The sequence below is a fragment of the Primulina eburnea genome, chromosome 6 (assembly GCF_022965805.1).
Source record: "Primulina eburnea isolate SZY01 chromosome 6, ASM2296580v1, whole genome shotgun sequence".
In the NCBI taxonomy this organism is placed as follows: Eukaryota; Viridiplantae; Streptophyta; class Magnoliopsida; order Lamiales; family Gesneriaceae; genus Primulina; species Primulina eburnea.
The window spans coordinates 1,869,985-1,942,073 of record NC_133106.1 but is presented as its reverse complement, the minus strand read 5'-3'; the positions used below and the strand labels follow the sequence as shown (position 1 = coordinate 1,942,073).

At 37.9% G+C, this 72,089-nt stretch overlaps 2 protein-coding genes across 3 annotated transcripts in view; one reads left to right on the top strand and one right to left on the bottom strand.

Annotated features, from left to right (window-relative positions):
* Positions 1–23,698: 23,698 nt before the first annotated feature.
* LOC140833677 (uncharacterized) lies at positions 23,699–24,859 on the bottom strand. Its single transcript, XM_073198001.1, has 2 exons — positions 24,659–24,859; positions 23,699–24,094 (listed from the first exon to the last, which is right to left on the bottom strand). Exons 1-2 carry the CDS (start codon positions 24,857–24,859, stop codon positions 23,699–23,701), a joined length of 597 nt encoding a protein of 198 aa, XP_073054102.1.
* Positions 24,860–71,995: 47,136 nt separating this feature from the next.
* The window catches only part of LOC140833301 (uncharacterized), a 1,738-nt gene continuing 1,644 nt past the window's right edge, over positions 71,996–72,089 (top strand). For both annotated transcript variants that reach the window (XM_073197678.1, XM_073197677.1), the window contains exon 1: positions 71,996–72,089. This exon is cut by the window's right edge and continues 192 nt beyond it. The gene's annotated coding sequence lies outside the window, so the exon portion shown is untranslated.

The window sequence follows — 72,089 nt, the reverse complement described above, 5'->3', positions numbered from 1 at the left end:
GATGTTTCAAAGCAAGTGACCCATAACATAATAAATATCTGATCAGACAAACCACAGTACTGGGCTGACAGGGACGTATCCACTGCCACATACATGAGATCCATGTTCATAATTTAACAGGTCAGTTGATCCACGTTCATAATTTAACGCTTCACAACCATGATCTAACCCGTTCATAATTTAACGGGCGGATTGGTCCCCGTTCATAATTTAACGCTTTCCAATCCTAACTTCAAACCCGTTCATAATTTAACGGGGTGGAGAGGTCCTCGGCCACGTTCACCGACTTCCAAACCCATTCACTTTTGGTCACAAGACATTTGGCATACCTCAAAAACTTCAAATATTTTCTTTGCACGTCATACATACTTACTTTGCATTGAGAGATTCGTTGGATGTCAATCGGGTCGTTGCTGCAACATACTAATATGAATACATAAACTTAACTTGTACAACTTAAACGTAAATGTCATACTTAATCCCAAGCTAAATAAATTCTTAGAACATTCTATAATTTCCCATGACATAACCCTGTAAAACATCATATTAAACCATGGTATAAAACCTCAAATCAAACCTTAAATAATAAAAGAATATACCTAAAATCTGAAGGTACACGGACCCCGTCCCTAGGTCCGTATCATGGTCCGTGTCCGTGCGCTTAAAAATTTTTGTGATGAAATAAGAAGGCACGTACACCGTGCCTACCTCCATATCCGGGTCCGTGTCCGCTCTGTTCGAAGAATTATTTTATGAAAATTTTGCGACATGTATATTCTCCCAATTAACACATAAGGCATCAAGATTCATCACTATGAGACCATTCTAGGGCACCATAACAATGAACTAAACTTTTATAATCACCCTACAATTCATACGACCCAAAATATTGTCATTTATATTAAAGTTTATTTCTTACGACATCTTAATAATTCAAGCTCTTAACGACATGAATCAAAACCTCAAAAATACTCTAAACATCATTACTAACTTTCTTATATGCAGCAACGATCACCCTGTCGATCCCCAACAAAGCCTGCAACATAAAAACTTCAAGAACATATTAAAATTCATAACTTTCTTGAAACACGATTTGAGCAGTCATACTAAAAACACCATAACTCACTCGTTTTTAATCCAAATAACTCGAATTTTATATCAAATCGAACATATCAAAAAGATCTACATTTTTGTAATAAAAAGTTTTCTCAAAATATGTACCGAAAAATCGCAGTTTTCGAAAGAACAGCGAAACATGAGTTTTCGGATTTAAAAATAGCAGTCATACTAAAAACACCATAACTCACTCGTTTTTAATCCAAATAACTCGAATTTTATATCAAATCGAACGTATCAAAAATATCTATGTTTTTGTAATTAAAAGTTTTCTCAAAATATGTACCGAAAAATCGCAGTATTTTACAGAACAACAAAAACGTGAATTTGGTGATCCAAAATTGTTTCAAACTTGATCTAGACGTGATTGCTCAAACTTCTACGCATCGCACATATAATTTTTGCATAAATAACAACACAACGCATAATATGACAAGATCGATGCATCAAGAACAGAATATACGTGCCTTTTGATATTTAAAATACCGTAACGACGATACCGAAGCGGAGACGGAGCGATAGACGATCCGGGACGAACGTAGCTCGATTTTCTTTAAATAACCTCAATGAAATGATGCTGGAAATTTTCAGAGATTGTACGCTTGTTTAAAGGAAAGGGAAAAAGGAAGGAAATGGAGACAAGAATTGATAGGGAATGTTTTAGAAACATTTCTTTCCCTTAGTCAAAAGTTGGATTGAAATATATATTTTGTTTGATGTGTATATATAGTATACGTGTATATGTATGTGTGTAAGGCGTGAGTGTGTGTAAGTTTAAATTAAATATTTGAATATGTGTATGTGTGCATTAGGAGAACAAATGGGTAATGTGTTTGACTAAGAATAAAATGAATAATACATGTGTGTAGAAAATAGTCAATTATTAGGTAATTATAGTTAAGGTTTTAAATTAATAATTAACTTACTAATTAAGGACTACTAACTTACTAATCATTTTGCTTAAAAAAATAACTAAAATACACAAATTACTAATCCATAAAAGTTTTAAAATTATAATATCACATAATAATTAAATTAGACTTTTAAAATACTAAGAATTAAATAAATCATTTAAAATACTTAAATCTTATCTTAAAATAATTTGTCTCCATTAAAATTACTAAAAAAACATCCCGGTCTCCTTTCCTCGATACCGCCTCGAATAATCGCTTGAAATACATTAAATAAACATGAATAATTAAAATAATAAATTTCATAAATTAAATGAAAGTATGCATTAAAATCATTTAATAAAATACATAAAGATTTTAATAACTTGCACGCACGTGGTTCATATGGACTTAAAATTTTAGGGACTTCACAGAAGATACCAATGGAATTTTGGCTTGGGAACCCTTGCCCTAAAAATTCCACTTGGGTCCATCAATCGGTCGAAATCGAACCACTCCATGACAACAATCAACAGTAGCTCGATTCGTCATCAAGATATCCATGCCAACAATACAATCAAAGTCGTGCATTGGGAGGATAATCAAATTCAGAAATATCACATTATCCTCGTATATCAATACACAATTATGCACAACTTTCTCAGACAAAATAATCTTCCCTGCTGGCGTGGCTATCGACAAAGTATCATACAACGGGGTATACTCAATATCGTGAGATGCAACAAATGCATGAGATATGAATGAATGAGATGCTCCTGTATCAAATAAAACACGTGCAGGATAATCGCAAAGCGTGCAAATACCTGCAATCACACCACCAGGAGCTTCTCTCGCTTGATCCTCAGTCATGGCATACACTCTCACTTGAGGAGGAACTTGGGCACTCTGACCACCCGGTCCTCGATATCGTGGGACATTCGACTGCTGAAAAGATGGAACAGGAATAGCATGTCTCGTCATACCAGGGCCACCTCTAAATCCTGGCTGGGGCTGAGCAGAAGTCGTACCCCTATTCGGACATACTCGAGAGAAATGGCCTTCCTGCCCACACTGATAACAAGTACCAAACATACCTCGACACTGCTCGATAGTATGTTTACCCACACAATGGCTACAATAGGGAGAAATCACATGACTCTCTCGCTGTGATCCACTCGAACTCGAAGAAGACGAGGAAGCAGAGCCGGTCTTCTTAAACTTCTTACCTCTCGGTCGCAAAGTAGGCTGCTGAGCAGACACCGGTGGTGGAGGAGTATACTGTGGACCTCCCCGCCTAAGTCCAGCCTCGGCTGCCTTGGCGCGTTCAACTGCCTCTGCGTAGCTGGTAGGCAATCCAGAAACAACATATGTGTACAAAGCAGGATGTAAACCATTTACAAACCTGTTATATTTTGCCCTCGCATTTCCAGCTACGTGAGGTGCATACTTCAGTAAAGTAGAAAACTTCGAAGCATACTCTGCAACAGACATCGTTCCCTGCTGCAGATTATTGAATTCATTCTCCTGAGCAGTATAATAAGAGGGAGGGGAATACTGCTCCAAAAACTGGGCCTTGAAGACATCCCAGGTGACTTCAGTCTCAGCCTCTTTTAGTCCAATCTCAGCGGCTTCCCACCAAGATTTAGCTCGGTCTTTCAGCTGATACAAAGCAAGTTTCAGTCTCCGAGCAGTAGAATACTCAACAATATTAAATAAGTGCTCGATATCCTTCAGCCAGGCCTCAGCTCTTTCAGCACTCTCAGTACCAAAGAACTTCGGTGGTTTCAGATCCTGGAATCCAGCCATCACAACATCCATGGACAACCCTTCAAATTGCCCAACAATCCTCTCAGTACTGCTACTCGCAGTTTCATTTGTGTGATCCATCTACAAATCAAAAGATGAATATCAAAATTTCATATCAATTCATAATCTCATCACCTCATATCATCAATCTCATCAAATACTTACTCAAATCAAATCGCATAAGAGCAAGTAATACAAATAAGTAAAACACATACGCACAGTTCATTTGTGCCTATTCAAGTGTACACAAGACTGAATAGAGCATTCCCAGCTATGTTCTGATACCACTCCGTGTGGGGCCCTTAGCTCCTAATCGTTATTACAATGCAATCTGATTAGGGTTAATTAATCACAGCGGAAAACAAATTTAAAATTTCTTTACAATGAGCCCAAAATATCTCTTCTGATATTTAAATACTAAAAATAGTATCTAAATTCAAATCATAAACCCGCCCACACATAACCAACCAATCACATACAAACAACTCATATCCTCGGGACATGCCCCGGTATATAGATACATATACATATATACTGGGAACAAGACATAAACATAAAACCTCAGCCCAAGCTGTGGCTCCCTCCAGAAGTACCCTCTCCGGTCTCCTGATAACCTGGAGTACCTGCCATTGTCCACACACAAAGACAACAACAGTCCGCCTTGGGGGTGTGCAAAGCTCCGTATGGAACAACCAATCATATATACCACAGATATCTAAACAATGATATATGGTATGCAATGCATGTATGTCGTGGAGGTATCAGGTCAAATGCCCATCCACTGAGCACATGTCAGAGTCAATCGAATCGCTATCAAATCAAATCAATGCTCGAGCTGGCACACCGGCCGATATGGGAATACACGTATGATAGCGTCGACGAAGCGCCATCAATCCCACATCTCATATCCAATCATATGGGGCCACAAATGTCTATGTTTTAAGGGTCATGTAATACCAAACATAGCATTGTGTTCACAAACCCCGGAATCCAATCAAATCATATCAGGGTATCCAAGGATCATAGCTCAACGTGCATGTCATGTATCGATGTATGCATCAAATGGTGTGTGTTAACAAAACATTTATTTTATACATCGATACTCAAATCATAATGTCATGTATGCCACATCAAATCACCCAATAGGCATATAGACACGTATTCCAATCCAATCAATCCAATCATATATCATATAATACAGATACCTGTCGTATGTTACCCGGTCGCAACATACCTCAGTTCTTCGTTTCCAATTGATGTAGCCTGAAGATACTGATAGTACACGTTATCTACATCAATAACATACTCATTCCAATCAATAACATACTCTAAAATCATTAATATGAGTTTCAAATATCATTTGAACCTTCAAAAATTCATATCAAATCAAAATCACATCATAATTCAGTTCCGACTTCGAATATCAGTTTATTGTCGGTTATTCTACTACATATCAGAATTTCAACTTCAAATACATGCGATTCCAGCACTTTGATATTTCAAGCTGCTGGAACTAGAAGAAAATTACCTCAGTCAGAAGCCCTCGACGCGACGATCACAAATATATAATTTGTTTCGCGTTTAGACAGCGTTTCGAAGTCGATTGGTAAGAAAGAATTTCAAAATCTCTCGGTTATTCTCGAAGCCACGATAAGGAAATGAAGAAAGAGAAGATCAGAAACTAAGTCTTATCCTCGCCGCCTTCGCGCTCGGGCGGTAGAATTCTCGCGCCCGAGCGCGAGACATTCTGTCCCCGGCTTTCACTCTTACCGCGCTCGGGCGGTCACAAACTACCGCTCGGGCGCGGGGTGTTCTGCCCGAACACTAGCCCTTCCTTCCTTGGCGCTCGGGCGGTCATTTTCTACCGCCCGGGCGCCACATGTTCTGTACAAATTTTAAGTTTGTACTAAATTGGCGTCCGGCCTCTCCAAGCGAGCTCTTACAACGTCAATTCATATTCAATATTCATTTTCTCAATTTCATTGTCATGATATACATCAATTACATAATCACATGACAATTTCATTAATTATCGATAATCAACACAAGATTTACGATAATACGATACACGGTCCTTACATTTCTCCCCCTCTTAAAAGATTTCGTCCTCGAAATCTCAAACATTTCCATATACATAACATTGGGAAACATACATATGTCACCAGTTATAATACATATCAAAACTAAAATCAGTAAAAGGATCAGAATACATCGAATACAATGGAATAGATGTCATAGAATCAAACAAATGCGGATACGAATCTCGCATCTTGCTCTCCAATTCCCACGTTGATTCTTCAACACCATGTCGTGTCCATTGCACTCGAACTAGAGGAATCGATTTGTTTCTCAATATCTTTTCCTTTTGATCCATAATGCGAACAGGTTGTTCAACATAGGAAAGAGAAGGATCCAATTCAACCTCATCAGGTGCAAGTACATGTGATGGATCTGGTTCATATTTCCTCAGCTTAGAAACACGAAACACATCGTGAATAGCGGATAGAGCTGGTGGCAATGCCAATCGATACGCAAGATCACCAACTCGATCGAGAATCTCGTATGGACCAACATAACGAGGAGATAACTTCCCTCGCATACCAAACCGAACCGTGCCTCTAAAGGGAGATATTTTCAAAAATACTCTGTCACCTTTCTGGAATTCTAAGGGTCGTCTTCGTTTATTCGCATAACTCGTTTGACGATCCTGAGCAGCTTTCATCCGCTGCCGAATCAACTGAACCTTATCATTCATTTCCTGTATCATTTCAGGTCCAGTCAATTGTCTTTCACCAATTTCATCCCAGAATAATGGTGATCTACATCGTCTCCCATATAGAGCTTCAAACGGTGCCATACCGATACTCGTCTGAAAGCTATTATTATAAGAAAATTCAACCAATGGTAAGGCATCTTGCCATCCCATTCTGAAGTCCATCACAATAGCACGCAACATGTCCTCTAATGTTTGAATCGTACGCTCAGTCTGGCATCAGTTTGAGGGTGATAAGCAGTGCTCATAGCCAAACGCGTACCCATCGCTTCTTGAAAACTACCCCAAAATTTAGAAGAAAACCTAGGATCACGATCTGATACAATTGAGACTGAAACACCGTGCAGTCTCACAATATTCTCAATGTATAAACGGGCCATTCTCTTATAAGGATAAGTCCGTTCATACGGAATAAAATGTGCAGATTTCGAAAGCCGATCAATAATCACCCAAATAGCATCACAACCCTTGGGCGAACGAGGTAAATGAGTCACAAAATCCATAGCAATATGCTCCCAATTCCATTTTGGGATTTCGAGACTATGGAGCAAACCCCCTGGTTTCATTCTCTCGGCTTTCACTTGCTGGCAGACCAAGCATTTAGAGATAAACTCAGCAATGTCCTTCTTCATACGTTTACACCAGAATTGAGGTCTCAATGTCAAATACATCTTTCGACCTCCAGGGTGAATACTGTATTTGCTACAATGTGCTTCTCGAAGAAGGGCAGATTTCAAATCAGAGTCGTCAGGAACTACCAGCCGACCGTTAAGTCGTAAAGAACCATCAGAAGAAATCTGGAATCCAGACTGATGTCCAGTAGATACAAGTTCTTTCGACTTCTGAATCTGAGCATCGCTTCGTTGGGCCTTTCGAATCTTCGATATCAAATTCGGCTCAATTTGCAATGCTGAGACAGTGACAGAATTCCAATTCGAGTGAAAAGTCCAGCCAGAAGTACATATATCCTCATGTACCTTGGCGACATTGACAGAAGCTAGAACAGAATCATAAACTTTTCGGCTCAGGGCATCCGCAGTAACATTCACCGATCCAGGGTGATACTGAATCTCACAATCAAAATCTTTCAGGAGATCCATCCACCTGCGTTGCCTCATATTCAAATCAGATTGAGAAAAGAGATATTTCAGACTTTTGTGGTCCGAATAGATAACAAACTTTTCTCCGTACAAATAATGGCGCCAAATCTTCAAAGCAAATACAATGGCGGCCAATTCGAGATCATGAACAGGATAACGTGTTTCATGAGATTTCAATTGACGAGACGCATAAGCAACCACTTTGCCATGTTGCATCAGAACACAGCCCAAACCTTTACCAGACGCATCTGTACAAACCAAAAATCCTCCGGTACCTGAGGGAATAGTAAGCACAGGTGCTGTGGTCAATCTCGTCTTCAATTCAAGAAAACTAGCTTCACATTCATCTGACCAAATGAATCGCTGATTCTTCTGTGTCAGTTGAGTAATAGGTTTAGCTATCTTCGAAAATATTTCAATAAAACGACGATAATAGCCAGCTAAACCCATGAAGCTACGGATCTCAGGAACATTCGTAGGTCTCGGCCAATTCAATACAGCTTCGACCTTCGTAGGATCAACAGATATGCCATGTCTCAAAATGACGTGGCCCAGAAAGACCACTTTGTCCATCCAGAATTCACATTTGGACAATTTGGCATACAAATGACTAGTACGAAGAGTTTGAAGTACCAGTCTCAGATGTTCAACATGCTCCTTATTTGATTTTGAATAGACAAGAATATCATCAATAAATACAATAACGAATCGGTCAAGATAATCTTGGAAGACACGATTCATTAAATCCATAAAGATAGCAGGAGCATTCGTAAGACCAAAAGGCATAACCAAGAATTCATAGTGGCCATACCTCGTACGAAAAGCAGTTTTGGGCACATCTTCGTCTCGAACTCGTACTTTATGATACCCAGAACGAAGATCAATCTTAGAGTAAACAGAAGTACCCTGAAGCTGATCAAATAAATCATCAATACGCGGAAGTGGGTACTTGTTTTTCACAGTAGCCCGATTCAACTGTCTATAGTCGATACACATTCGCATCATACCATCTTTCTTTCAAACAAATAAAACTGGAGCTCCCCAGGGTGATACACTCGGTCGAATATATCCCTTATCGAGAAGATCCTGAAATTGTTCTTTCAATTCCAATGGTGCCATGCAATAAAGAGCTTTAGAAATAGGCGCATTCCCCGGCACAAGATCAATACTAAATTCAACTTCTCGATGAGGAGGAAAATCAGGAATCTCATCGGGAAATACATCCGGGAATTCTTTCGCAACAGGAATCCCAGATAAAGAAGGTTCCTTCTTAGAGACATCAATAGCGTAGATAAGATAACCTTCATCTCCGCTAGTCAAAAGTCGAGACATTTCCAAGGAAGATACCAATGGAATTTTGGCTTGGGAACCCTTGCCATAAAAATTCCACTTGGGTCCATCAATCGGTCGAAATCAAACCACTCCATGACAACAATCAATAGTAGCTCGATTCGTCATCAAGATATCCATGCCAACAATACAATCAAAGTCGTGCATTGGGAGGACAATCAAATTCAGAAATATCACATTATCCTCATATATCAATACACAATTATGCACAACTTTCTCAGACAAAATAATCTTCCCTGCTGGCGTGGCTATCGACAAAGTATCATACAACGGGGTATACTCAATATCGTGAGATGCAACAAATGCATGAGATATGAATGAATGAGATGCTCCGGTATCAAATAAAACACGTGCAGGATAATTGCAAAACGTGCAAATACCTGCAATCACACCACCAGGAGCTTCTCTCGCCTGATCCTCAGTCATGGCATACACTCTCACTTGAGGAGGAACTTGGGCACTCTGACCACCCGGTCCTCGATATTGTGGGACATTCGACTGTTGAAAAGATGGAACAGGAATAGCAGGTCTCGTCATACCAGGGCCACCTCTAAATCCTGGCTGGGGCTGAGCAGAAGTCGTACCCCTATTCGGACATACTCGAGAGAAATGGCCTTCCTGCCCACACTGATAACAAGTACCAAACATACCTCGACACTGCTCGATAGTATGTTTACCCCCACAATGACTACAATAGGGAGAAATCACAGGACTCTCTCGCTGTGATCCACTCGAACTCGAAGAAGACGAGGAAGCAGAGCCGGTCTTCTTAAACTTCTTACCTCTCGGTCGCAAAGTAGGCTGCTGAGCTGACACCGATGGTGGAGGAGTATACTGTGGACCTCCCCGCCTAAGTCCAGCCTCGGCTGCCTTGGCGCGTTCAACTGCCTCTGCGTAGCTGGTAGGCAATCCAGAAACAACATATGTGTACAAAGCAGGATGTAAACCATTTACAAACCTGTTATATTTTGCCCTCGCATTTCCAGCTACGTGAGGTGCATACTTCAGTAAAGTAGAAAACTTCGAAGCATACTCTGCAACAGACATCGTTCCCTGCTGCAGATTATTGAATTCATTCTCCTGAGCAGTATAATAAGAGGGAGGGGAATACTGCTCCAAAAACTGGGCCTTGAAGACATCCCAGGTGACTTCAGTCTCAGCCTCTTTTAGTCCAATCTCAGCGGCTTCCCACCAAGATTTAGCTCGGTCTTTCAGCTGATACAAAGCAAGTTTCAGTCTCCGAGCAGTAGAATACTCAACAATATTAAATAAGTGCTCGATATCCTTCAGCCAGGCCTCAGCTCTTTCAGCACTCTCAGTACCAAAGAACTTCGGTGGTTTCAGATCCTGGAATCCAGCCATCACAACATCCATGGACAACCCTTCAAATTGCCCAACAATCCTCTCAGTACTGCTACTCGCAGTTTCATTTGTGTGATCCATCTACAAATCAAAAGTTGAATATCAAAATTTCATATCAATTCATAATCTCATCACCTCATATCATCAATCTCATCAAATACTTACTCAAATCAAATCGCATAAGAGCAAGTAATACAAATAAGTAAAACACATACGCACAGTTCATTTGTGCCTATTCAAGTGTACACAAGACTCAATAGAGCATTCCCAGCTATGCTCTGATACCACTCCGTGTGGGGCCCTTAGCTCCTAATCGTTATTAAATGCAATCTGATTAGGGTTATTTAATCACAGCGGAAAACGAATTTAAAATTTCTTTACAATGAGCCCAAAATATCTCTTCTGATATTTAAATACTAAAAATAGTATCAAATTCAAATCATAAACCCGCCCACACATAACCAACCAATCACATACAAACAACTCATATCCTCGGGACATGCCCCGGTATATAGATACATATACATATATACTGGGAACAAGACATAAACATAAAACCTCAGCCCAAGCTGTGGCTCCCTCCAGAAGTACCCTCTCCGGTCTCCTGATATCCTGGAGTACCTGTCATTGTCCACACACAAAGACAACAACAGCCCCCCTTGGGGGTGAGCAAAGCTCCGTATGGAACAACCAATCATATATACCACAGATATCTAAACAATGATATATGGTATGAAATACATGTATGTCGTGGAGGTATCAGGTCAAATGCCCATCCACTGAGCATATGTCAGAGTCAATCGAATCGCTATCAAATCAAATCAATGCTCGAGCTGGCACAACGGCCGATATGGGAATACACGTATGATAGCGTCGACGAAGCGCCATCAATCCCACATCTCATATCCAATCATATGGGGCCACAAATGTCTATGTTTTAAGGGTCATGTAATACCAAACATAGCATTGTGTTCACAAACCCCAGAATCCAATCAAATCATATCAGGGTATCCAAGGATCATAGCTCAACGTGCATGTCATGTATCGATGTATGCATCAAATGGTGTGTGTTAACAAAACATTTATTTTATACATCGATACTCAAATCATAATGTCATGTATGCCACATCAAATCACCCAATAGGCATATAGACACGTATTCCAATCCAATCAATCCAATCATATATCATATAATACAGATACCTGTCGTATGTTACCCGGTCGCAACATACCTCAGTTCTTCGTTTCCAATTGATGTAGCCTGAAGATACTGATAGTACACGTTATCTACATCAATAACATACTCATTCCAATCAATAACATACTCTAAAATCATTAATATGAGTTTCAAATATCATTTGAACCTTCGAAAATCATATCAAATCAAAATCATATCATAATTCAGTTCCGACTTCGAATATCAGTTTATTATCGGTTATTCTACTACATATCAGAATTACAACTTCAAATACATGCTATTCCAGCACTTTGATATTTCAAGCTGCTGGAACTAGAAGAAAATTACCTCAGTCAGAAGCCCTCGACGCGACGATTACAAATATATAATTTGTTTCGCGTTTAGACAGCGTTTCGAAGTCGATTGGTAAGAAAGAATTTCTAAATCTCTCGGTTATTCTCGAAGCCACGATAAGGAAATGAAGAAAGAGAAGATCAGAAACTAAGTCTTATCCTCACCGCCTTCGCGCTCGGGCGGTAGAGTTCTCGCGCCCGAGCGCGAGACATTCTGCCCCCGGCTTTCACTCTTACCGCGCTCGGGCAGTCACAAACTACCGCTCGGGCGCGGGGTGTTCTGCCCGAACACTAGCCCTTTCTTCCTTGGCGCTCGGGCGGTCATGTTCTACCGGCCGGGCGCCATATGTTCTGTACAAATTTTATGTTTTTACTAAATTGGCGTCCGGCCTCTCCAATCGAGCTCTTACAACGTCAATTCATATTCAATATTCATTTTCTCAATTTCATTGTCATGATATACATCAGTTACATAATCACATGACAATTTCATTAATTATCGATAATCAACACATGATTTACGATAATACGATACACGGTCCTTACAAATCACCTATGTGAGAGAGAAGTGGGGCCACTTCAAATGAATTGTTAGGCACAATTCTAGACCCTCTCGCAGAACCAGGCGTGTGTTCATGGCCAAAACGAACACAATCATGAGAACTGAATATTATCAAGGAGAGTCTTGTGTGAAGTATATCTTAATTTACATAAATGGAAGAACAGTTCGAGGGCTTCATGTCTGCTGGTCAGCTCGTAAAGCAAATATATTTCATGAGGGAAGGTTCAAAGGGTAACAAATACCTATACTATGCAGGATTCAACTGTAGAACTTTGTCACCAAGATTTGTATCAATTTTCATTCATGTGGGGGATTGTTGGAAATTTTAATAAAATTTAGAAGTCGAATAAAAAATTATGTCTCATGAATGTGAGACTTTTTTGGCTCTCCACATTATTGAGTTAATTTAACAGTTTTGGATCTTCATATTCTTGAGTTAATGGGAAGATTAATTGAGTTAATTAATATTGCATGACTCTTGGTGTGTATTTTGGGGCTTATAAATGATGTGTTCATTTCCTTATTTCATACACATGAAAATTTTATCTCTTTCAAGCACTCTCTTAGATTACATATTGGTATCTTTCCATTTGGCCTCCGTTAAATATCGTGATAAAGTAAATGTACGTTTTCAGCTCGCCGTAGTAGTGTCTCGTGCTAAGTCACTTCTGGTTGTTCCGTTGTATCCTGGGAAATAGACGTCCTGCTGAAACCTCGAAGCACATACCGGAGATGGCGAATCTGTTTTAAGAAAACTGTACATGCTACAGGCCTCGGTTTGGTTTTGTTTTCTTTTACACTAATAGTCATACTGTATCAATGTAGAGCCTTTGAACTGCAAGTAAGAGAGGAGGATCTCATGCGCGTCACCACGTGAATCTACTGTACTTAAACTTAAACATGAACTCTATATTTGCATAAATGTTTTAGCCTGTATTGTTTAATCTCTTATATTGTGGTACATATTTTGAATGTATTTTGTAGATTAATATGTTAAATCATGTTTTTTATTTACTTAATTTGTGTAAATATTTGTTAAAATCGTTGCTAATTATTTATTTTGTGTATTGAAAATGACAAAGACCAAAAAAAAAATAAAAATGATAATGATGGAGACGTTGGACCAACTGAAGAAGATTACTCAAGGTGTTCTCCAACAAAATATCAATTATGTTTAATACATCCAACTCAAAAAAAATTTATGAAATTTTCTATTAGTGAAAATCCTACGTACGTATCGATAACTTGTAACTCATTTAATATTAAAATTTATGTTTAATAAATCCAACTCAAAAAAAAAAAATAAAAAAAAATCATACTGAACAACAGCTTCTCATAGAAATTAAAATCCATATATCCAACCCCATAATCCAAACAATCAAATAAGGCTACTAAAAGATATCAACAAAAATTGCTCCGGAGTTCAGACAAGCAAATTTTCGCATAACTTGAAGAACCAAAAATCAACGAAATGGACATTCACAAAACAATGATGACAAAGTTGAGACTGATCTTTAGTATTGATAATGAAACATCTGTTGGAAATATTTAGTGATAACTGTTGAATGCAAGTCCCACATTGAAACAGAAAGAGGAGAGTGAAGTTCTTGTAAGTGGAAATACATCAAATAATTTGTATTTGAATGTTGACTAGTGTGGAGAGAAATTCTCCACAATATATTTAATATTCAAAGAGAAAGATAAACACTTGAGCATTAAAATAAGAAGTAATTCAGGATTATTATTTTAATTATTCTGTAATTAAAATAATGAATTATGCCAGTAATAGAATGAATCATTGCACCTTTTGAATGACTCGGTAGAAATTTTCCAATGAGGTTAGTGTCCATTCATAAACAATTCAATGAAAGGTGCTTGTTTATTCAATATTCATAAAGGTGTCTATTCGAAAAGTCACACCATTTCGGAGGAGGTGATTTTGCTTTATAAATACAACTTCATCCTCTAAACTAAAATACAACAAATATATCATTTCATTTTTCTCTAATTTGTCTTGGGAAAATTTATAGATATTGCTGTCTATATATTTTATTCTTTGTTTTGAATTTTCCTGGAAGGAAATTGCCATTTACAGCAGCAATATAGGGGGCAATATTTATTTAGGGACAACATTATTGCGATCAAAACAATATACATTCTGGAACCAAATTTTCTAACAATTTTAAAGAAATATTTTTTCTTTTTTTTGTTTCCCTGCAATGGAGACCACTGGTTCAAAATCTGTTTTTGATGCATTGAAGTTAGATCGATTTGATGGGACTAACTTCATCGTTGGAAGGACAAATTGTTCTTCCTACTCACTGAATTGGGAGTCGCATATTTGTTGAGTCAAAGCCTGCCCGAAATCCCAGCACCATCTGATGAAGATACAGATGCAATCAAAGCATCACGTAAAAAACGAGAAGAGGATGTCACAGCTTTCCGGTACTAAGGGCCCCCCCCAATAATATGAGCCGAGCCCCGAGTACGGGTAGCGATTCGTCATGCACCCATTTGTCGATGGAAGACATGGAAATTATAAACAAATTTATAATTACCCTTTTCGGGCTTGATATTAATTTTGAATCTAATTCAAAACGAGGGTTTTTAATTTTGAAATGTCTCATCATTAATTTTATTTAAAAGCTCGCCATGTTTGATCGTATTTTTGCCAGATTCATGCAACTTTGTTATTATCATAATAATAACGCACATACTCATTATTTATAACATATCATGCATAAATTATAAACAGTAATCAAAACAAGGATGATCAATCGCCCCAATACTAATGGACCGTGTGAGCTAAACACGGTCCTAGGTCCAATCGTAGGGAAATGCATGGGATGCAAATGCAACTATTACATTAGCTTCCAATATTTACATGTCTTCGATCTTCATAATCATCATGGCCACCATCTTCCAATCTTGATCATCCACTATACTAATATTTACAAATAAATATCCATGGCAAATAGGGATACATCTCATGGGGTGAGAACGGGCCATAAACCAAGCCCACATTATAAAATGATAATTATTACAATCATTCAACACAAAATATCCTAGCACACCTAGCAAATTGGGCTTGGGCTTTTGATCATCCTTCATGCATAATATCACATATCATACACCATCAATTAATTATCACAATAATTAATTGATCCAATATTATATATCTTGATTCAATCACTAACCGCCACGATTATAAACTAAATTAACAAAGTATACAAACACCTTTGTCTACTTTCAAATTAATTTATTTATAACCGAATTTCTTGTAAATCACCATTTACTATAAATATTTAAAGTCCAACTTAAAATATTTATTTCATGAGAAAATATTTGCAACTTTTGTAATTTTAAACTTAAGGGCCCAAAAACTCATTTTTCACCAAAAACATTTTTGGCCCATTTAAAATTACAAATGTGTTGGCCATCCAATGGCCCAACAACTCAAGGCCCATGACACTTTGATGTTCCAAAACACTTTTGGAAACCCTAGCCGTCATCGCCATCGCCGGAGCTCCGTCGCCGGATTTCGGCAACAAAATTTTTTTTTTATTATTATTAAAACATAGGGGTTTCGGGCAGCCCCTCGGGCAGCCCGAGGTGCCCGAAATGGGCATCAACTTGCTGCCCAAAAATGAAAAATTTCCGGCCTTGTTCTTGTTGCAAAAATATTTCTCAAGCGGTTAGAAATCAATCTCAATATAATATCTTGTAGTTGCTACACAAAAACGTAACCTTAGCTCTGATACCACTTGAAAGGGGATCGGTTACAGTGGCCGAAAATGCAACGGAAGCACAAAAATTTTCGATTTTAGCATATAAAATTCGGCCACCATGAGTTTGTGTAGGAAATACAATAAAACACCAAAATGACATTCATAGTGTGTTTAGAAATAGTTACCTATCAACCTCTTAAGGTTGATGATGGCTCCAACCAAGTTGTAAACAACTTGGCTCTTGAATGGAATGAAGATCTACAAGCTTCCTTGGACTCCTTTCTTTCCTTCAAATTAGGCCCACCACTTGCAAACTAGAACCCCTCTTATTTTGCACTAGAAAAATAAAAGGATTTTTCAAGGAGAAGTATATTTCTTCCTCAACACTTGAAGAGAAAAATTGAGAGAAAACTTGAGAGGGAATCACCCACAATTTCGGCCATGGCATCTTGGGAAGAAGGGGGAGACTTGCCTTGGTTGTAGGAAAAGGTGTTGTGTGTCCCAAGGGCATGCCATGCCTTGGATGTTGCAAAATTGTCTCCCAACCCTTCACCTCCCATGCATGCAATATTATATGGTTTTTAACAATTAAAAAAACATGGACTAATTTTAATTATCTCAAACATATTTGAGACTAATTAAATATTACTTGAATTTACTCAAGTCCACTAGTTAAATAATTTATTTAAATTGAGCTCTACAAGACTCAATTTGATTTAATTAATTCAACACTTGAATTAATTTAATTATTTGGACTCTACTAGGTCCACTAGTGTTTAATTAATTCAACACTCGAATTAATTTAATTTAGTCCATAATAATGTTTATGAAAATCACAATTTTCAAATACATTATTTATTTGGCCAACTTTTAATTTAAGAACACATTCATAAATTAAAATTACATTTATCTCATAGAAGTCATACTTCTATTTTTCTTTACGCTTATAAACTCATTTATAAGCCGTTCAACACATTGAACTATTTTACTTCTCAACGGGATCTAGAAAGCTAGTACTTGTGTGGCCCCTCAATGGTTCACTGATACACCTAGCCGTGGGTTCACATCTCCATGTGATTCGGACTAAACATGTCCTTATTTGAGCATACCCCAATTGCTCCATTCTTATTTATCAACTCCTTGATAATAAGAATGTCAGAGTTCAAGTCTGATAGTACCCAACCAATCATGTTAAACGCCTAGCAGCATCGCTTACATGATTCCCTAGGTATCAAATGATAGTGCCTGCAAAGACCATTCAATTATGGTTAACGTATAGTACGGTCCCTTCATCTCATATATCCCGACCGATTCGACAACTATTGGTATATCGAGAGTTGTCAATGAATCGATACTATGTGTCATGCCGTAGTTGCATCGATGGTGTAATATATGAAACTCCTTTCATAATTACCACCATAATCTGATCAGAGATTTCACACTACATATACATGAAAACACATAGGATATCCATACCTGAAGGTAAGCGGTGAATCCCCGACTACAATGCATCGACTCCTATATGTTTCGACAGAACACCCAACCTTGCCACCTGATGACCCTTTGAGAGTCGGTAAACAAGTCAAAGTGCAATGCTAGCACATAGAGTCTCAATGTTGTCCCGGGTCATAAGGACTAATGGTGTACAACCATAAACTAGGACGTTTCCACTCGATAAGTGAGAACCACTTGGAAAGTCCTTAATGGAGGGTTGTTCGGTGCACTCTGCCAGGAGCACCTATCTGCATGCTTGGACATCACAATGTCCCCTACCAATGAAACATGGTACTCACATCGCAGATACTAGTCTCAAATTCGAGCGGCCTATATCCTTCTTAGCGGCAGCTGAATCGACTAGGAACTGTTTAGAATATACAGTATTCCAAATATGAGTTTCATGATACTCATCATATGAGCATCTCATATTCTTTCTACTATTTGTATATTCAAGGACTTTATCTATGCAACTAGCATGGGTATACAGATAAAGATGTGTCAAAACAATAATTTCAAATATAATTAAAATAAAGATCGTTTATACATAGAGTTTCATTGTGAACACTCGGCCAACACTTGGCTCGACGGGCACCTACTCTAACAGACCAGACTACTGGATATGTGTTCACATTAGGTGGCACAGTTGTAAGCTGGGTGTCTAAATTGCAAAAGATAGTTGCACTTTCAACTACTGAGGCTGAGTATGTTGCAGTTACAGAAGCTAGCAAGGATATGGTATGATTGAGATCCTTTATGGAAGAATTGGGTCAGAAGCTTGAAGATAGCACGTTACACTGTGACAATCAGAGTGCTATTCATTTAGCAAAAAATCCTGTTTATCATGCTAGGACAAAGCATATACTGGTTAGGTACCATTTCATCAGATCGGTGCTGGAAGATGGAATCTTGATGCTGGAGAAGATTCCTGGAAGTAAGAATCCAGCCGATATGCTCACAAAGACAGTAACCATTGACAAACTGAAGTTGTGTTCAACTTCAATCGGACTGCAAGTATAAATGGAGATATATGAGCTGCTGCAATGATGGTGTGAAGACATGATTGAAATCAAGTCTTCAAGTGGGAGAATTGTTAGGTAAGGTGTGGGGACCACGTCAAAATAAAATATTCAGAATTTGGTTATCCCACATCGAAAGAAGCTGAAAGTCGAAGGAGGGAATTTGTTATAAATTGAGCCTTCCTTGTTTGCTTTTAGTATCCCAAAATCAAAAGCTTTTCAGCTTTGATAAAAAGAGAGTGCATAGAAAAAAAGAGTGTATTTTTTTCTTGAGTGCGGGAATTCTCTTGTGTGAGTTAGAGAAATTATTTTCTCGGTATACTCGGGTTTGGGAGTGTGAGAAATATTGAGTGTATTGGTGTATACACTTGTTGTAATATTTCTTCCGGTTATAAAAGTTGCAGTGCTCCGTGGACGTAGCTTATATTGGGTGAACCACGTAAATCTTTGTGTTCTTGTTGGTTGTTTTATTCCGCATTTTTGGGTACTATTATCATCGTGATCGACATCACTTCGGGGTAATTCCCCAACAGGTGGAAGGAAATGCTGGAAAAAGGACTGTAAATCTTGTTGAACATCCAGCAAGTCCTCCTGATATTGTTGCAATGGTTGCTGATCTAAAGATAAGAATGATAACAGAATGCAACATGGCAACAAATGAAAAATCTGCTGATTGGTGGTATGATTCCGGTGCAACTATTCATGTTTTCAATGAAAAAGGTTTGTTCAAAAACTATGAACTTGCTGAGAAAGAAGACAAAGTCTTGATGGGAAATCATGATACTGCCATGGTACTTGGAAGAGGAACTATAGAATTGCAATTCACCTCTGGAAATAAAGTGATTCTTGATGAATGTACTACATGTTCCGGATGCGAGGAAGAATATGATTTCTGCAAGTTTGTTGTGCAAGAAGGGCTTGAAGGCTGTAATAGAATCAGAAAAACTTATACTTTCTAAGAATGGTGTGTTTGTAGGACAAGGATACTCATGTCATGGAATGTTCAAACTAAGTATTAATAAAGTTGATATTTCTGATATTTCTGCATTTATATATGCTTGAATCTCCTTTTAATTTATGGCATGCTAAATTATCTCTTGTTAATTTCAAGTCAATTAAATTTATGTCAAAGCATGGTTTAATTTCTTGTCCAAATGAAAATTCTAAAAAATGTGAAATCTGCATACAAGAGAAAATGACTAGAAAACCTTTTCCTAAAAATGAGAGAACAACTGAGTTGCTTGAATTAGTACATACTGACATATGTGAATTAAATGGACATTTGACTAGAGGCGGAAAAAGATATTTCATAATTTTTATAGATGATCATTCCAGATTCACACATGTTTATCTATTGAGAACAAAAGATCAAGCATTTGATGTGTTTAAAAGTTACAAAGTCATGGTTGAGAATCAATTAGAAAAGAAAATTAAGATCCTGCGAAGTGATCGAGGTGGTGAATATTTTCCAATTGAATTTATTGCCTTTTGTGAAGAAATGGTTAAATCCATCAAACTAGTGCACCCTGCACCCCTCAACAAAATGGTTTGGTGGAAAGAAAAAATAGAACATTGGTAGATATGATAAATGCCATGCTTATGCATGCTAATATACCAACAAATCTATGTGGAGAAGCATTGTTAACAGCTTGTCATGTACACAATCGAATTCCATCAAAGAAGACTAAAACTTGTCCTTATGAAGTATGGAAAGGAAAGAGGCCAAATCTTAATTATTTGAGGGTATGGGGTTGTCTAGCCTATTATAGAGTTTCAGATCCTAAAAGTACCAAGTTGAGACCTAGAACTCTCAAAAGTATTTTCGTGGGATATGCTGAAAATTCAAAAGCTTATAGATTGTTGGATTCAGACTCTAATTCTATTATAGAGTCTAGGGATGTCGAATTTTTAGAAACTAGATTTCTTAAAGATCCAAGAGTTAATACACAATCAAACAAAGAAATTCCTAAATATCTAACACAAATCACTACAATGGATGTTAATTCTTCTTCCAATAAGAAACGAAAATCTGCAGAACCTCCTAATGAACCATGGAAAAGTCAAAGAGCAAGAAGAGAGAAGAAATTGGGTCATTATTTTATTTTCTCAGAAGAAATGACCTTTTTGGTTGAAGGAAGCAGATGTGAATTGTTGAATAAAATACCTATTGTTTTACATTTAGAAGATGATCCAAAAACATATGATGAAGCAATGCCTTCAAGAGACTCTAGTTTTTGGAAAGAAGCGATAAATGATGAAATGGATTCTCTTCTCGCAAATGGAACATGGGTGTTGGTTAATCTACCTCCAAACTCAAAACCCATTGGTTGTAAATGGGTGTTTAGAAGGAAATATAACATTGATGGTTCTCTACATACTTTTAAAGCGAGACTTACAGCTAAGGGATTTAGACAGAAAGAAGGTGTTGATTATTTTGACACATATGCTTCTGTAGCGAGAATCACTTCAATAAGAGCATTATTTGCTTTAGCATCAATTTATAATATGCATGTTCATCAAATGGACGTGAAAACAGCGTTTTTAAATGGTGAACTTGATGAGGAAATCTACATGGAGCAACCAGAAGGTTTCATACTTCCTGGGAATGAAAATAAAGTCTGTAAATTGGTGAAATCCTTATATGGACTAAAGCAAGCGCCTAAACAGTGGCATGAAAAATTTGACAGTGTGATTTTATCACATGGATTTAGTCATAATGGTGCAGACAAATGTATTTATTCTAAGTTTACCAAAAATTCCAGTGTGATTATATGTCTCTACGTCGATGACATGTTAATTATAGGAACGAACATGCAAGGAGTAAATGAAACTAAATCTTATCTTCTCAGTTTAAAATGAAAGATTTAGGAGAAGTTGATACCATTCTAGGAATCAAGGTGGCCAAACATAGTGGGGTTTTTCTTTGTGTCAGTCTCATTATAGATAAAGTTCTGTCTAAGTTTAATCACTTAGGAATAAAAGAAGCTAATACCCCATTTGATGTTTCGAACAAATTGGTAGAAAATTCGGGCATATCCATTAGCCAATTGGACTATGCTAGTGCCATAGGTAGTCTAATATATGCTATGCATTGCACAAGACCTGATATTGCCTTTTCTGTTTGCAAACTTTCAAGATACACTCATAATCCTAGCACTGAATATTGGAGAACAATTGGAAGAGTTCTCGGATATCTGAAGAAGACTAAGTCATTGGCTTTGTTCTATAATAAGTTTCCCTCTGTGCTAGAAGGTTATACAGATGCTAGTTGGATAACTATTGTCAATGACAATAGATCGACATCTGGTTGGATTTTCACTTTGAGTGGAGGAGCTATATCAAGGGCTTCGAAGAAACAGACGTGCATTACTCATTCCACAATGGAATCTGAATTCATTGCTTTAGCAGCAGCAGGCAAAGAATCAGAATGGCTGAGAAATCTATTGCTAGATATAAAGTTGTGGCCACAACCAATGCCAACGATTTTCTTCACTGTGATAGTCAAGCAACTATGTCAAAAGCATTTAACAACATTTATAATGGCAAGTCTAGACATATTGCTTTGAGACATTAATATATAAGACAACTAATTTCTGATGGCATTATAACAGTTGTCTATGTTAGGTCTAGTAAGAACCTAGCTGACCCATTAACAAAAAGACTTTCGAGAGATATAATAAAAAACACTACAACTTCAATGGGTCTAAAACTATTCTCATTTGTCATTAATAGTAGGAACCCTACATTTCTAAAGGTTTAATTGGTAACAAAAAATTATTAATGACATGTAGCAAGTACTAGGATCAATGTAGTACTTATGAAAGAAGAGGATGAATATAAATTATTCTTAGTGAAGGTTTGAGTTCGGTTATGAACAAAAAATTTCAAACGAGATTTCAAAGGTCCTTCGCCTATGTGAACACAAGAAGTGGTGCCGCTTCTATCAAAAGTTTGAGAATAAAACTTTTGTAAGTATTAATGAACCCAGGAGTAGCACATGGCCATAATATGGTGCTAAAGCTCATGGTGAACATGTTAGAGAAATTAATATTTTGTGTATGACATTTCCAATCTTATCATATAGAAATTGTGGTTTAAGTTAATTAAACTGCCATATATTTCGACAACGTTTTGAAGTGTTTATACAAGTAGTAGGTTTAAGTCGAAAGACACCTCCTATACTGCATAAAATTTTAGGTTTGATTGCTTATATCACTAACTAAGTGGGGGATTGTTGGAAATAGTTAGTGATAACTATTGAACGCAAGTTCCACATTGAAACAGAAAGAGGAGAGTGAAGTTCTTGTAAGTGAAAATACATCAAATAATTTGTATTTGAGTGTTGACTAGTGTGGAGGGAAATTCTCCACGATATATTTAATAGTCAAAGATAAAGATAAACACTTGAGAATTAAAATAAAAATTAATTCAGAATTATTATTTTAATTATTCTGTAATTAAAATAATGAATTGTGATTGTAATGGAATGAATCATTGCACCTTTTGAATGACTCGGTGGAAATTTTCCAATGAGGTTAGTGTCCATTCATAAACAATTAAAATGAAAGATACTTGTTTATTCAATATTCATAAAGGTGTCTATTCGAAAAGTCACACCATTTTGGAGGAGATGATTCTGTTTTATAAATACAACTTCATCCTCTAAACTAAAATACAACAAATATATCATTTCATTTTTCTCTAATATGTCTTTGGAAAATATATAGAAATTGATGTCTATATATTTTATTCTTTGTTTTGAATTTTCTTGGAAGGAAATTGCCATTTACCAGCAACAATATAGTGGCACAATATTTCTTTAAGGACAACATTATTGCGATCAAAACAATATACATTTTGGAACCAAATTTTCTAACAAAATCTGTCCTCAGAGACTTTTCCAGAAGTTTCATTTAACAGAACAAACATTTTGTTTGTGCTAATGAGGCATTTTACTATCGTGCCTCTCTAGGGATAGGTAATGTTGCATGTAACATCCTTGAATATCACTGTCAATCCCTTCTCTTGAAGTTGCCCAACACTTGAGAGGATATTCTTAAGATCAGGTACATAGTATACATCACCAATGACATAGTAAATTTCTTTCAATTTCAATTTGATAACTCCTTTTCCAACAACTATCATGCTGGTGTTGTTACCAAGCTTAAAAGTATGGCAAAAAGTGGTATCCAAGCTTGTAAACATACCTTGATTAGCACACATATGGTTTGAACTACCAGATTCTATGAACCACACATCAATTCTCTTGGTTTCATGTAAGTCCACATAAGCCGTCAATAATAATTCATCTTCCTCTTCTATTTCTGCATAATGTGCCTCCTTGTTCAATTCTGGGCATTCATACTGGAAATGACCAAGTTGTGATATTTATAGCATTTAACAACCGCTTTGTTAAACTATGTCCTTCCTCTTCCTCGACCCCTGCCTCTGGAAGGTGCCATTCCCCTGCCTCTCGACCCAGACCAGTCCTCTACCTTCAGAACTTGATCCTCATCCTCGTTGTTCAACCGTCGAAATTTTTGCTCATGTACCACCAATTAACTTTGTAATTCATCGATGGATATGTTGTCAGTATCTTTGGCTTCCTCGATAGACACCACAAAATAGGTAAACTTCTCAGTGAGGGTCCGTAGAATCTTCTCCACAATTTTCGAGTCGAGCATCTCTTCTCCATTGCTACGCATTTTGTTAGAGACAGTCATGACTCTTGCAAAATACTCAGTGATGTTTCATCTCTTTTCATAGCCAAAACTTCGAATTCTCTTCTGAGAGAGTTGAGAAGAGATTTCTTCACCTTAGGATTGCCTCCAAACTTGAGCTTCATGGAATCCCAAATAATCTTGGATGAACAACGGTCCAAGATTTGTTCAAAGAGTGATCCAAAGCCTGGAAGAGATATTGTTTGACCTTGTGATCATTGATTCTAGCCTCCGCAAGTTGCTTATGCTGAGATTCAGTTAATTGAGCTCCTGGTTTAGGTTCGTTGAACCCTTTCTCCACCAAGATCCATAAATCCTTGGCTCTGAGCAAATTTTCCATCAGATCACTCCAATGATCATAATGACCATCAAAATGAGGAATTGTCGTCAAAGTCTTGTTGTCGCTCATTCTCTCCGTGATCACTCAAAAAAACTACTGCAACAACAGATGAAACAACTTGTTAAGCTCTGATACCAATGGTTGAATATTAAAGACAAATAAAAAACATTTGGCGAAAACAACGATCACCTAGAACATGTCTATAAATAGCCTTATCATGGGAAAACAGAAAATAATAATAAGCAAGCTTAGTAAACAACCAGAAGAGAAAAAAGTGGAAACAAACCTATCCTAACAAGCTACAGAAGAATATTTCTTTTATTTGACTTAATAAACTTAACAGCTCTCTCGTTTACCAGATTTTCCTGCTATTATTTTACTATCTCAATCACATGCATATTAAAATATTTATACTTATCAATTAATTCACACGGTATTTTGCCAAAAAAAATTGTGATAATTAATGTCAAGATATTAAAATATCACTAGAATATCCTCGTGATATGATTTGCCTCACTACATAATTTACTTGGTTTTTAAATTATAGCGAGAAATTTTAGTTTTGTCTGATAATAAAAATTTAGTATATGTTTGTGTCTTCATGACTAATATATATATATATATATATATATATATATATATATATACAGTTTTGTTATCCTGCACGGTGGGTGAGTGACACCTCATATGGATGTGATGGAATATAGAAAAATTGCGCATCCAATGGGTGAGTGACACCTCATAGGTGCTCACGGAGGTGTGCACGGTGGGTGTGCAGGATAACAAAACTATATATATATATACATATATATATATATATATATATATATATATATATATATATATATATATAATATAATGTCATTTAAATTTCAGCTACTAATACATTTTGGCTCGTATTTTATTTATTAATGGAATTTTTACTATTAATATGTAATATATTATCAAACAACTATTTTTTATTAGGAATCCTCGTTTGGAGGTTTCATCAAATTACAAAAATAGTGGTCTCAAAATAAAAAATATTAAAAACAAAAAAAATTAGTTGATTTTAAACAATAATTCAATCAATTTAGATGAAAGGAAAAAACTTATTTAAACATATTTTTTAGTATATGAATATTCAGTATAGAGGAAAAAAATATTTGAAATATATGCAATACGTATAAGCATAAAATTTCTCAAAATTAAGCACGTGTAGTTCTGCATGCAGATAAAGAAATAAAAAAATTCAACACTTAAATACTAGATTCCTTTTCCCCTTTACTACGTAAACTTCTCTAAACAAAGTCGGTAGTGTTGTGAAAAAGTAAAAATTTATGGTAAAAAGTAAAAATCTCAAAGTCTCAAAATTTACCAAACTACATACTTTATAATATTTTTCTCTCTACTCAATTGTGATTTTCTTCACAAATGAGAGATCTATTTATAGGAAATCTTTACAAATAATCCAAAAATAAAATACATCATTACCTACATCATCACACACTAGTTTTCAATATTTACAACTCTTATTTTCAACATTCAAATATTCAACATTCAAATATTCAATACACACATTTTAAATATTAATTTTCAACAATCCCCCTTGTGATGATGATCATAATGATTGTTTTCATTACGTGTTTTTATATTGCCTCGTTAAAAACCTTACTAGGCAAAACCCATTGGGATAAAAACCATAGTAAGGGAAAAAGAGTGCAGTCACGTAAACTCCCCCTCATGTTGACACGAACAATTCTTCACAAATTTCGTAGATTGCGTATCCCAATATTATATATGTGTTTTCTGAATATTGACGTAGGAAGTGCCTTTGTGAAGAGATCTGATGAGTTTTCACTTGATTGAATGTGACGAACATCAATACATTTATTCTTCTCAAGCTCCTTGGTGAATGCGAAGAACTTAGGAGGAATATGTTTAGTTCTGTCGCTTTTTATGTATCCTTTTTCATTTGAGCTACACATGCAGCATTATCTTCATATAGTATCACAGACTTCTCGTCGAATGATAATCCACATGAGATTTGGATATGTTGGGTCATTGATTTTAACCACACACATTCATGACTTGCTTCATGTAGTGCAATAATCTCGGCATGATTTGATGAAGTTGATACGAGCGTTTGTTTCTGTGAACGCCAAGAAATTGCAGTGCCTCCACGAGTAATACATATCTAGTTTGGGAACGTGCCTTGTGTGGATCAGATAAGTATCCAGCATCGGCATAACCAATTATACTTGGATTAGCATCTTTTGAATATAAAAGTCTCAAGTCTATCATTCCTCGTAGATAACGGAATATATGTTTAATTCCGTTCCAGTGTCTCTTTGTTGGATATGTGCTAAATCTTGCAAACAAATTTACGGCAAAAGATATATCAGGCCTTGTACAATTTGTAAGATACATAAGGGCACCGATAGCACTTAGATATGGTACTTCTGGACCAAGAATATCTTCATCATCTTCACATAGACGGAATGGATCCTTTTCTATGTTTAATAATCTAACAACTATTGCAGTACTTAAAGGATATGATTTATCCATATTAAAACGTTTAAGGATCTTTTCTGTATAATTTTTTTGGTGAACAAACATTCCGCATTCTTTTTGTTCAATTTGTAAACCCAGACAATACTTGGTTTTTCCAATATCCTTCATTTCAAATTTTTCCTTCAAGTATGACACAACTTCTTGAATTTCCTTATTCGTTCCAATGATGTTTAAATCATCTACATATACAGCAATAATTACGCATCCGGATGTTGTTTTCTTAATGAAAACACAAGGGCATATTGAATTATTTACATATCTTTTTTTCATCAAGTGATCACTTAGTCGATTATACCACATTGGACCGGATTGTTCAACCTATATAATGATCTTTGTAATTTCACAGAATAACATTCTCTGGGTTTTGAACTTTGTGCTTCAGGCATCTTAAATCTTTCAGGGATTTTCATATATATGTTACTATCAAGTGATCCATATAAGTAAGCTGTAACAACATCCATAAGACACATTTCTAAATTTTCAGATACTGCCAAGCTAATCAAATACCAAAACGTAATTGCATCCATCACAGAAGAATACGTTTCTTCATAATCAATTCCAGGTCTTTGAGAAAAACCTTGTGCAACAAGTCGAGCTTTATATCTTACTATTTCTTTTTTCTCATTTCGCTTTCGAATAAAAACCCATTTGTATCCAACAGGTTTTACACCTTCAGGTGTAAGGACTATAGGTCCAAAAACATTACGTTTATTTAGCGAATCCAATTCAACCTGGATGGCTTCTTTCCATTTTATCCAATCCTGCCGATTTTTATATTCCCCAAATGATTTTGGTTCATGATCTTCATTATCATTTATGATGTCGATTGCCACATTATAAGAAAATATATTATCGATTTCTTCTATAACTTTTCGGTTCCATATTTTTCTATTATTAATATAATTGATAGAGATTTCATGATTCTCGTCAGTTTGTGGTTCTGACAGAACATTTTCATCAGCATGTGTTTCTTCAGGAACATCATTCTCTATTTTGTAATCATCATGTGTTTCTTCTGGAACATCATTCTTTGTGATCATCGTGTTTCTCTATGAATTTTCTTTTTCGAGGATTTTTATCCTTGGAACCTACTGGCCTTCCACGCTTCAGGCATTTTACGACATCATGACTTTGTTCAATTTGTTTCTTTGGAATTTCAATTCGAGCAGGAGCATTTACAACATGTATATATGATTTAATTATCCCTTTTGCATCTGTAAATGCATCTGGTATTTGATTTGCTATTCTTTGTGTAATTCCCAAGATTTTATATCATGTTAATCTGAGATTATTGATTATTAGTGGACACGATTATAACCCGGACCATTTTGAGATTAATTTGAGAAGACTAAATTGTTGGGCGAAGATGGCGCGCCCGGGCGGAAGTTTTTAACCGCCCGAGCGCGAGTGCCTAGTGGAAGAGGGCCGAGAGTTACTCGCCCGGGCGGAAGTTTGTGCTCGCCCGAGCGAGACTGCTTGAATTTGCGAGGGCCGAGAGTTACTCGCCCGGGCGGAAACTTATGTCCGCCCGAGCGAGAGACGTGGTTTATGAAAAATCATGCCACATATCTTATGGTTGCATGCAATATATATATATACGTTTCAAACGAAATTCTTCAGAATTTTGAGAATATAACCGAGAAAAGGGTTTGGGAAAAAGAGTGAAAATCCTTACGCCTTTATATTTCAATCCGTCCGTTAGATTTTAAATCCGACTTCGGTACCGTGTTCCTATCGACGTAGGCTACAACTGGACGTAAGTTTTACTACGTTTTGGCATGTTTGGAAATTATGATGTTGTTAGAATTGAATACACGTCATATATGTTGTTCTTGCCATGTTAGACAACGTAGAATCGAAGTCAGATTAAGAAACGGACTGATTATGAAATTGTTATGAATTTCAGAATGAAATTGACTAGAATTGATATTAGATTGGTACCGTGGTTGATTGTAAATGTTTGGAATTGATATAGACTGGTATAGTATTATCAGTATCGCAAGATTGTACGGTTGTACCGTCAGGATTTGATAAAACAGAGATGTTATGATTTGATTAGAATATTGATACAGAATATTGATATTGTCATTGCCAGATTGAACAGTGACAGACTTCGAATCAAGACTTTGATTGTATCAGATCAACAGCAAGAAAGGTATAAATAAATGTTGAGTCGGGATTGCACAACTCGAGTTAGGTTTGACTTGAGTTTCCCTAAATCACATACTTTACTTTATTGCATTGATATTTGCAGATTATCAGACTGATATGTTAATGTATTGACTTAGAACAAAGTCAGAGTCCGAGTCTAGGGCAGATCAGCCTAGTTAGGGCAGAACCGCCGAGTCTTTCTCAGAACCGATAAGACTCTAGACTTACGGTGTATCGAAGAGCCTTAGATGTAGATCGACGTCTATCTCAGACACTCGATACAGAATACCAAAGTCTAATTTAGATTGGGATCCCTAGATTTGAGATAAGATAAGATTAGATCACGAGTCATTGATTCATGTAGTCAGATTAGATAAATGCTTCGATGTTTGTTTATGCTTTTATATATGTTTTATATGATTGCATTTAATACATTGTTTATACTGGGATATTTATATCTCACCGGAGTTATCCGGCTGTTGTCTTGTTTGTATGTGTGCATGACAACAGGTGGGACAGGTACAGGGTCACAGAGATGAAGACAGACTGAGATTAGAGTGGTGATACCGGACTTGGACTAGAGCTAGGGTTTGAACACTTGATAGTAGTTGTTGAACCTGAGTATGTATGATTGTATATTTTATCAGATTTATACTTTTATACTGATATGTATAGGAGTTTGATTCCATTACCTTCCGCATTTTAAAAAAAAATTTTAGACCCTGTTCATTATAATTAATTAATTTGTCCCAATGATTAAGAACTTGATTAGCGTCCGGGTCCCCACAACAGGTGGTATCAGAGCGATAGATCTTTTAGATTGAGATAGAAGAGGCTAGTGAGCGGGGTAGATTGAGGTTTTCTTTCCTGCTTTTGAATGCTAGCATGTCTTACTGCTTTATTACATGTTACTTGTTTATCTGATTTGATATAGTAATATGTTTTATTGAGATTGGATCAGTATTGATTCTAGATCAGCAGTAAGATGAGCAGAGGAGGATTGCAACAGAATTGTAGTATTTGTGTTAATCTATTTGATTATTAGATATGCCTCCGAGACGAGTACCAGAACAGGGAAGTACATCAAATCCTCCAATGGATGTCACTCCAACTCCAATGGAAACGTTATTGAAACGATTTCAATCATTTCATCCGCCGACCTTGAAAGGCACAGAGAACGCTGTGGAATGCGAGAGTTGGCTCGATGATATAGAGATGCTATTCGAATCCTTGGAGTATACAGATGAAAAGAGAGTGAAGTTGATTGGACACCAGCTACACGACGTTGCCAAAGACTGGTGGATTACGAGGAAGAGAGCCATGGAACATAGAGGTACGAATATTACCTGGAATATATTTAGAACTGAATTCTATCAACGTTTCTTTCCAGTGTCGTACCGGAAGGACAAGGGGGCGGAGTTTGCCAATTTAAAGCAAGGACCGATGAACATAGAAGAGTACGCGTCAAAGTTCTCCTCCTTGCTGAAATTTGCTCCACATGTGGCTGACAGCGAAGAAGCTACTGCTTACCAGTTCATCAATGGCTTGAACCCCGACATTTTCACATTGGTGAACACAGGGCGACCGGATAATTTTACTGATGCCCTGAACAGAGCCAAGGGAGCAGAAGCCGGTCTGATGAGACAGAAAGGGGCTTCATTTGTGCCTCCAGCACCGAGACCACAGCAGACACCTCCCAGGTTTGAGAGCGGCAGCAGTAGTGGAGGAAAGAAGGAATTTTTGAAAGCCAGGGGAAAGCAATTCAAGAAATCGGGGAGTAGTTCTTCCAGCTCCGGTGGTTCCAGACTGAGCCAGAGTTACACTGGAGTTTAATGCAAGACTTGCGGAGGAAGACATGCAACCGAGCAATGCCAGGGAGTGACTGGTAGTTGCAACTTCTGTAAACAGCCGGGACACTTTGCTAAAGTGTGTCCACAGAGAGGTTCGCAGAGAACTCAGGGGGCCGAGTCGTCAGGATCAGCAGCACAGACTGAGAGACGATCAGATGCTGTTCACACATTTCAGCCAGCGCCAGCTCAGTCACAGCAGAGGCCCGGAGGAAGCCAGACAGTTGGTCAGCCTCCGAGACAGCAGGCCAGAGTCTTCGCTTTGACAGAGGAGCAGGCCCAGGAAGCCCCAGATGACGTTGTAGCAGGTAACTGTTCTTTATGTGGTTACTCTGCTTATGTATTAATTGATACCGGTGCTTCACACACATTTATTTCTGAACGATTTGCATTGAGTCATGCATTGCCTGTAGAGTCGTTAGCTACTGTAGTGTCTGTCTCTTCTCCGTTGGGGATGGATTTGATATCCGTGAATTCGGTTAACCATTGTGTACTACAGTATGACGGGCATGAGATTGAGTTAGATTGCATCGTACTTGGGTTGTCAGATTTTGATTGTATTATCGGTGTTGATATGCTAACCAAGTACAGAGCAACAGTTGATTGTTTCCACAAGATAGTAAGATTCAGACCAGACATGGCTGAGGAGTGGAAATTTTACGGGAAGGGTTCTAGATCGAGAATTCCTTTAGTATCCGTATTATCTATGACTCGATTGCTACAGCAAGGAGCAGAAGGATTCCTTGTATATTCAGTAGATTTACTGAAGTCGAGTCCAGCATTGGCAGATCTGCCAGTGGTACGTGAGTTTGCTGACGTCTTCCCAGATGAGATTCCGGGATTACCTCCAGTTAGAGAGATAGACTTCAGCATTGAACTGATGCCAGGTACAGTACCGATTTCTAGAGCTCCGTACAGAATGGCACCAGTTGAATTGAAAGAACTGAAGGAACAATTGGAAGATTTACTGGCCAAGGGGTACATCAGACCGAGTGTTTCTCCTTGGGGTGCTCCAGTACTGTTCGTAAGAAAGAAAGATGGTTCGATGAGACTCTGCATCGACTATCGGCAACTGAATAAGGCAACGATAAAGAATAAATATCCTTTGCCTCGTATTGATGATTTATTCGATCAGTTGCAGGGTTCTTCAGTATATTCCAAGATTGATTTAAGATCGGGATATCATCAGCTGAGAGTCAGAGATTCTGATATCTCAAAGACGGCATTTAGAACCAGGTATGGACACTATGAATTTATTGTCATGCCGTTTGGTCTGACGAATGCTCCAGCTGTATTCATGGGATTGATGAACCGTATCTTCCAGAAATATCTCGATGATTTTGTGATTATTTTCATCGACGATATTTTAATTTATTCAAAGAATATGAGTGAGCATGTTGAGCATCTAAGAATTGTGTTGCGAATTCTAAGGGCTGAGAAGTTATATGCTAAACTGTCGAAATGTGAGTTTTGGCTAAGACAGGTAGTATTTCTGGGTCATATTATATCCGGAGATGGGATATCAGTTGATCCCAGTAAAGTGGAAGCCGTGATTTCTTGGCCAAGACCGACGTCAGTACCTGAAATTCGCAGTTTTATGGGTTTAGCCGGATATTACCGTCGCTTTATTAAAGATTTTTCGAGCATAGCTAAACCAATTACTCAGCTGACTTAGAAGAATGCTCCATTTGTTTGGTCTGAAGAATGTGAGACCAGTTTTTTGAAGTTGAAGAAGAGGCTGACCAGTGCACCGGTGTTGACTATTCCATCCGGTACTGGTGATTTTGTGGTTTATTGTGACGCTTCTCACAGAGGGTTGGGATGTGTGCTAATGCAACGAGGGCATGTTATCGCTTATGCCTCAAGACAGCTTAAACCACATGAGACCCGTTATCCAATTCATGATCTAGAATTGACAGCCATTGTCTTTGCATTAAAGATATGGCGACATTATCTTTATGGGGAAAAGTTTGAGATATATTCTGATCATAAGAGTTTGAAATATCTGTTTTCACAATCTGAATTGAATATGAGACAGCGAAGATGGCTTGATTTGCTTAAAGATTTTGATTGTGAAATCAAATACTATCCAGGGAAGTCTAATGCAGCAGCGGATGCACTAAGTCGCAAGGTATGTTCTTTATCCTTGTCGACGATTGGTGTTTCAAATATGATAGAATACTGTTGTTTGTCTGGATTATAATTTGAAACATATTACAAACCGTTGAGACTTTATACGGTGCGAGTAGAACCAGAGCTGATTATGAGAATTAAGGCAGCTCAGCGAGGTGATCAGAATATACAGAAATCAATATCGATGGTTAGAGAAGGACATCGATCGGAGTATCAGGTACGTGATAACGTTTTGTACGTGAATAATCGTCTGGTTGTGCCGAATGTTTCAGATTTGAGACGACATATATTGTCAGAAGCGCACAACAGTCGATTCAGTATTCATCCGGGTGGCAGAAAGATGTACAATGATTTGAAAAGACAGTTCTGGTGGAAACAAATGAAGACTGACATTGCCGAATTTGTTTCCAAATGTCTGAATTGCCAGCAGGTAAAGGCAGAAAGAAAGAAACCAGGAGGTTTATTACAGAGCTTGTCCATTCCTGAATGGAAATGGGATCACATTTCCATGGACTTCGTGACACAGCTGCCGCGTTCCTCCAAGGGTTGTGATGCGATTTGGGTCGTGATTGACAGATTGACCAAATCCGCATGTTTTATCCCGTACAAGATGACGTACAGATTTGACCAGATGGCAGAGATCTATGTCAGAGAAGTGGTCAGATTGCATGGAGTGCCGAAGTCGATTGTATCAGATCGTGATCCTCGATTTACTTCGCACTTCTGGCAGAGTTCACAGCAGGCTCTCGGTACGAAGTTACATCTGAGTACCGCATATCATCCACAGACCGACGGACAGTCAGAGCGGACTATCCAGACACTGGAGGATATGCTGAGAGCAGTAGTGCTAGATTTTGGCACTAATTGGCAAGATGCATTGCCTCTTTGTGAGTTTTCGTACAACAACAGCTATCAGACGAGTATTGAGATGGCACCATTCGAAGCGTTGTACGGAAAGAAGTTTAGATCCCCTCTCTATTGGGATGATATCTCTGAAGTACCTGAGATTGGACCAGACATGATCAGAGATATGACAGAAAAAGTGAAGCTAATTCAGAAGAAAATGAAGGCAGCACAAGACAGACAGGCCAAATATGCCAATGTCAGACGACGACCATTGGTATTCGAGGCTGGAGACAGAGTATTTTTGAAAATTTCACCTTTCAGAGGAGTTGTCAGATTTGGCAAGAAAGAGAAATTGTCTCCACGATACATTGGGCCTTACGAGATTCTCGAAAAGATAGGAGATCGTGCCTATCGACTAGCCCTACCGCCTTCATTATCTGGGATACATGATGTCTTTCATGTATCGTTACTAAGGAAGTATCTTCCTGATGCTTCACATGCTATTCAACCAGACGAGGCCGAAATAGATGAAACGTTGAGCTATATTGAAAAACCGATTCAGATTATCGATCGTAAAGAAAAACAGCTCAGAACGAAGACTATTCCACTTGTAAAAGTTCAATGGACTCGTCATGGTGTTGAAGAAGCAACTTGGGAGACTGAATCAGATATGAGACAAGAATTCCCAGAGTTGTTTAGATGATATAAATTTCTTATACAGTCTTGTATATATACTCCTTAACCGCCCGAGCGCGAGTGCCTAGTGGAAGAGGGCCGAGAGTTACTCGCCTGGGCGGAAGTTTTTGCTCGCCCGAGCGAGACTGCTTGAATTTGCGAGGGCCGAGAGTTACTCGCCCGGGCGGAAACTTATGTCCGCCCGAGCGAGAGACGTCGTTTATGAAAAATCATGCCACGTATCTTATGGTTGCATGCAATATATATATATATATACGTATCAAACGAAATTCTTCAGAATTTTGAGAATATAACCGAGAAAAGGGTTTGGGAAAAAGAGTGAAAATCCTTACGCCTTTATATTTCAATCCGTCCGTTAGATTTTAAATCCGACTTCGGTACCGTGTTCCTATCGACGTAGGCTACAACTGGACGTAAGTTTTACTACGTTTTGGCATGTTTGGAAATTATGATGTTGTTAGAATTGAATACACGTCATATATGTTGTTCTTGCCATGTTAGACAACGTAGAATCGAAGTCAGATTAAGAAACGGACTGATTATGAAATTGTTATGAATTTCAGAATGAAATTGACTAGAATTGATATTAGATTGGTACCGTGGTTGATTGTAAATGTTTGGAATTGATATAGACTGGTATAGTATTATCAGTATCGCAAGATTGTACGGTTGTACCGTCAGGATTTGATAAAACAGAGATGTTATGATTTGATTAGAATATTGATACAGAATATTGATATTGTCATTGCCAGATTGAACAGTGACAGACTTCGAATCAAGACTTTGATTGTATCAGATCAACAGCAAGAAAGGTATAAATAAATGTTGAGTCGGGATTGCACAACTCGAGTTAGGTTTGACTTGAGTTTCCCTAAATCACATACTTTACTTTATTGCATTGATATTTGCAGATTATCAGACTGATATGTTAATGTATTGACTTAGAACAAAGCCAGAGTCCAAGTCTAGGGCAGATCAGCCTAGTTAGGGTAGAACCGCCGAGTCTTTCTCAGAACCGATAAGACTCTAGACTTACGGTGTATCGAAGAACCTTAGATGTAGATCGACGTCTATCTCAGACACTCGATACAGAATACCAAAGTCTAATTTAGATTGGGATCCCTAGATTTGAGATAAGATAAGATTAGATCACGAGTCATTGATTCATGTAGTCAGATTAGATACATGCTTCGATGTTTGTTTATGCTTTTATATATGTTTTATATGATTGCATTTAATACATTGTTTATACTGGGATATTTATATCTCACCGGAGTTATCCGGCTGTTATCTTGTTTGTATGTGTGCATGACAACAGGTGGGACAGGTACAGGGTCACAGAGATGAAGACAGACTGAGATTAGAGTGGTGATACCGGACTTGGACTAGAGCTAGGGTTTGAACACTTGATAGTAGTTGTTGAACCTGAGTATGTATGATTGTATATTTTATCAGATTTATACTTTTATACTGATATGTATAGGAGTTTGATTCCATTACCTTCCGCATTTTAAAAAAAAAAATTTAGACCCTGTTCATTATAATTGATTAATTTGTCCCAATGATTAAGAACTTAATTAGCGTCCGGGTCCCCACACTTTGCAAGTGCACAATTTGCTGTACATCTTTTTCACATTGTTGTGTTCTTGGATCCAGACGTAACAATGATGATACATACCATGTAATTTCCTTTTCGGTATGTTTTTGTTCTCCCCCTAACATTGGGAAAATTTCCTCATTAAAATGACAATCAGAAAAACGTGCTGTGAACATGTCGCCTGTCTAAGATTCAAGATATCGAATGATTGATGGACTATCATAACCGATATAAATTCCAACATTTCTTTGAGGTACCATTTGCTTTCGTTGCGGTGGTGCAATAGGCACATACACCATACATCCAAAAATTCTCAGATGAGAAACGTCTGGTTCTTTACCAAATGCAAGCTGCAATGGAGAGTATTTATGATATGCACTTGGTCTGATGTGAATTAATGAAGCAGCATGTAAAATTGCATGTCCCCATATAGAAATAAGGAGCTTTGTTTTCATAATCATTGGTCTAGCAATCATTTGCAGACGTTTAATCAATGATTCAGCCAATCCATTCTGTGTACGTACATGAGCAACATGATGCTCGACAATGATTCCCATAGACATACAATAATCATTGAAAGTCTAAGAAGTAAATTCACCAGAATTATCAAGTCTAATTTTCCTGATTGTATAATCGAGAAATTGATTTCTCAATTTTATTATTTGAGCAAGTAATCTTGCAAATGCAACATTTCGAGTTGACAATAAACATACATGTGACCATCTGCTGGAGGTATCAATCAATATCATAAAGTATCTGAATGGTTCACATGTTGGATGAATTGGTCCACAAATATCACCCTGAATACGTTCAAGAAACATCGGTGATTCAGTTTAGATTTTGACTTGTGATGGTCTTATAATAAGTTTTCCAAGAGAACATGCTTTACATTGAAACTTATTATTCTGAAAGATCTTCTGGTCTTTCAACGGATGACCATGTGTATTTTCTATAATTCTTCGCATCATTGTTGAATCAGGATGTCCTAATCGATCATGCCAATTGATCAGTATTGAAGAATTATCAACTACCATGTTTGATTCAATTGGACTTATATATGTATAATGCAATCCAGTATGGAGCATTGGTGGTTTTTCAATCACATATTTCTTTCCTGATTTATATGTGATAAGACACATATATTTCTCATTCCCTTCATTCATTGTTTGAGTATCATACCCATGAGAATATATATCATTAAAACTCAACAAATTTCTTTTCGATTGTGGTGAATATAAAGCATCATTGATAAAAATATTTGTGCCGTTAGGTAACAAAAATCGTGCTTTACCACATCCTTTAATCAAGTCTACATGACCTGATATTGTATTCACCGTTGTTTTTGTTGGTTTTAGTTCCAAGAAATATCTTTTATCTCGGAGGATAGTGTGCGTTGTACCACTATCGGGTATGCAAACTTTAGCTTTTCTCATAGCATTTTCCATTTTTGAACTTCAAAAAAATATGCAATGAAATAAAATTACTGGCAATATATATTTAAATATAACACATATCATAATTATACAATAAAACATTATTATATGAATACATGAAAAATAAATTATTGTTCATTTATATTATACCACTATATTGTTCATTTTCAGAGAAATCATTAAGAAAATCTGCAGCATCAATATTGTTCATTTATATCCCACCAACATATTGATCATTTTCAGAGAAATCATTAATAAAATCACCAGCATCAAAATGAATTGAATCACTCAAACGGTCACTGCGTTCAGTGAAGTTGGTCTCCTTTTCTTTCCCCTTTAATGATTCTTTATAAAGTTTACAAAGATGCTCAGGGGCTCGACAAATACGGGACCAATGTCCTGGAGTACCACCTCTGAAACCATCTGAAACAAGAACTTTCATATCTTTTTGAGTGATTCTCATTAACACTTGTATTCTCATGATCCCTTTTCGATGGATAGTTTGGGACGCTCTTTTGAGATGAGTTATAAAAATAACTATCTCTATTGTTTTCAAAACCACGGCCTCGACCACGACCACGACCACGACCACGGCCAATTCCACGTCCACGACATCGACCTCGACCAAAATCTTGTCTTTGAATTTGATTTTGTTTTCGCGGTTTAAATTCATTTTTCCTTACAACATTTACTTCTAGAAATGCTGTTGATCCAGTGGGTCGGGACTGATGATTTCTCATTAATAGCTCGTTGTTCTTTTCCGCCACAAGAAGACAGGCGATGAGTTCAGAATATCTCGCAAATCCACGTAATCTATATTGTTGTTGTAGAGTAATATTTGATGCATGAAACGTAGAAAATGTTTTTTCAAGCATTTCCGATTCTGTGACCTCATGTCCACAAAATTTTAGCTGCGAGATTATTCGATACATCGCTGAATTATAATCACTGACTTTCTTGAAATCTTGGAATCTTAACATATTCCATTCATCACGGGCGGTCGGAAGTATAACTTCCCTTATATGTTCAAATCTTTCTTTTAATCCCTTCCACAAAGCCATGGGATCTTTTTCAATTAAATATTCACATTTCAATCCCTCGTCGAGATGTCGACGCAAAAATATAATGGCTTTTGCCTTTTCTTGTGATGTCGATATGCCATTTTCTTTTATGGTCTCACTTAGACCCAATGACTCAAGATGCATTTCTACATCGAGAGTCCATGGCATATAATTTTTTTTCGTGATGTCGAGCGCAACAAATTCGAGCTTTGTCAAATTTGACATGATGGTACTAAAAAAAATTACGATGTATTTTATTAGTTAATGAATATTGTAATACAAAGTAATTGATAAACAACAAGTACAAGCATTTGTAAAAATAAAGAAAACACTCGAGGAGGATATTCTCCAATAAATACAAGACTCGTGAGTATGATAACCAAAATAATTAAAAATAACCTTGAGAAAACCATCTTCTTTTTTCTTCGAAAATTTTAATGAAGAATAATTTTTAGAGAAGAAGAGAAAGTTGGAGTGATTGAATGTGTTTATGAGATCATATTAATAGAGCAAAAACTAACCGTTTTGTTACCGTTTATGACCGTTGGTGTACAAAAAATAAAGGTATGTATTTGTATAATTTTATGGTAATAATATGATGTATATAATATTAGATATGTTTAAATAATTATGTATATCATATCATATTATTATAATGATGTGTCATAAGTTATTTTATTTAAAAATCTTGTAGGCTTTTATACTTGTCGTATCCCTTACCGGAGTGTGAGATGTCGTCTTAACATCCTTCCAGGATTTATAACAAGTTTTTGAAAAATTTATTTGTATTATTTCTAATAATAACATTATATTATATATTATATATATACACAATAAATAAATAACAATAAAATAAATATTATTACTTTTGTTACCTTTTTCTTCTGTTTGGAGCTTGGAAAAGTATGGAGGACTTTTAGAGCTTTGTGCTGATAACGTGTTGTGAAAAAGTAAAAATTTATGGTAAAAAGTAAAAATCTCAAACTCTCAAAATTTACCAAACTACACACTTTATAATATTTTTCTCTCTACTCAATTGTGATTTTCTTCACAAATGAGAGATCTATTTATAGAAATCTTTACAAATAATCCAAAAATAAATCATTACCTACATCATCATCACACTAATTTTCAATATTTACAACTCTTATTTTCAACATTCAAATATTCAATACACACATTTTAAATATTAATTTTCAACAGGTAGAGCATTGTAAAGGAGGGGATTTTACTTTTAGAAGAAAATTAAAGTTGACAAGAACGATGCTTTCCAAATCGGACCGGACCGATGGATTCCACTGGTTTGATCGACAGTCGGTCACGGATCATGTTCAAATATCGAGTAGAAACTGTTTGATTGGTCAAACAGATCAAACCAGTCAAGAACTGTTTGAATTTCTATTAATCGAAAAACCCGTTCAATTGGTTTCGAATTTTTTTTCTAATTTTAAATTTAATATTTGGTTACATATATACATGATTATTTAGAATTTGGATTTAGACAAAAATACTATTTTAATAGTATTAAAGTTTATTTAATCTATTGTTTTTGTTTTAAGAATATATATAACTATAATGGATATTTTGAATATATGTATATAGTTAATTAGTTTTTAAATTTTGTTAAATATATATTTTGTCTATTTATTATCTAATAAAACAATATCCCAGTCCGATCAATTGGACATTTCTTTTAGGTAGACCCTTACAATTATGAAAATATTGGATGAGAGCATTTGTGATGAAAATCGATTATGTAAATTCAACATATTGTATTTATTATACTTTTATCGAAATGAAAAGTATAATTATTCAATTCCATAATAGGATTAATCAAATATATTTAATTACCTCTATTAAATAATTTGACACATATTTACATATGAAGTAAAATGTAGATAATATAAAATGAAGTTCAAATATCAACTTATATTATAAATTTACAAATAAATGTTTGAAACATTTTTTTCCCAACTTTAACAAAATATTTTACTTTTGGAAATATTTTTTCGCTTCAAAATACATTTTCTTCATAAATTATCATTTTTGTTGAATTATATATTTAAATTCAATAAATTTCAAAAGTTTCTAAACATGTAAAAATTCTTTGAATTATGTATTTAAATATTTGTCTAAAAATACGTTTTAATATCTTAAAATTCAAATTACATCGAAGCGTTTTAGCAATTTGATTAGCTAGGATGGATTTAAATTTTTACGTCACCTGAGACATTGTGGCTATTGGACTAATTAAGCTTTTGTCGTTTATCAAACACCATAAGCTATAACTAGTGGAAATAATACGACTATAATATTTTAAATCATACATTGATCAGTCCACACATAATGTATCAATTGCTTTCTCCATACATTACAAAAAAACGGGTGGGTTGGCGACGGTTTTATGATAAACCGTCGCTATTGTGCCGACGGTTTTTGATAAACCGTCGCCGTATTAGCGACGGTTGTAATAAAACCGTCGTCTTATAACGTTAGCGACGGTATATACACCATGTTTGTATTTCTTTTTACGTTATAAATTCTATTTTACTTACACATTTTATACACTAAATGGATTTTGAGTAAATAAATCAGAGTGTACACAATATTGAAGGGTCTTTTATCAAATTATAGCACTTTTTATTCTCTATTCACAATCTACCGTACTTTTCAAAAACTTATTAAAATATTGTAAAAAAAAATTAAAAAAATAATAAATAAAACTTTTACTCCCCCGCCCTTGCAAATGGGGGGAGCAAATTATTTCACCTCCCCCAGGCGAGAAATTAATTTAAATTCTCCCCCGCATGTCGTATAGGCGGGGGAATATAATTTTAAATTATAAAATTTCAAATGCTTTGTAATGCCCGAGAATTAATCACTGTCAATCAAGGATTATTGACTTATAATTTAACGTGATTACGAAAGGGCCAATTGAGACACGATTTAAGATAATCTGCGGCCATTTATTTTGAATTGCAGAATGTGTTGCCGAAGCAACACCGCACCCGCGCTCCTGATTAGACCGCACCCGCAGTGATGAGGCAGTAGGGTATGCTATTTTTACAGAATGATCACCGCACCCGCGGTCCAGGAGAGAGCGCACCCGCGGTCAGGCACCGCACCCGCGGTCCCGAAGCTACCTCACCCGCGGTGCAACGTGTTTTGCGAAAATTGTGCCACCTCGCTGTATGCATGCATTGATATATATATATATATATATATATGTAACCAGCTTCGTTTCCCCTTCATTTTTCCGAGAAAAGAGTCGAGAAAAGCTTTGGGGGAAAGAAGTGAAAAATCCTTACGCCTTCTGTGAGAAATCCGTCCGTTAGATTTTGAATCCGACTTAGGTACTGTGTTCCTATCAACGCATGCTACAATTGGACGTAAGTTTTATTACGTTTTGACATGTTTTGAAAATATGATGTTGTTAGAATTGAATACACGTCATATATGATGTTCTTGACATGTTAGACAGGGTAGAATCGAAGTCAGATTAAGAAACAGACTGATTATGGAATTGTTATGAATTTCAGAATGAAATTGACTAGAATTGATGTCAGATTTGTACGGTGGTTGATTGTAAATTATTGGAATCAGTAGATATTGGTTTGGTATCACCGGTATCGCAGGATTGTCCTATTGTACTGCCAGAATTCGATAAAACAGAGATATCGTGATTTGATTAGAATATTGATACACAATATTGATATTGTCATTGCCAGATTGAATAGTGACAGACTTTGAATCAAGACTTCGATTGTATCAGAGCGACAACAAGAAAGGTATAAATTAATGTTGATTAGGGATTGCACAACTCGAGTTAGGTTTGACTTGAGTTTCCCGAAATCACATACTTTATTTTATTGCATTGATATTTGCAGATTATCAGATTTGATATGTTTAGTCTATTGAATGATAGCAGAGCCAGAGTTTGAGTCTAGGGCAGATCAGCCTAGCTAGGGCAGAACCGCCGAGTCTTTCTCAGAACCGATAAGACACTAGACTTACGGTGTATGGATGAGCTTTAGATGTAGATCGACGTCTATTGTAGACACTCGATACAGCATACCAAAGTCTAAATTTAGATCGGGATCCCTAGATTAGAAATGAGTCCCAGATTTAGGTACAGATTTGTATCGATTCATGTAGTTAGAATTGAATACATGTTTTTAATGATTGTTTATACTTTTATATATGTTTTATATGATTGCATTGATACATTGTTTATACTGGGATATTTATATCTCACCGGAGTTATCCGGCTGTTGTCTTGTCTGTATGTGTGCATGGCAACAGGTGGGACAGGTTCAGGGTCACAGAGGTGAAGAAAGATCGAGATTAGAGTGGTGATTCCGGACTTGGAGATAGATAGGTTTTATTACTTGATTGTAGTAGTTGAACCTAGTTTGATTTAGATGGTTATGATTTAGATGCATGTTATACATTATTTGCATTATTATACTGGTTTGTATAATAGATTGATTCCATTACCTTCCGCATGTAAAAAAAAAATTAGACTCTGTATTAGAATTGATTAATTAGTCCCAATGACGATTAAGAAGATGATTAGCGTCCGGGTCCCCACAACAGGTGGTATCAGAGCGATAGATCCTTTAGATTGAGATAGAAGATGCTAGTGAGCGGGGTAGATTGAGGTTTTCTTTCCAGCTTTTGAATGCTAGCATGTTTTACTGCTTTAATACATGTTATTTCTTTATCTGATTTGATATAGTAATGTGTTTTATTGGAATTGGATCAGTACTGATTCTAGATCAGCAGTAAGATGATCCGAGAAGGATTGGAACATAATTGGGGTATTTGTTACTAATCTATTTGATTATCATATATGCCTCTCAGACGAATCCCAGAACAGAGAAGTACATCAAATCCTCCAATGGACGTCACCCCGACCCCAATGAAAACGTTACTGAAACAATTTCAGTCATTTCATCCGCCGACTTTGAAAGGAACAGAGAACGCTGTGGAATGCGAGAGTTGGCTTGATGATATAGAGATGTTGTTCGAATCCTTGGAATATACAGATGAGAGGAGAGTGAAATTAATTGGACACTAGTTACACGAAGTTGCAAAAGACTGGTGGATTACGAGGAAGAGAGCCATGGAGCATAGAGGTACGATTATTACCTGGAATATATTTAGAACTGAATTTTATCAACGATTCTTTCCAATGTCGTATCGAAAGAACAAGGGGGCGGAGTTTGCCAATCTCAGATAGGGACAGATGAATATAGAAGAATACGTGTCAAAGTTCTCCTCCTTGCTGAAATTTGCTCCACATGTGGCCGATAGCGAGGAAGCTACTGCTGACCAGTTTATCAATGGCTTGAACCCCAATATTTTCACATTGGTGAACACAGGGCGACCGAATAATTTTACTGACGCCCTGAACAGAGCTAAGGGAGCAGAAGCCGGTCTGATGAGACAGAAAGGGGCTTCATTTGTACCTCCAGCACCGAGACCACAACAACCACCTCCCAGATTTGAAGGTGGCAGCAGCATTGGAGGGAAGAAGGAATTTTTGAAAGCCAGAGGAAAGCAATTCAAGAAATCTGCCAGCAGTTCTTCCAGCTCCGGTGGGACCAGACAGAGCCAGAGTTACACTGGAGTTTATTGCAAGACTTGCGGAGGAAGACATGCAACCGAGCAATGCCAGGGAGTGACTGGTAGTTGCAACTTCTGTAAACAGCCGGGACACTTTGCTAAAGTATGTCCACAGAGAGGTTTGCAGAGAACTCAGGGGGCCGAGTCATCGGGATCAGCAGCACAGACTGAGAGACGATCAGCTGCTGTTCATACATTCCAGCCAGCGCCAGCTCAGTCACAGCAGAGGCCAGGAGAAAGCCAGACAGTTGGTCAGCCTCCTAGACAGCAGGCCAGAGTCTTCGCTTTGACAGAGGAGCAGGCCCAGGTAGCACCAGATGACGTTGTGGCAGGTAACTGTTCTTTATGTGGTTACTCTGCTTATGTACTGATTGATACCGGTGCTTCACACACATTTATTTCTGAACGATTTGCATTAAGTCATGCATTGCCTGTAGAATCTTTAGCTATTGTAGTATCTGTCTCTTCACCTTTGAGGACAGGTTTGACATCCGTAAATTCTGTTAAGCATTGTATGATACAGTATGACGGGCATGAGATTGAGTTAGATTGCATCGTACTTGGATTGTCTGACTTTGACTGTATTATCAGTATTGATATGCTGACCAAGGACAGAGCGACAGTTGATTGTTTCCACAAGATAGTGAGATTCAGACCAGATATGGCTGAAGAGTGGAAATTTTACGGTAAGGGTTCTAGATCGAGAATTCCTTTAATATCCGTATTATCTATGACTCGATTATTACAGAAAGGAGCAGAAGGATTCCTTGTATATTCAGTAGATTTACTGAAGTCGAGTCCAGCATTGGCAGATCTGCCAGTAGTACGTGAGTTTGCTGACGTCTTCCCAGATGAGATCCCGGGATTACCTCCAGTTAGAGAGATAGACTTCAGCATTGAACTGATGCCAGGTACAGTATCGATTTCTAGAGCTCCCTACAGAATGACATCAGTTGAATTGAAAGAATTGAAGGATCAGCTGGAAGATTTACTGGCCAAGGGGTACATCAGACCGAGTGTTTCTCCTTGGGGTGCTCCAGTATTGTTTGTAAGAAAGAAAGACGGTTCAATGAGACTCTGCATCGACTATCGGCAACTAAACAAGGCAACGATAAAGAATAAATATCCTTTGCCTCGTATTGATGATTTGTTCGATCAGTTGCAAGGTTCTTCAGTATATTCCAAGATTGATTTAAGATCGGGATATCATCAGCTGAGAGTCAGAGATTCTGATATCTCAAAGACAGCATTCAGAACCAGGTATGGCCATTATGAATTTATTGTCATGCCATTTGCTTTAACGAATGCTCCATCTGTATTTATGGGATTGATGAACCGTGTATTCCAGAAATATCTCGATGATTTTGTGATTATTTTCATCGATGATATTTTGATTTATTCAAAGAATACGATTGAGCATGTTGAGCATTTAAGAACTGTGTTGCGAATTCTAAGGGCTGAGAAGTTATATGCTAAACTGTCAAAATGTGAGTTTTGGTTAAGACAGGTAGTATTTCTGGGTCATATTATATCTGGAGATGGTATATCAGTTGATCCCAGTAAAGTAGAAGCCGTGATTTCTTGGCCAAGACCGACGTCAGTCCCCAAAATTCGCAGTTTCATGGGTTTAGCGGGATATTACCGTCGTTTCATTAAAGATTTCTCGAGTATAGCTAAACCAATTACTCAGCTGACTCAGAAGAATGCTCCATTTGTTTGGTCTGAAGAATGTGAGACCAGTTTTCTGGAGTTAAAGAAGAGGTTGACCAGTGCACCGGTGTTGACTATACCATCCGGTACTGGTGATTTTGTGGTTTATTGCGACGCTTCTCACAGAGGGTTGGGATGTGTGCTGATGCAACGAGGGCATATTATTGCTTATGCCTCAAGACAGCTTAAACCACATGAGACCCGTTATCCAATTCATGACCTAGAATTGGCAACCATTGTCTTTGCATTAAAGATATGACGACATTATCTTTACGGGGAGAAGTTTGAGATATATTCTAATCATAAGAGTTTAAAATATCTGTTTTCACAATCTGAATTGAATATGAGGCAACGAAGATGGCTTGATTTGCTTAAAGACTTTGATTGTGAAATCAAATACTATCCAGGAAAGTCTAATGCAGCAGCTGATGCACTGAGTCGAAAGGTATGTTCTTTATCTTTGTCGACGATCGGTGTTTCAAATTTGATAGAGGACTGCTGTTTGTCTGGATTAGCATTTGAAACAGATTATAGACCGTTGAGACTTTATACGGTGCAAGTAGAACCAAAACTGATTATGAAGATTAAAGCGGCTCAAAAAATTGATCAGAATGTACAGAAATCAGTATCGATGGTTAGAGCGGGACATCGATCGGAGTATCAAGTACGTGATAACGTCTTGTATGTGAATAATCGTCTGGTTGTGCCGAATGTTTCAGATTTGAGACGACAGATATTGTCAGAAGCGCATAACAGTCGATTCAGTATTCATCCTGGTGGCAGAAAGATGTACAACGATTTGCAAAGACATTTCTGGTGGAAACAAATGAAGACTGACATTGCCTTTTGTCTCCAAATGTCTGAATTGGCAACAGGTGAAAGCAGAAAGAAAGAAACCAGGAGGATTATTACAGAGCTTGTCCATTCCTGAATGGAAATGGGATCACATTTCCATGGAATTTGTGACGCAATTGCTGCGTTCCTCCCGAGGTTGTGATGCGATTTGGGTATTGACAGATTAACCAAATCCGCATGTTTTATACCGTACAAGATGACGTACAGATTTGACCAGATGGCAGAGATCTACGTCAGAGAAAAGGTCAGATTACATGGAGTGCCGAAGTCTATCGTATCAGACCGTGATCCTCGATTTACTTCGCACTTCTGGCAGAGTTTGCAGCAGGCTCTCGGTACGAAGTTACATCTGAGTACCGCATATCATCCACAGACCGACGGACAGTCAGAGCGGACTATCCAGACACTGGAGGATAAGCTGAGAGCAGTAGTGCTTGATTTTAGCACTAATTGGCAAGATGCATTGCCGCTTTGTGAGTTTTCGTACAACAACAGCTATCAGACGAGTATTGAGATGGCACCATTTGAAGCGTTGTACGGAAAGAAGTGTCGATACCCTCTCTATTGGGATGATATCTCTGAAGTTCCTGAGATTGGACCAGATATGATCAGAGATATGACATAAAAAGTGAAGCTAATTCAAAAGAAAATGAAGGCAGCACAAGACAGACATGCCAAATATGCCAATGTTCGACGTAGACCATTGGTATTTGAGGCAGGAGACCGAGTATTTTTGAAGATTTCACCTTTCAGAGGAGTTGTCAGATTTGGCAATAAAGGAAAGCTGTCTCCACGATATATTGGGCCTTATGAGATTCTGGAAAAGATAGGAGATCGTGCCTATCGACTCGCTTTACCGCCTTCATTATCTGGGATACATGATGTAGTGACCCGTTCCAGAATCACCTACTAGTCAAGAACTAAGCATGCAACTAACTTAATTAATTATAATCAGAGATAACAGCGGAAATATGGCCAACAACAATAGTTATACAACCCAATCGAAATCGAAGTCTAGACTAACTCAAAATGAAATATCCAGTACAACCATATCGAATCAAATGGAAAACACTGAAAACTAAACCAACCAGCTACTCAACGTCCTCCTCCTGCTCCTCCTGAGCCATCCAACCTGAGGCCTGCCCCGTGGGAATGGGGTGTCCAAGAATAAACAAAACCGAGGACGTGAGCGATAAGAACGCCCAGTACAAAAATATGAGTATACAGACCTATATGAAATGCACATGCTATGATATGATACCAGGGTAGTCAAGAAACAGGAATCACAAAGGATCTCAAAATGCTCAGTCTAGAGGCGCCAAGTGGATAGTGCCGCGCGGTCCAACCTCTGGGTCACTGCATCCACTACAAGACAGACGTGGACCTAAAATGTCCCGGACCACCGAAGCCCTCCCGACCCGTCGGCCACTGTGTACTCTCGGTGTCCATGCGTCCACAAGACAGGGCTGAGCGGCCCCAAGATATAGCTTATCTCGAAAGAGATACAGCTCAACAGTAAAGGCTATCTCGAAGGAGATACGGCTCAACATGATATGCAATATGCATCATAACTCGTGACATAATAGCATGCATCATATGACATATAACAATGCAGCAAATACTCATGCAACACATATAAGAATGTATACTCAACCAGGATATCTCGGATAGTACTTTCGTACCTCTATCACAGCAAGCCTAGCCTTACGCAACACCGCTAATCAAGTCTAGCCCAAGCCTACGCATCAAAAGCATACTCAATCAATACTACCATGCTCGACTAGCAAAACCAGTACTCCCTAGTACTACCAAAGATTTAGGGTTTACCTTCGTCCGTCGACAGCCCTTTGATGTCGATTGCCTTGAAACTCAGGCGCCGCTACGCTACTACTCCTGGCAGCTCTTGGCTATCGCTCGACCAACAACTAACCCTAGAAACCTTCCAAACTCTCCAAAATGAGAGAAAACTCAAGAAATTGGCAAGTCAAAATGAGGAAATCCGAGCACTATTTATAGGCCATGTTCGGATCCTCCGAACAACACTTCGGAACGTCCGAACGCTACGTGTCCATTGGCTCTTGACAGCTCATGATCGGATCCTCCGATCATACACTTCGGACCGTCCGAACATGCATGGAAAATGACGTGTCGATCAACACTTGACACCTATGATCGGATTCACCGAACTACACTTCGGATCGTCCGAACTCTTCGGTGCTTCCGAACCCTCTTCGGTCCGTCCGATCATGACCATAGCCAAAATTACACCTTAAACCTTCTTAATCACCATTACTCCGTTAATTACCCAATTTGGAATTCGGGCTACTACATTCTCCCCCCCTCAAAAGATTTCGTCCTCGAAATCAGGCTTAGAGAATGAACAAAACGAAATAACAACATCATTAATACATCTCAATTGTTGTTGAATACAACTGATACTATGATTACAACTGAAAACACAAACTTATACAAAGCACAACTCAAAAGAGCTCTGGATGCTCCGAACGCATACGACTCTCTAACTCCCAAGTGGCTTCTTCAGTGCCTCGACGCTGCCACTGCACTAAGACAAGAGGAATGATCTTATTCCGCAACACCTTATCTTTGCGATCTAGAATCTGAACTGGTCGCTCCACGTAAGACAAATCCGTATCAAGTTGAACTTCAGATGGATGTAAGATGTGCAACTCATCTGCTACATAACGTCTCAACAAGGATACGTGGAACACATCATGAATACTTGATAGGTACGGTGGCAACGCAAGTCTGTAAGCTAAATCTCCCACACATTCCAGTATCTCGAATGGACCAATAAATCTCGGAGACAGCTTACCCTTGAGACCAAATCTCAAAATCCTGCGAAAAGGCGAAACTCGGAGAAACACCTTCTCACCTGGTTGAAAATGAAGAGGTCGACGCTTTGTGTTCGCATAACTAGCCTGTCGATCCTGAGCAGTCTTAATCCGCTTCTTGATTACTGCAACCTTATCTATAGCCTGCTGGACTAACTCCGGTCCCTCTACCTGTCGTTCCCCGACTTCATCCCAGAATAATGGAGTACGACAACGTCGCCCGTACAACGCCTCAAATGGTGCCATACCAATACTACGATGATAGCTGTTGTTGTACGCGAACTCAATCAAAGGCAAATGATCCTGCCAAGCGGGTCCGAAATCCATAACACAGGCTCGCAACATATCCTCAAGCGTACGGATAGTCCTCTCTGATTGACCGTCAGTCTCCGGATGATAAGCAGTACTCAGACTCAGTGTAGTACCCAAAGCTGACTGGAAACTACCCCAAAACCGTGAGGTAAAACGAGGATCTCTGTCACTAACAATACTGACAGGCACTCCATGCAAACGTACAATCTCCTGAATGTACAATCGAGCCATACGATCGAAAGTGAAATCACGATTATACGGCAGAAAATGAGCAGACTTGGTGAGTCGATCCACCACTACCCAGATAGCATCGCTGTTCCTCGAAGATAATGGCAAGTGAGTAATGAAATCCATCGTAATATGCTCCCACTTCCATTCTGGAATAGGTAAGTTCAACAACAATCCTCCCGGTCGACGGTGCTCTGCCTTAACCTGCTGGCAAACTAGACACTTGGAGACAAACTGATACACGCTGCGCTTCATCCCTTTCCACCAAAACCGCAGCCTCAAGTCTCTATACATCTTGTTGCTTCCTGGATGAACACTTAACTTGCTTCGATGCGCCTGAGACAATATCTCGTCCCTCAAAGTGTCATCCTCTGGTACTACAACCCGATTAGATAAGCACAGAAGACCATTGGACTGATAATGGAAATTACTATCACCACCAACTAACCGAGCTAATCTCTGAGTCTTGAGATCATACATCTGAGCTTCTCGAATCCGAGTGAACAAATTGGGCTCAGATAAAATGGTAGCAACACGAATGCTCTCCATACCTTTCCGATGCTTGAAGTTAAACCCCAACGAGCAACTATCCTGGATGGCACTAGTCATAGCACAAGTCTGAAGTGCAGAGGCTCTCACCTTGCGACTAAGCGCATCAGCTGTGAGATTCGCAGAACCTGGATGGTACTTGATCTCGCAATCATAATCCTTCAGCAAATCCATCCAACGACGTTGCCTCATGTTCAACTCAGCCTGAGTGAACAAATATTTCAGACTCTTATGATCAGTAAAGATTTCAAACTGAACACCGTACAAATAATGACGCCAAATCTTCAGCGCAAACACAATAGCTGCCAATTCCAGATCATGAGTGGGATACTTCTCCTCGTGAGATTTCAGCTGTCTGGAAGCATAAGCAATCACATGACCGTTTTGCGTCAACACACACCCTAAGCCTTGAGTGGAGGCATCGGTGTAAACACTGAAACCATCAGATCCTGACGGTAACGCCAAAACAGGTGCAGAAGTCAGAAGTCGACGAAGCTCTCTGAAACTATCTTCGCACTCGGATGACCACTCAAATGGAACATCCCTCCGAGTAAGTTGCGTCAATGGTCTGGCTATCTGAGAGAAATTCACGATGAAGCGACGATAATACCCTGCCAGACCTAGAAAACTACGGATCTCAGCCACCGTCGTCGGACGTGACCAATTCAGCACTGCTTCAATCTTGCTGGGATCCACAGAAACTCCTTCCTTGGAAATCACATGACCAAGGAATACCACACGATCAATCCAGAACTCGCACTTACTCAGCTTAGCATACAATTGCTTCTCGCGAAGAATCTGCAACACAATCCTCAAGTGTTGGGCATGCTCTTCCACACTGTGGGAATAGATCAAGATATCGTCAATGAAAACCACCACAAACTGATCCAGAAAATCTCGGAAGACTCGGTTCATCAGATCCATGAACACCGCTGGCGCATTCGTCAATCCGAATGGCATAACTAGAAACTCGTAATGCCCATAACGAGTACGAAATGCAGTCTTGGAAATATCATCATCTCTGACTCTCATCTGATGATAACCCGATCGCAAGTCGATCTTGGAGTAAACAGAAGTACCCTGAAGCTGATCGAACAAGTCATCAATACGGGGTAAAGGGTACTTGTTTTTGATCGTCACCCGATTCAGCTGGCGATAATCAATGCACAACCGCATCGATCCATCCTTCTTCTTGACAAACAAGACTGGAGCTCCCCAAGGCGAAACACTCGGGCGAATATAACCCTTATCAAGAAGATCCTGCAATTGCTGCTTCAGCTCTCTCATCTCTGACGGAGCAAGACGATAGGGGGCACGAGAAATCGGTGCAGTCCCTGGCATTAAATCTATGCCAAATTCCACCTCTCTAACCGGAGGAAAACCAGGAATCTCATCTGGGAAAACATCAGGAAATTCACAAACCACTGGAATATCCTCTAGACCAACACTACCTGTGGATGAATCAATCGCATAGATGAGGTAGCCTTCCCCGCCCGACTCTAAAGCACGACAGGCTTTCAGAGCAGATACCACTGGCATCGGAGGTCGCGCTCCCTCACCATAGAAAAACCAACTAGAGCTTTCAGTCGTACGAAACTGAACAAGCTTCTGGTAACAATCCACAGTAGCTCGGTAGGTAGTCAATAAGTCTATACCCAAGATACAATCAAAATCTTCCATCTCTAGGATCATAAGATTCGCAGTCAACTCGTTACCCTCAAAATCTAAAGGACAACCCATCACTAGACGCTTCGCTAACACCGAATGACCCATCGGAGTAGAAACAGAAAGAATGACGTCTAGAGAAACATAGGGTAACCTATGACGCTTAACAAATCGTGCAGAAATGAAGGAATGAGAGGCTCCTGTATCAATAAGAACAAAAGCAGGAATACCGCATAAATGAAAAGTACCTGCTATGACTCTCTCCGTCTCATCTGCAGCCTGATCCTGGTTCAGCGCAAAAACCTGACCTTGGGCACGAGGTCGAAGATTCGAACTACCCACTGCCTGACCCTGCCTCCTCTGCTGAACAGTCGTCTGAGATCCAGAACCGGATCCTGCTCCACCTCGCAACTGAGGACAATTCTTCTTAATATGCCCCATTTCTCCGCACTGATAACAAGCTCCTGCGGCTACTCGACATTGCTCCGTTGGATGGTTCTTCCCACAATGCGCACAAGACTCCTTCTTCTTACCAAAGCGGAAAACACCACTAGATCGAGATCCAGATCCAGAAGAAGATGAACCAGATTTCTTGAATGACTGAGATCGAGGCCTCAAAGTACTCGGAGGTCTAGAAGAAGAAAGAATAGCCCTACCACGCTGGAGACTGATCTCTGCCTGGCGACACCGGTTCACTAACCCATCATAAGAAGTAGGATTATCACAGACAGTGACTCGATCAAAGATCTCCTGATTAAGGCCCTGGAGGAAATGATCATACTTGGCCTCAGAACTGCCACTGATATGAGGAGCGAAGGGTAACAACTCAAAGAATTTCTGCTGATACTCATCAACAGACATACTCCCCTGCTTAAGGTTCAGGAGCTCAATCGTCTTGGCCTGGCGAAGGGCTGGAGGAAAGTACAGCTGCATGAACGCTGCACGGAAATCGACCCAAGTCGCTCTACCCTGCGACTGAACTATCGGCGCAGAAGTCGATCGCCACCACCTGCGAGCACGGCCCTCGAGAAGAAAACTAAGGGTCTCCATCTTCTGCTCATCGGTGCACTGGAATGCGCGGAAACAACTCTCCATGCGCTCTAACCAATCCTCCGCATCATCGGGAGTCTCACCGCCAACTAAAGGCTTAGGCCCCATCTGCATGAAACGATGCATATCGAAACGCCTAGGACCATCCCGACGATGACGATGCTCATGATGACGTCTATGATCGTCCTGGTCACCCCATCGACCTACACTCCCCTGACTACTCCCGTCATCAAAATGGTCAGCCATCGCTACAAGATAGAATAGGGAAAATGGTAAAATGGTCAACGGAAATCCCAAAACAGAAATCTATATCCCAAAATCGTACGCATGCTCTGATACCATAAATGTAGTGACCCGTTCCAGAATCACCTACTAGTCAAGAACTAAGCATGCAACTAACTTAATTAATTATAATCAGAGATAACAGCGGAAATATGGCCAACAACAATAGTTATACAACCCAATCGAAATCGAAGTCTAGACTAACTCAAAATGAAATATCCAGTACAACCATATCGAATCAAATGGAAAACACTGAAAACTAAACCAACCAGCTACTCAACGTCCTCCTCCTGCTCCTCCTGAGCCATCCAACCTGAGGCCTGCCCCGTGGGAATGGGGTGTCCAAGAATAAACAAAACCGAGGACGTGAGCGATAAGAACGCCCAGTACAAAAATATGAGTATACAGACCTATATGAAATGCACATGCTATGATATGATACCAGGGTAGTCAAGAAACAGGAATCACAAAGGATCTCAAAATGCTCAGTCTAGAGGCGCCAAGTGGATAGTGCCGCGCGGTCCAACCTCTGGGTCACTGCATCCACTACAAGACAGACGTGGACCTAAAATGTCCCGGACCACCGAAGCCCTCCCGACCCGTCGGCCACTGTGTACTCTCGGTGTCCATGCGTCCACAAGACAGGGCTGAGCGGCCCCAAGATATAGCTTATCTCGAAAGAGATACAGCTCAACAGTAAAGGCTATCTCGAAGGAGATACGGCTCAACATGATATGCAATATGCATCATAACTCGTGACATAATAGCATGCATCATATGACATATAACAATGCAGCAAATACTCATGCAACACATATAAGAATGTATACTCAACCAGGATATCTCGGATAGTACTTTCGTACCTCTATCACAGCAAGCCTAGCCTTACGCAACACCGCTAATCAAGTCTAGCCCAAGCCTACGCATCAAAAGCATACTCAATCAATACTACCATGCTCGACTAGCAAAACCAGTACTCCCTAGTACTACCAAAGATTTAGGGTTTACCTTCGTCCGTCGACAGCCCTTTGATGTCGATTGCCTTGAAACTCAGGCGCCGCTACGCTACTACTCCTGGCAGCTCTTGGCTATCGCTCGACCAACAACTAACCCTAGAAACCTTCCAAACTCTCCAAAATGAGAGAAAACTCAAGAAATTGGCAAGTCAAAATGAGGAAATCCGAGCACTATTTATAGGCCATGTTCGGATCCTCCGAACAACACTTCGGAACGTCCGAACGCTACGTGTCCATTGGCTCTTGACAGCTCATGATCGGATCCTCCGATCATACACTTCGGACCGTCCGAACATGCATGGAAAATGACGTGTCGATCAACACTTGACACCTATGATCGGATTCACCGAACTACACTTCGGATCGTCCGAACTCTTCGGTGCTTCCGAACCCTCTTCGGTCCGTCCGATCATGACCATAGCCAAAATTACACCTTAAACCTTCTTAATCACCATTACTCCGTTAATTACCCAATTTGGAATTCGGGCTACTACACATGATGTCTTTCATTTATCGTTATTAAGGAAATATCTTCCTGATGCTTCACATGTTATTCAACCAGACGAGGCCGAACTGGATGAGACGTTGAGCTATATGGAAAAACCGATTCAGATTATTGATCGTAAAGAAAAACAGCTCAGAACAAAGACTATTCCACTTGTAAAAGTTCAATGGACTCGTCATGGTACTGAAGAAGCAACTTGGGAGACTGAATCAGATATGAGACAAGAATTCCCAGAGTTGTTTCGATAATGTAAATTTCTTATACAAGTTTTGTATATACTCCTTATTGATACGAATGAAATGCCTGTGATTTCGAGGACGAAATCGTATCTTAGGGGGGGAGAAATGTAATGCCCGAGAATTAATCACTGTTAATCAAGGATTATTGACTTATAATTTAACGTGATTACGAAAGGGCCAATTGAGACACGATTTAAGATAATCTGCGGCCATTTATTTTGAATTGCAGAATGTGTTGCCGAAGCAACACCGCACCCGCGGTGAGGAGGCAGTAGGGTATGCTATTTTTACAGAATGATCACCGCACCCGCGGTCCAGGAGAGAGCGCACCCGCGGTCAGGCACCGCACCCGCGGTCCCGAAGCTACCGGACCCGCAGTGCAACGTGTTTTGCAAAACTTGTGCCACCTCGCTGTATGCATGCATTGATATATATATATATATATATATATATATATATATATATATATATATATATATATATATATATATATATATATATATATGTAACCAGCTTCGTTTCCACTTCATTTTTCCGAGAAAAGAGTCGAGAAAAGCTTTGGGGGAAAGAAGTGAAAAATCCTTACGCCTTCTGTGAGAAATCCGTCCGTTAGATTTTGAATCCGACTTCGGTACTGTGTTCCTATCAACGCAAGCTACAATTGGACGTAAGTTTTATTACGTTTTGACATGTTTTGAAAATATGATGTTGTTAGAATTGAATACACGTCATATATGATGTTCTTGACATGTTAGACAGCGTAGAATCGAAGTCAGATTAAGAAACAGACTGATTATGGAATTGTTATGAATTTCAGAATGAAATTGACTAGAATTGATGTCAGATTTGTACGGTGGTTGATTGTAAATTATTGGAATCAGTAGATATTGGTTTGGTATCACCGGTATCGCAGGATTGTCCTATTGTACTGCCAAAATTCGATAAAACAGAGATATCGTGATTTGATTAGAATATTGATACAGAATATTGATATTGTCATTGCCAGATTGAACAGTGACAGACTTTGAATCAAGACTTCGATTGTATCAGAGCGACAACAAGAAAGGTATAAATTAATGTTGATTCGGGATTGCACAACTCGAGTTAGGTTTGACTTGAGTTTCCCTAAATCACATACTTTATTTTATTGCATTGATGTTTGCAGATTATCATATTTGATATGTTTAGTCTATTGAATGATAGCAGAGCCAGAGTTTGAGTCTAGGGCAGATCAGCCTAGCTAGGGCAGAACCGCCGAGTCTTTCTCAGAACCGATAAGACTCTAGACTTACGGTGTAACGATGAACTTTAGATGTAGATCTACGTCTATTGTAGACACTCGATACAGCATACCAAAGTCTAAATTTAGATCGGGATCCCTAGATTAGAAATGAGTCCTAGATTTAGGTACAGATTTGTATCGATTCATGTAGTCAGATTTGAATACATGTTTTTAATGATTGTTTATGCTTTTATATATGTTTTATATGATTGCATTGATACATTGTTTATACTGGGATATTTATATCTCACCGGAGTTCCGGCTGTTGTCTTGTCTGTATGTGTGCATGGCAACAGGTGGGACAGGTTCAGGGTCACAGAGGTGAAGAAAGATCGAGATTAGAGTGGCGATTTCGGAGTTGGAGATAGATAGGTTTTATTACTTGATTGTAGTAGTTGAACCTAGTTTGATTTAGATGGTTTTGATTTAGATGCATGTTATACAGGATTTGTATTATTATACTGGTTGGTATAATAGATTGATTCCATTACATTCCGCATGTAAAAAAAAAAAATTAGACTCTGTATTAGAATTGATTAATTAGTCTCAATGACGATTAAGAAGATGATTAGCGTCCGGGTCCCCACATGCTTGCCCGCCTATTGCAGTGGCGGACAAATTTAAATATTTTTAAAATAGAATTTTTCTATATATATATATATATATATATATATATATATATATATATATATATATATATATATATATATATATATATATATATATATATATATTCACTTGCATTTTCTATTAATGGTTTGTCACTTATATTGTGTTCAGAGAAGTTCACTTGCATTTTGTATTCAAAGGTTTGTCACTTATATTGTGTTCAAAAATTTGTCGGTATGGATTTGATTTATTTTTCGTCTCAAGTTTTTTTAATAAAATTTTGAATTCTAATAATTTTATACCTTCTGTCAATTGATTTATTTCAGGAAGGGTAGATATTGGTATTATCGTGTCTATCTTATTAAAAGGTAAATAATATTTCTAAGTGTTGTTAAAATTATTTGTATTCAATTAATTTATTTGATGGTTGTATTATATTAATTTTATTTTATGTTTAGAATTTAAAATTATTTTTTCTGCCCCGCCTCCTGTAGTGGCGGGCAATATTTTAAAAAGAATTAACTCTGCCCCGCCTGTCGTACAGGCGGGGAGAATTTAAATTAACTCTCCCCCGCCTGTCGTACAGGCGGGGGAGAATTTAAATTAATTTCTCCCTCCCCCGCCTCCCCTACAGGCGGGGGAGGTGAAATAATTTGCTCCCCCACATTTGGAAGGGCAGGGGAGTAAAAGTTTTATTTATTTTTTACAATATATTAATAAGTTTTTGAAAAGTACGATAGATTGTTAATAGAGAATAAAAGTGTTATAATTTGATAAAAGACCCCAACATTGAATATTAAAAAATAAATCACATAGAAATAATAAATTTAAACTACAAAACAATCTCATGGGAATAATTCATTTTTACGTCATAAACTTTGTGCTTCTTCCCGATTTCGTCCCGCTAGTTTTGTGTGTGTTATTTAAATCTCTTAAATTTCACATTGTGTTTCATAGGTTTGTTCGACCCTACCTAAATGGGTAGTGCCCCAAACCATTGAGGAGTTGATATGTGTCAACTCTTCATTGCATGAAATTGACACATATCAACACGTCAATGGTTTAGGACACTATCAATGTGAGTAAAATCGAACAAACTGTGTCGTACCGAGATTATTTCACCCTGCCTGTGCAGGCAGTGCCTGCACGGGAAGGGAACGGCCCGGATCACTCCACATGAGTGATCCGGGCCCACCACCATGTATTAAAAAAAAAAAAAAATTGACTCGGATTTTTCCGAGCCGTTAGATCTACCCTGCGGGCAGTGCCCGTAGGGGTAGGGTCTACTTTACCGTCGTACCGTCACTTAAGGCACGATGAACTTTGCACATTAAGTGCACATGGGTCCATTCCCTCAAAATTAAATGGTACAACCCTAATCCTAATTTCATTGTGCACTTTCTACGAAATCCCTATCCCAAGTCGTTGAATAATGTGCATATTAAGTGCTTGCGAGCCCATCTCCCAAACTAAACCGCGCAATAATAGTAACCTAACTTTGTTAGTTACGATCATGGCTATATCAATCTTGGGTCTCGTGTCCCATACGCCATTACCTACAATATTATCTCACATCTTGAAGTGATTTCTTTTGCAATATTCCCTAATACTCGAAATTCAGGATCTACAGGCTTAAGTATATAGGTTCTTACCGTGTAAGAACCAATTCATGAGCTACTAGAATTCTCTTATGGGCTTTCTCATTGATCAATACTCAGGCCATATTTCTGAACCGTTGAGTCAAAAACCACCCGCATTCAATTTGTTTTATTGCAGTTTGGAACATCACAAGAAAATCATTAAGCAAGAATGCATGAAATTGATGGACATTGTGATCTTCCCAATCATATTCCAGAAAAATCGTCATCTTCCTCCTCAACAACATTTTCCGGATTATCTCATCTCCTTCAACATTAACTTTTTATGACGAACATTTGTTTCACCAACCACGAGTCTTAAATCAATTGCACGGAAATCAACTTTTTAAATCAGAAACAGTATAAAAAACAATCGAGTTATTAGAAAATTAGTAATAATCATTAGTTTAAAAACTCCTAATAAATAATAGAATCATGAGAAAATTGAAACAAGAAAAATATGTCCCTTGAATAATCAAATTTAAATAAAGGGAAAAAAACATAAAGCCATTAAAATCCCTCAACTCTCACTTTGTATCGATCGGCAGACTTTGCACCTTGATTTCATGGGTCAAAATTAAAATGATGCAGCAACCCAAACCCTTACACTGTCCTTCCTGCGAAATTCCTCACCCAAGCTGGTGAAAATTGCACGTTAATTAAGAGCACGAGAGTTTATTCTTCCCAAAGTAAATGATGCAGCACTTCCAAACCTAATTCCATAGTACCATTCCTACAAATTTCCTCTCCCAAAGTCCATCATCGTGTACTTAATCTTCGGTACCTTGATGACTAGAAGAACTTGCTAGGAGGGCCTATGTCCATCGAGCAAACCTTCGAGAGATCCATATATCACTCATATGCAAATACTGCAATGCCTCTGTGGTTGTTAATCATGGCCAAACCTTGAGGACCATGTTGGTAATCTCTAGTACAAAGTACTTTGCCAAGCTCCGTGGTCCATCAGCTTTCGACACCACATCTTTACCACTGCGACTTACGCTGGAATTTTGAGTAGTCGAGCCAACAACCTCTTCATTATACATGCATTCAACTTGTTTTATTGCATTTTGAAATATCACAAGCAAATAATTAATCAAGAGTGTCTGAATTAGCTGATGGGCCCTATGATCTTCCCAATCATATTCTGGCAAATTTTCATCTTCTTATCGACAACATTTTCTGATCTTAAAGCTGATGATATCATCTCCTTCTGTTAGCTAGTGTTAGTAATAAGAGTTGGGTCATCACCATAAACAGATTTTGCCTTATTACGTTTCTTTTATGGTACAGTTACTATAAATAGGTGATGTTTTGTATCTGTAAAGACCAATGCATGAATGAAAATGTATTCACAGAAACTCAGTTCTTCCGCACTTTAATATGGTATCAGAGCCCGGGTTCCACCGTAATGTGTTAGACTGCCTATAATTAGGCCACCCATTCTGCCCATAATTGGATCATTTGTAAATTCCACGTTCCAGATGTTCATTTCTGGACGTGAGAGGGGTGTCTTAATTGTCCCACGTCGGTTAGATAAATAACCTTGGAGTTGTATATATGGGCTTGGACAATCTTCCCCCTTGAGCTAGCTTTTGGGGTTGAGCTAGGTCCAAGTTCTAATCTTAACATGGTATCAGAGCGGGAAATTCTTCGGTTCTTGTGATTCTTTTTTTTCGCAGGCCAGATCTCGCTTATCTTGCTGCAATTAATTGAGTGTTCATCACATTGTATCGAATTGTGGAAGCGAACTCAGGATCCAACTCGCGATTGAGGAATTTTCTTCGATAATCATCAAGACAACATCTGGATCTAGCTCGCAATTGAGGTATTTCCTTCGGCGATACTTTCACAGGTTGTTTGCAGCCTTTTGAATTATCTTCCCTGATTTCGTGATGGCAACCTCACGATAATCTGAGAGCGTCGCAAAAGTTGTCAATCATTTCACGACGTGTAGCAAGTGTTGCCGAATGTATTTGATGGAAAGTTATTTCATCGGTACATTTATATAGATTATATATATATTATAAAATACTTTTTAGTGAATTAAGTATAAGTTTGTTAATTTTTAGTTGATTAATATTTTTTAAATTCATTTCGCTTTTAGATTTAAATGTTTTATAAAAAATTAACTTAAAAAATAATATTTAAAATTTTATATTATTATTTAATTACTAATTTAAATAATTGTTCAAACTGAATAAATGAAATAGAAATAATCGAGCCATTTTTGTATGAAACAAATCAAACCGAAGTTTTCAGTTTTTAAAATCGAAAACCAAGAAACTGAAATCACATTGTGTCAAATTGAACCGAACCGATCGAACCGAACCAAATGATTAACATATATCAGATATTATATACGTGAAGTGGGTCAACTCGACTCATATCTACAATAAAAAATAATACGTTTGACATAAAAAAATATTTTTCATGTGTCGGATCGAAAAAAATATTGCTCACAAAATTGACTTGTTGGACAATGTAACGAGAGTTTTTACGTTAAGATTTTTGTGCCAATTATTTTAAAAAATTTAAACTTGTTACATTTATAATGAAACATCTTCCACGTATGAAAAAAAAAACTTTTATTTCATTATTATTTTGACTCATATTCAGTTTTTGTTTGGTAAAATTTATTATTTTATAACTCAATTTTTTTATACGTATTATATATATATGTATTATAAATATATATATATATATATATATATATATATATAGTTATATACAAAATTATAATTTATATTATTTATTGTAAGTATTTTCATTATCTCACACTTCTCCCCAAATCTCTCCCGCCTCGTAGAATCCCTAAATCTCTCCCGCCTCATAAAATCCTCACGTTATTTTCTTCTATCGGGAAGTGGCTTCCTGTGAGGATCCGGATGCTAATCATTTCCTTAATCGTTTTTAATATCAAATGAAACAATTAAGTAATGTGGGACATAAATTTTTTTTTTTAAAATACACAGCGGAATCGTAATGTAAATCAATCTAATTTACATATTAAAGTTAAAGTACAAGTCTAGTACTTAATACATTTCTATTAAACTAGATTTCAATTACTATAGATCAAGTACTGAATCCTAGTCCATTTCTGAGCCCGGATCTCCACGCTATCTAGTCCAGTCTTGTTCTCTTCTTGACTCTTATCCTGTCCCACCTGTTGTAATGCACATATACAAACAGAACAACAGCCAGATAACTCCGGTGAGAATTATATTCTCAGTATAAACAATGTATACATGCAATCATAAAAACAATATAAAAGCATATAACAGATATTCCTAACATGTATCAAAATCAAAAGCATGAATCAAATATTCGTCACATGTATTATAATCCTAAACATGAATCACTATCAAGAATAAATCATATTTTAAACATGTACCATCATGAGGAACATAATTCAATATCAAGCAATGAATCACTCTCCGTGATTCTCAGACTCAGACTCGACTCAATCCTAATCTAGGGATCCCGTTCGGAATAAGAACATACACCCACCTACACTCCCGATCGGGGTGGTGGCATGTTCTTATTCACGGACTTTGCCTCTTTCCATATCGAACACCAGTAATAGAAAAGACTCCAGTTCTATCCACTCCGATATAGCCAAACGTCCGGTGTCCTGACCTAACCGTCATGGACTATGGCCCTACCGCCAATATCCTATCTTGCGACAAAGTGCCATGGGCCAGTGACGAGTCCTCACTATACGGCCCTTCTGTCACAAGATCAAATGTCTACGACTAGGCACAACCACCTATGACTCAAGACATACATTGTCTATAAATCCATAGACCCAAGGTATCAATCATATTCGATTGCAAATAATAATGCAATAAAATAAAGTATGTGATTTAGGTAAACTCGAGTCAAACCTCACCCGAGTTGTGCAATCTCAACTCAACATTAATTTATACCTTTTTCTTCTCGGTCTGACGAAGACGAAGTCTCGAATTCAACTCTGTCCATACCCACTCTGGCAATGACAATATCGAACAGGCACAATATCAATATATAACTCAATTCAAAATATGTTCTGATCAATACTCAAATCAACATACAATCTGATCAATGTCAATCGACATACCGTACAACAATACAATCTCAATCAATCGTAAATCTGACCAATATCAATCTACTGAGGTTTCGACGACATAACAATACAGTCTTGATAACCCCGTCAATCTCAACATCACAGATATAATACCAGACTCATAATCAATATCGATACAACTCATAATCTCAACGATAATACGAATCTGATATCGAATCTCAATCAAATCAACTCCGAAATTCATAATAATTACATAATCAGTCTGTTCTTCGATTTGACTTCAAATATACGATGTCTACTGTATCAGAAACACCATACATGATTCTTATTCAATTCTAACAATATCATACTTTCAAATCATGTCTAAACGTGACAAAACTTACGTCCAGTTGTAGCTGTCGTCGCTAGGAACTCGGTACTGTACTCGGATTCAAAATCAGACGGAAGGATCGAAATATAAAGGCGTAAGAATTTCGACAAAGTTTCTCGTTTCTTTTCCAATATTCTGAAGAATCGTACGGTTATACGTATATATATATACACACACACACACGCATGTAAGGCAAGTGGCTCGTTCCTTTGTGTAACACGTCTCGCGCATATGCGCCACTTTCCTCGGCGCATATGCGCGAGACACAAAGTCTCGGCGCGTGTATCTCGGTCGTTCTCGCGCATATGCGCGCCTTACCTCAGCGCATATGCGCGAGGTTCTCTGGACAAAGCATACTACAGCTCGTTCATATGTGCGCCATCACTACGCGCATATGCGCGGGGTCTTCTGCCCAACTCGCGCACATCTCGCGCATCACATCACGCATGTGCGTGAGTGGCACCTCCCTCGTACATAATTCGCGTATTTTCTCGTCTTTTTTCGGTCTGATCCGTTCCGTCTTTAATCACATCAATTAATCAGTAAATCATTTCAGATTAATCTCAGATTAGAGTATCAAATTCTCGGGCCTTACATGTCTCCCCCCATAAGATATGATTTCGTCCTCGAAATCACAGGCAATCGACTTAGATATCAAATCAGATACAAGAAGGAGATATATACAAAAGTTAAAAGAGAACTCACCTCCTTAAAACAATTCTAGAATTTCTATTTCATCTCGGATTCTGTCTTTCCGGTAATCTCTTTAACATTCTGTCAGCTTTACTGTATTTTCAACAGCAGCATAGTCTTCATTCTGAATTATCTTCCTTACATAGGTTCCTGATTCCAGACTGGAGTAATCATTCAAGAAATATAATATCATAATATCCCTCAAAATAACTTGCGATGGAATAATATTGGATATACAACATCCGTATATACCAATCAACAGCTCCTAACAACTCAATCTCGGCCTCAAATATCAACAGTCATCGTCCGACGTTGGCATATTTAATATCAATTCCCAAGCTATCTTCATTTGCTTCTGAATCAGTTTCATTTTCTTTATCAGATCTTTGATTTTATCAAATTCAATCTCAGGCATCACCGCCATATCATCCCCATACAAAGAAAATCCGCAGTTCTCACTGTACAATACCTCGATTAATGCTATCTCGATACTCATCTAATAGCTATTATTGTACAATAATTTATAAAGTGACAAGACATCAGGTCACTAGTGCTAAAATCCAGCACTACCGTTCCTGGATATCTTCCAGTATCTAGATAGTTCGCTCCGACTATCCTTCAATCTATAAACCATAGATGAAAAATAATGCTATACATTCTGCCAAAAGTACAACATTAACCAAAAATCACGGTATGATATAGTCAACTCTTGCATTCAATACAATCTGACCCCTTTTCTGACATACCTCTCAGTCGTCTAGTCATATCTGTACGTCATCCTGTACAATATAACATATGCAGATTTGAACAATCGTTCAATCATAACCACATCCTGGTACAGTCTTGGAAAGATTTCGGTAAGTCTATCACCAGATCCATAGAATTGTACTTCTATTTCTATTCAGGAATCGATAATCTGTATAACCAGTCTCCTGGTTTTTTATCTTCCTGTCTTCATCTGTCAGGGATTTAGACATTTCAATACAAATTCTGACATAACTGATTTCATTTGTTTACATCTAAACTGTCCGTTCGAATTATCACACATTTCTTGTTACCAGAATAATACTGAATCTACTACTGTGTGCATCTGACAATACCTGTCATTTCAAATTCGAAATATCTGGCACAAACAAATCAGCTAATGATATAAAATAAAGCATTACCTACCAGGAATTCTGATTGACACACTGTTCTGACTATCGAAATCATGTTCTGAACAATCTGATCAAACTTCTAAACTGCTGTAATTCTCAAAATCAGCTCTAAGTCAAAATCAGCTCTGATTCGGCTTGAACTGTATATAATCTCAACAATATACCACAATTTGTATCAAACACGTATTCAGAATAACAACAATATTGGATCAAATTCAAAGTATCAATTATCGATACTGATCTAGTATACTCGTAGAAAACAATTCCTGATAATACTGTCGATCTGACTAACCGATTCCATTTTCAACGTTGTTTAGATCAACTGCTATATCATCTTCGAATGTAATGTCCCCCAAACAATATAATCTGTCTCAAATACTATTTTAGAACAATAACAATACTCAAGCAATTCAAAACAACAGTCATATACCAGAATCTGCTAAACTCAGGGAAATATGAATTTCTAACATTTCTGACAGTTCTGACATCGGTGTCATTCTCAGCCACTGATCACGGTTTTAACTGTGCTAAAATCAATCAGTATACCAGATTCGGATATTACATACCACAAATACAATCTGTATCAATCAAGATTCATATCTGAACAGTTTATGTATAACAAAATCTCAGTTCTCAGATCATTCAATATAAGATATTCGATTCAGACAGTCATATGCCACGAGTATATCAAAATATCATAGATAGACATCATAAAATTATCGGAATACCTCTAAACACATGATTCATCAACCCAAATACAGAACTGAAGTATCTTGCAACGAAACACTCAATCAGATATAACTCTCAGGTAGTAAATCTTCTAACTGATAATTCAATTTTCTCAATTCAATCAGTGTCGTTCTGTACGGAATTCTAAAATAAAACCAGTACCTGGTATCGAATGAAGGCTGAAATTAATCTTCCTGATATATTACAAACCCGAAATTTCATCTGGGAAAACTTTAGCAACTCTCCAGCTACTGGCAAATCAGTCCATTGTATGCTCCATTTCAGTAATCAACTGAATACATAAGGAATAACTCCATTCCTTTCGATAATCATCGAATCACAAATAATACGGAAATCAAAGGAATTAAAAATCGAAAATCCTTACCATACCTCGTTCATTTTTCGGCCATTTCAGGTCCGAATCTTACCATCTCCTGGCCAGAATCTACAATAATTCTGTACCTGATCAATATATTAATCATGCAGCCAAAATCAGACAACACAAGTACAGTACAGTCTAACTCGATTTCATTCTCCTCTTACTGTAGTATACTATATTTAAATGAATGTCACTGATATCAAACCTTCTCCCCAAACGGTAAAGAGATCAATACTACAGTAAGTACAGACCCAATAGATAAAGCATGTCTCAATGCAATTCATACAAAATCATGTTTAGGATGTATTAATATCTCTTAATACATATGCAAATAATCATAAAAGAACAGTTATCTGCCACTATATCATTAAGTTCATCCTGGGTCTGTTCATCGGTCACTGCAACCAGATGCCTCTACTCTCTGGAATCTTCGGGAACCTCGCTGTGGACATACTCTAGCAAAATGTCCGGGTTGTTTGCAGATACGGCAACTACCAAATACTCCTTGTCATTTCTTAGTGGGATGTCTCCCTCCGCAGGTGCTGCAGTACACTCCGGTATAACTCTGACTCGAACTGCTGGAGCTAGAAAGACTGCTGCATAACTTCTTAAACTGCTTCTTTCAAGCTTTCAAATAGTCTTTCCTTTCACTACTACTACTACCAGTCTCAGGTCCGAGAGGTGGTTGTTGTGGTCTCGATGCTAGAGGCACAAACGAAGCTCCTTTCTGTCTTATCAGACTGGCTTCGGCTCTCTTGGCCCTACTCAGAGCTTCAGCAAAAGTATAGGGTCGGCCTATATTCACTAATGTCAATATCTCAGGATTCAATTCCTTAACAAATTGATCAGTCACAACTTCATCATTCCCAGCCACGTGAGGAGCAAAACGTAGAAAGGTAGAAAATTGAGCAACATATTCTTCAATGCTTAGCTGACCCTGTTTCAAATTTTCAAACTCTGCCCTCTTATCTTCTTGGTACGAACTTGGGAACAATCTTCGATAGAACTCAATTTTGAAGATCTTCCACGTAATCATTGTACCACGCTGCTCTAAGGCTTCTTTGATGCAATCCACCAACTCCTTGCGACTTCTTGTAACTGATGTCAAATCAGTTTAACTCTACGTTCCTCAGGGTACTCGAGTGAATCAAACAATATCTCTATATCATCTAACCAATTCTCACAATCAACAGTCGTCTCAGTACCCCTCAGAATTGGCGGTTGGAATGACTGAAACCTACTCAACTGTATTTCCATTGGAGTTTCTAACACATCCATCTGGTCAGTCGAAGTACTACCTCGTTCCGAAATTCTTCTAGGGGGTATATCTGATAATCACCAGAATTATCAATAACATGAGACAAATCCGTCTCAGTCCCTTCCTGATCAGCTAACCTCTGATCAAGAATGGGTTCTGATTCGTCCTCAAATACTACATATTACCACATAAACTCAGATATTCAGGTAACATGTATTTTCAAACAAAAAATTAAAACATAATATCATGCTAGCACACACAATTTAATTCAACATTATAATAAATCACATGCTAGCAATCAAAAGCAGGAAAGAAAAACCTCAATCTACCCCGCTCACTAACCTCTATCTCAGTCTCAAGAACCTACAGTTCTAGAACCTATTGTTCTGGAACCTAATGCTCTGATACCACCTGTTGTGGGACCCGGACGCTAATCATTTCCTTAATCATTTTTAATATCAAATGAAACAATTAAGTAATGTGGGACATAAATTTTTTTTAAAATACACATCGGAATCGTAATGTAAATCAATCTAATTTACATATTAAAGTTAAAGTACAAGTCTAGTACTTAATACATTTCTATTAAACTAGATTTCAATTACTATAGATCAAGTACTGAATCCTAGTCCATTTCTGAGCCCGGATCTCCACACTATCTAGTCCAGTCTTGTTCTCTTCTTGACTCTTATCATGTCCCACCTGTTGTCATGCACACATACAAACACAACAACAGCCGGATAACTCCGGTGAGAATTATATTCTCAGTATAAACCATGTATACATGCAATCATAAAAACAATATAAAAGCATATAACAGATATTCCTAACATGTATCAAAATCAGAAACATGAATCAAATATTCGTCACATGTATTATAATCCTAAACATGAATCACTATCAAGAATAAATCATATTTTAAACATGTACCATCATCAGGAACATAATTCAATATCAAGCAATGAATCACTCTTCGTGATTCTTAAACTCAGACTCGACTCAATCCTAATCTAGGGATCCCGTTCGGAATAAGAACATACACCCACCTACACTCCCGATCGGGGTGGTGGTATGTTCTTATTCACTGACTTTGCCTCTTTCCATATCGAACACCAGTAATATAAAAGACTCCAGTTCTATCCACTACGATATAGCCAAACGTCCGGTGTCCTGACCTAACCGTCATGGACTATGGCCCTACCGCCAATATCCTATCTTGCGACAAACTGCCATGGGCCAGTGACGAGTCCTCACTATACGGCCCTTCTGTCACAAGATCAAATGTCTACGACTAGGCACAACCACCTATGACTCAAGACATACATTGTCTATAAATCCATAGACCCAAGGTATCAATCATATTCGATTGCAAATAACAATGCAATAAAATAAAGTACGTGATTTAGGTAAACTCGAGTCAAACCTCACCCGAGTTGTGCAATCCCAACTCAACATTAATTTATACCTTTTTCTTCTCGGTCTGACGAAGACGAAGTCTCGAATTCAACTCTGTCCATACCCACTCTGGCAATGACAATATCGAACAGGCACAACATCAATATATAACTCAATTCAAAACCTGTTCTGATCAATACTCAAATCAACATACAATCTGATCAATGTAAATCGACATACCGTACAACAATACAATCTCAATCAATCGTAAATCTGACCAATATCAATCTACTGAGGTTTCGACGGCATAACAATAGAGTCTTGATAACCCTGTCAATCTTAACATCACAGATATAATACCAGACTCATAATCAATATCGATACAACTCATAATCTCAACGATAATACGAATATGATATCGAATCTCAATCAAATCAACTCTGAAAATCATAATAATTACATAATCAGTCTGTTCTTCGATCTGACTTCAAATATACGATGTCTACTGTATCAGAAACACCATACATGATTCTTATTCAATTCTGACAATATCATACTTTCAAATCATGTCTAAACGTAACAAAACTTACGTCCAGTTGTAGCTGTCGTCGCTAGGAACTCGGTACTGTACTCGGATTCAAAATCAGACGGACGGATCGAAATATAAAGGCGTAAGAATTTCGACAAAGTTTCTCGTTTCTTTTCCAATATTCTGAAGAATTGTACGGTTATACATACATATATATATATACACACGCATATGCGCGAGACACAAAGTCTCGGCACGTGTATCATCTCGGCCGCTCTCGCGCATATGCGCGCCTTACCTCGGCGCATATGCGCGAGGTTCTCTGGACAAAGCATACTACAGCTCGCGCATATGCGCGCCATCACTCCGCGCATATGCGCAGGGTCTTCTGCCCAACTCGCGCACAGCTCGCGCATCACGTCGTGCATGTGCACGAGTGACACTTCCCTCGCACATAATTCACGTCTTTTCTCGTCTTTCCCGGTCTGATCTGTTCCGTCTTTAATCACATCAATTAATCAGTAAATCATTTCAGATTAATCTCATATTACAGTATCAAATTCTCAGGCCTTACACTTCCATTGAAAGATTTACATAGAGCTGTTGTTAACAGAAGAGGTAGGGCCGGATTTCATCGACATCGAATCTGTTGAGGTGAAGAAAGCTGCTAATTTTATTTTCCCAATCTTTGATTGTCAATTTTTAAACATTTAGATTTATTATATAATTATGCACTTTCTATTTCAAATATCAAACCCCTCTACCGAAGATTATTGGGCAAATGATTACAATATTATTGGGCAAATGATTACTGTTAAGGGTATTTGTTGTTATTCTTTATGTTTTGTCGATTAGGATATTTAATTGAAGTTATGGTGCACGAATAGGGTTCTATGGTTTTGCCGATATGGAATCGTGATATGCAATCAGTTGGTGATCTCTTACTCTTTTCCTTTTGTTCATTTAAATGGCTGATGGTGAACGAGATTTTTGTTGGAACTTATGGTTTAGCGAATGCAGGCTATTATGATGTCTGATTAGAGTCTCTGCGTCCTTAGGGTTCGGAAATTTATGAATGGTAATTGTAATGTAAATAATTTGTTTGTATGTGATGTATTTGTTAGTTGGACAGTAATGTATGGAATCTTGTTGATTTTCATGTCATTGAATGAAACTTAATGTATATATTCTGTATTCGTTGACTCTAGTGTTAATATTCAAGTGCAAATGGTTTGACACTGATACTAGGAAGAGAAGAATGCAAGTAGACAATATATTCACGAGCATCTATACTGGGGCAGAATGGTACAAGAATGATCCATTTATACTTGCATCGCAGGCGAAGTTAGTATATTACTTGAATGATATCAAGAATGGACCAATGTGGAAATTGGTGCGGTCTTATACACCACGTAATCTATGGGACTATCCAAATGTTGAAGTTGAAAATGATGTTGGCACAACTAGTTCTCATTCTCACATAGTGCAGGAATTGAATTCACAATCATTGCAATTGTTGGTAGAATTACCAGAGTTAGAGAATACCAGCTTCCATCGTGATGATGTTGAATCAACCGAGGTTATGAATATCGATCATTTGTTGCACAATTTAGGTGATTTTGTAGTAAGTGATGACGATTTTGAAGACGACACATTAGAGGAATACGAAGAACAAGATGATGGTACTGTAGAAATTGACGAGGATGATGGTATTGAAAATGAAAATAATGACACTACTTCAGACGAAGTAAGAATTATATTTTTCATACTACTGTCGGTTTATATGTTCTCTATATTATTGGCCATTATTCAATGATTTTCGATGTCGTTAATTTATTCATATTATTCATTTTATATATATATATTTTTACAGGATGTCTAGTTTCATGCTAGTGGTTCTGGTACTGGAGAGGGTGGATCAGGAGGGGATGGAGGAGGCAGACAGACAACATGGAGACGTCAATTTTGTAGTAAAGTTCTCGAGAAA

Coding starts and splice junctions, on each gene's coding strand:
- LOC140833677 (XM_073198001.1), bottom strand. CDS start 24,859: ATGAGCGACAACAAGACTTTGACGACAATTCCTCATTTTGATGGTCAT. Junction 24,095..24,658: donor CTAGAATCAATGATCACAAG/GTCAAACAATAT, acceptor GGTCATTTCCAG/TATGAATGCCCAGAATTGAA.